This window comes from Theropithecus gelada, chromosome 20 (genome assembly GCF_003255815.1).
Source record: "Theropithecus gelada isolate Dixy chromosome 20, Tgel_1.0, whole genome shotgun sequence".
NCBI classification, from domain to species: domain Eukaryota; kingdom Metazoa; phylum Chordata; class Mammalia; order Primates; family Cercopithecidae; genus Theropithecus; species Theropithecus gelada.
The window spans coordinates 54,865,048-54,933,867 of NC_037688.1; the positions used below are offsets into that span (position 1 = coordinate 54,865,048).

The following is a 68,820-nucleotide window of genomic DNA, read 5'->3' on the forward strand; positions in this document are numbered from 1 at the left end:
TTAGGTCTTAGGAGGGAGGATCTGATTGGCCCAGCTGGAGTCAAATGTCCAGCCTGCTATAACCTATGGTCAAAGGAACAGGGTCATATCCTACACACAAACCCAGCACCCGGCCACCTCACCTGCATGGGGAAGTAGTTCTCACGTGGAGGTTGTCGCGCTAGGCAGACACAATAAAATTATTCGTCACCTGCGGTGATGTTCAATCTTATGCCATAGCTTGGCCCAGCCTCTCTCTTTGATCTCACACCCTGCTTCCCTTCCTCAGTCTCTTGATCTCACACCCTGCTTCCCTTCCTCAGTCTCTTGATCAGCCTGTTCCCTTCGCCTGGAAAACACACCCCTCCTCACCACTTGCCAAAATATCCCCATAAGGGAGGAGACCACCCCTCATATCGTCTTACGCCTAGTTTCTCCCTCCAAAGAAAGAAGAAGTAAAAACTAAAAGGCAGAAATGAAATCCACAAGCAGCCAGCCCAGCGCCGCACCCTGGGCCTGGTAGTTAAAGATCGACCCCTGACCTAATCGGTTATGTTATCTATAGATTACAGACATTGTATAGAAAAGCACTGTGAAAATCCCTGTCCTGTTTTGTTCCGATCTAATTACTGGTGCATGCAGCCCCCAGTCACGTACCCCATGCTTGCTCAATCGATCACGACCCTCTCACACGCACCCCCTTAGAGTTGTGAGCCCTTAAAAGGAACAAGAATTGCCCACTCGGGGAGCTCGGCTCTTGAGACAGGAGTCTTGCCGATGCCCCCAGCCGAATAAACCCCTTCCTTCTTTAACTCAGTGTCTGAGGAGTTTTGTCTGCCACACGTCCTGCTACATTTCTTGGTTCCCTGACCGGAAAGCGAGGTGAATGGCAGATGATCGAGGCAGCTCCTTAGGTGACTTAAGCCTGCCCTGTGGAACATCCCTGCGGGAGACTCAGACCAGCCCCAGCGATGCGGATCCTGAGAGCGCTCCCAGGTAAGCATTTGCCCCAGTTGGACGCCTCGCCAGAGCAGTGTGTGGCAGGCCCCCGTGGAGGATCAACACAGTGGCTGAACACCGGGAAGGAACGGACACTTGGAGTCTGGACATCTAAAACTTCGTAAGACTAGTCTTTGAAACTTGCCCACTCCATTTAAGTGGAAGCATGGCCTGATCACCCATGGTGTGCCTTTATCGGCACTTTGGTTTTGGTTTTGGCTTTGATTTGGTTTGAATTGCTTGACAGGACAGGTCTTAGGAACTTGCCCACTCCATTTGAGGGGAAGCGTGGCCTGATCACCGACGGCGTGCCTTTATCGGCACTTTGGTTTTGGTTTTGACTTGGTTTGAATTCCTTGACAGGATTGGTCTTGGGAACTTGCCTACTCCATTTGAGTGGAAGCGTGGCTTGATCACCCACGGGGTGCCTGTACTGGCACTTTGGTTTTTGTTTTTGACTTGACTTGGATTGCTTGACACTTTGGTTTTGGTTTTGACCTGGCTTGGATTTCTGGATACTCTGATTTTGATTTTGATTTTGGTTTGGTGCAAACTGCAAAAGTGTGTGTGTGCCCTTTTTACCCGTTCTTTGTTTTGTGGTATGCGTGTGGTGTGAGCATGGTGTTTTGTCTTGAAGAAGCATAGGTCAGGCACAAATAAGCCCACGCTACTAGGAACTATGTTGAAAAATTTCAAAAAAAAGGTTTAAGGGAGACTGTGGAATACTATGACACCAGGAAAACTTAAGACTTTGTGTGAGATAGACTGGCCAGCATTAGAGGTAGGTTGGCCATTAGAAGGAAGCCTGGACAGGTCCCTTGTTTCAAAGGTATGGCACAAGATAACCTGTAAGCCAGGGAACCCAGACCAGCTGGTTTTAGACCCCCCACCCCCAACACACAGTGGTTGAGAGAACAGCAGCATAAGCAGCTGGCAGAGGCAAAGCAAGACCAGCAGAGAGAGAGAAAGGAAAGATACAGAGAGGACAAGAGGCAAAGAGAGACAGAAAGAGACAGAGAGGAAGAGACAGATAAAGAGGGAGTCAAGGAGAGAGAGAGAAAGAAAGAGAGAGGAAGAGAGAGAGAAGAAGAGACAGGCAAAAGGAAAGTCAAAGAGAGAAAGACAAAGTCAAAGAGAGAAAGAAAGAGAGAAGGAGAGAGGTATACAAGTAGTTAAAAAAAAGTATACGCTATTCTGTTAAAAGCCAAGATAAATTTAAAACCTATAATTGATAATTGAAGGTATTCTCCATAACCCTATAACACTTCAGTACCACTTTGTTGTCAGTGTAAACAAGGGTGTATCCCGAAAGCACTGAGGCCTTCCTATCAAAAATCCTTAACCCACGGATGGCTCAAATGCATTCAATCTGTAGCAGCAACTGCTTTGCTAACAACAACAACAAAAAAAGTGAAAAAAAGTGACTTTTAGAGGAAACCTCATTGTGAGCACACCTCACTAGTTCAGAAGTATCCTAAGAGGGGGGAAGAAAAAAGGAAAAAAAAAGGGGGGGCCGAATTTATATAAAAAGAGTATTATATGGTAAATTCTTGTCCTGAAATAAATTAACTGGTTGTTTAAAGAAAGAAATATTTATAATAAGTCAGAAAGTTGAGGCATGTCGAAGAATTGTCTGCGAAAGTCTTGAAAGAGAAAAAATGTATGTTAAGAAAAGATTTATGCAAAAAATGTTGTATAATTTAAAAGTAACTAGGCCTCCTGAATGTAAAACTATTGAAAAAAAAAAAAAGAAAAACAGTTTATGTTCAAGGTGGGTAAGAAAAGTAAAATATACCTTTGGTAAAAGGATTATAAGGAGGCATAAGAATGTACATTTTTACCTACATTAAAAAATTTAAAAAAAAACTTATTGTTTTGAAGGTTTAAGCAAGTTTTAAAATGTTAATTGTAAAGAAAATTCTGTGTGTAAATATATTAGCTGAAAGGATGGACTGCCCCAACTGGTTTTTGTAATTTCCCTAAAACCATATGTTCATTTTACTAGAGGATCATAGAAGCTAAAGACTTAAAACAAACTTTAGCAATTAACACAGGATACCAAGATGCAAATGCCTGCTTAAAATGGATCAAATATTCCATCTGCACGTTAAAAAAAACCACTTGTTATGCTTGTGCACATGGCAGGCCAGAGGCCCAGATTGTCCCTTTCCACTAAGGTGGTCCTCCAGTCGACCAGGCAGAGGCTGCATGGTAGCTCTTTCCCAGGATTCTACAGCCTGGAGTAATAAGTCATGCCAAGCTTTCTCTGCTATATCCCAAAGTCGGGCACCCTGCAGTTCAGCCTCTGAAGGCCATCCAGCCTCCGTCTCCCAACAGTAAGTTCACTTTGTGTCTCTCACGACAGGGAGGAAACTTAGCATTCCTTGGAGACCTGAAGGGATGTGATGAGCTTAAGAATTTTCAAGAGCTTATCAATCAGTCAGCCCTTGTTCATCCCCGAGCGGATGTGTGGTGGTATTGTGGTGGACCTTTACTGGGCACTCTGCCAAATAACTGGAGTGGCACTTATGCTTTAGTCCAATTGTCTATCCCTCTCACCCTGGCATTTCATCAACCAGAGGGAGGAAAAATAAGATGTCGTAAAGTGAGAGAAGCCCCTTATGGGTCTTTCAACTCTCACATCCATTTAGACACAACTGGAGTCCCATGGGCAATACCAGATCAATTTAAAGCTTAAAATCAAATAGCTGCAGGATGTGAGTCAATATTTTGGTGGGTAACAGTTAATAAAAATGTAAATTGGAAATTCCAGGAAAAACAAGAAATTTGTTTTTGCAATTAGTTGAGCATGTAGCCCAGTCTCTCAATGTCACTTCATGTTATGTATGTGGAGGAACTGTAATGAGAGATCAATGGCCATGGGAAGCCCAAGAATTAGTACCTACAGACCCAGTTCCTGATGAATTCCCGGCTCAGAAGAATCACCCTGATTATTTCTGGGTCCTAAAAGCCTCAATTATTGGACAATATTGCAAAGCTAGAGAAGGAAAAGAATTCACTCACCCCATAGGACAACTTAGTTGTCTGAGACAGAAACTGTACCACAAAACAGTCACTTGGTGGAGTTCAAATCACACAGAGAGGAATCCATTTAGCAAATTCCCAAAGTTGTAAACCGTGTGGACCCACCCAGAGTCCCACCGGGACTGGACAGCCCCCACTGAATTATACTGGATATGTGGGCATAGAGCTTATGCCAAATTACCTGACCAGTGGGCAGGTAGTTGTGTTATTGGTACTATTAAACCATCTTTCTTCCTACTGCCCATAAAAACAGACGAACTCCTGGACTTCCCTGTCTATGCTTCCCGTGAAAAGAGAAGCACAGCCTTGTTGCTCACACAAAGCCTGTTTGGTGGTCTCTTCACATGTACCCGTGAGACATCAGCTGGAAGTGTAGTAATAAAACATCAGATTTGAAATGACTCCCAAATATCATCTAATCCAATGCTCCCCTGCCTCACACAAATCCCTTCTCTATTCCCTCCCACCAAGTGTTCAGCCAGCCCCGCTTATGCACCTCCAGACAGGATGCTCACAACTTCCCACAGAGATCCATTGCAGCTCTGCCTATAGGAAATGCTTCCCTGTGACTCCCATGCTGAGAGCTGGCTCTGCCCTGTGGAAATGCCCAGGACGAGTCTGTTTCATTCCACACCTGGAAGCCCGGTCAGAAATTTGGACAGGGCTCATGTCACCTCTTAGTCTTCTCTCTTTCTGGCTGATCATCCTTAGTTATAACTAATATTCCCCCATAAGACAAATTCCCAAGTCCTCTGATCACCACACGGGGAACACGTGCTTCAAATTTTAGGACATCTGATGCCTCAGAATAAAAGTGTAGCAGGACGAGCCGCAGACAAAACTTCTCAGACACCAAGTTGTAGAAGGAAAGGCTTTATTCAGCTGGGAGCGTTGGCAAGCTACTGCCTTAAAATCCGAGCTCTCTGAGTGCACAATTTCTGTCCCTCACAACACTAAAGATTTCATATGAAAGGGTTGTGATTGATTGAGCAGTCTAGGGGATACGTGACAGGGGTTTCATGCACTGGTAGTCAGAGAGAAACAGAACAAGGCCAGGAGTTTCACAGTGTTCTTCTACACAATGTAAGGAATATCGGTTTCTAAGTCATGAATTGATTTTTAACTACTGGGTTTAGGCCAGGCAGACCCAGGCCTGGTTCCGGGCCCGGTGCCGGGCTGCCTGTCTTTGGTTTTACTTCATTGTTTTTTCTTAAAACAGGTACTGAGTATAAAACAATATAAAACAACATGAGAGGGTCTCTCTCTTTCCTCAAAAGCAAGAGGGGCTGGCCCAAGTGCAGTGGTGTTTACAGCAATTGATCACAACCAGTTACAGATTCCTGTATCTTTCTCCACTCCCACTGCTTCACCTGACTAGCCTAAAATCAATCAATCAGTCAATCAATCAATGCAAATGCATGTTCCAGGAAATCTTTTTTTTTTTTTAATGCAGGGTCTTATTCTGTCACCCAGGCTGGAGTGCAGTGGCACAATCTTGGTTCACTGAAGTGATCTTCTCACCTCAGCCTCACAAGTAGCTGGGACCACAGGCAAGTACCACATGCCCAGCTAACTTTATTTTTTGTAGAGACGTGGTCTAGCCACAGTGCTCAGGGTGGTCTAGAACTCCTAAGCTCAAGAAATCCTCCCACCTCAGTCTTCTAAAGTGTTGAGATTACTTGGCATGAACCGCCACACCCAACCAAGGAAATCTTTTAATTAAAAAAAAGAGGAAGAAGACAAGACAAATGAAATATCCAGCAATAACCAGTTGGTTAAATCAATTAAATATATCAATTTCATAGAATACTATCCAACCTTTAACAAAATATTGACTGGGCACAGTGACTCATGCCTGTAATTCCAACACTTTGGGGGGCCAAAGTGAGCAGATCGCCTGAGCCCAGGAGTTTGAAACAGCTTCAGCAACGTTACAAAACCCTATCTTTGCAAAAGATACAAAAATTAGCCGGGTATGGTGGTGCATGCGTGTGGTTCCAGCTACTTGGGAGGCTGAGGTGGGAGGATCATTTCAGCCCAGGAGGCAGAGGTTACAGTGAGCTGAGGTCATGCCACTGCACTCCAGCCTAGGCAACAAAACCAGACCCTGTCCCGAAAATAAAAAGGTAAATTTACATGTGCTAGCATAGAAAGATTGTTATGATAATGTAAGCAGAAAAAAATCAAGTTACAAAACAGTGTGTGTCACATCTTATTTATCCATTAGGCAGGAAATCTGTTTTTTCTCAGCCTCTCACTTTCACATCTCTGCCTACTAAACATTTGTTGGGTATACTTTAAAACACATTGGTGCAAGGAACTCTGCACAGTTATTTCTAGATTTTAGAAATGTCTTATTTATAGAGCACAGAAGACATGAGGTTTTGGGAACCTTCCATGTGCAATGATATTGATATTGACATACACAGTCGTCTCTCCTATATCAAGATTGATTCCAGGAAGCCCTGCAAATAACAAGTTCCGCAGATGCTCAAGTCCCTTATATAAAATGGTATAGTATTCGTATGTAACCTACACAAATCATTTCTAGATTACTTATAATACCTAATACAATGTAAATGGCATGTAAATCATTAGTACACTGTATTGTTTAGGAAATAATTACAAGAAAAAAAGTCTGTACATGTTTGGTGCAGAGATAACCATTCATTCTTTCTTTTATAATCATTTTCAATGAATGATTGGTTGAATCCACGGACATGAAACTCACAGATACGAAGGGCTGTCTGTGTATATATCTCCACAATGTTTGCTTTCAAATAAAGAGCACATATTACTTTTAAAATAAAAAAATTAATAATGGATTTGAGATAAGCATGGCATGGTGGGAAGATAAGGCAGGAGGATCGCTTGAGCCCAGGAGTTTCACGCTGCAGTGAACTGTGATTGCGCCACTGCACTCCAGCCCGGGTGAGTGCAGCATGGGTGAGAGACTTAATCTCTTTTTTTTTTTTTTTTTTTTGAGAGGGAGTCTCGCTCTGCCGCCCAGGCTGGAGTGCAGTGGCGCGTTCTCAGCTCACTGCAAGCTCCGCCTCCCGGGTTTGCGCCATTCTCCTGCCTCAGCCTCCCGAGTAGCTGGGACTACAGGCGCCTGCCACCTCGCCCGGCTAGTTTTTTGTATTTTTAAAGTAGAGACGGGGTTTCACCGTGTCAGCCAGGATGGTCTCGATCTCCTGACCTCGTGATCCGCCCGTCTTGGCCTCCCAAAGTGCTGGGATTACAGGCTTGAGCCACCGCGCCCGGCTTAATCTCTTTTTAAAAAAATAATTGGCTGGGCACGGTGGCTCACGCCTATGATCCTAGCACTTTGGGAGGCCAAGGCAGGCGGATGACCAGAGGTCAGGAGTTCGAGACCAGCCCGGCCAACATGGTGAAACCCCATCTCTATTAAAAATACAAAAACTAGCCAGGCAAAGTGACAGGCGCCTGTAATCCCAGCTACTTGGGAGGCTGAGGCAGGAGAATCACTTGAACCCAGGAGGCAGAGGTCGCAGTGAGATGAGATCATGCCATTGCATTCCAGCCTGGGCTACACAGCAAGACTCCGTCTCAAAAAAAATCAATTAATTTTTGGCCAGATGCGGTAGTTCACAACTATAATCCCATCACTTTGAGAGGCTGAGGCGGGAGGATCCATTGAGGTCAGGAGTTCGAGATCAGCCTGGACAATATGATGAAACCACATCTCTACTAAAAATAGTCCCAGATACTGGGGAGACTGAGGTGGGAGAATCACCTGAACCTGGGAGGCGGAGATTGCAGTGAGCCAAGATTGTGCCATTGCACTCCAGCCTCAGTGACAGAGCAAAACCCTGTCTCAAAAAAATTACAATTTTTTTTTTTTTTTTGAGATAGAATCTTGCTCTGTCACCCAGGCTGGAGTGCAGTGGCGCGATCTCATCTCACTGCAACCTCCGCCCCAGGGTTCAAGTGATTCTCCCACTTCAGCCTCCCGAGTAGTTGGGATTACAGACATGTGCCACCATGCCTGGCTAGTTTTTGTATTTTTAGTAAAGACAGGGTTTCACCTTGTTGGTCATGCTGGTCTCAAACTCCTGACCTTGTGATCCACTTGCCTCAGCCTCCCAAAGTGCTGGGATTACAGGCATGAGCCACCTTGCCCGGTCAAAAAATTACAATTTTTAAAAAGGATTTGCAATGCTTTGATGATCTCTGAAAGTCAGGGTGTTGCATTGTTTCCTTCTTCACTTTTCCTAGCATTTATTCATTCAACAAACACTGTCTAAGACTTTCTTTGTACCAGACCCCATGCTGAGCCTTGGGCACATGGAGACCACTGAATAGGGGTTCCAGCTGTAGGAGCTCACAGGTGTCACAGAAAACTCAGCATGGTAAATGCTGGAACAGAGGAAAGACCAAGGTGTGAGATCACAGAGGAGGGACTTCCTCTTGAAGATAATAGTGTTCCTTGGGCAGAGAAACAGCCATTCCAAAGGACAATTGAGAGCAGCCACTGTGTTGCCTGGGCTGGAGTGCAGTGGCCATTCACAGGTGCCATCATAGCACACTATGGCCTTGAACTCCTGGACTCTAGTGATCCTCCTGCCTCAGCCTCCCAACTAGCTGGGACTATAGGCTGGCCCCAGCACATGTGGCTCTCTTGCCCTTGTGGCAAGAGATGATGCACTAGGGCTTCTCACATTTGCCACAGATACAAAGCTGAAGCTTTCTGTCGCTTGGGTTGGTGGCAGCTGATGAAGGTGTGAGGGTGGTGGTCATAGGTGTCATCTCTCAAGTTTTCTGAGGCAGAGCCTGATACTGTTAAGTCCCACAGGCAAGTCCAGGGGAAGTGGGGCTTGGGAACTGAGGCCATGCCAGGCCTTGGTCAAGCCCAGGTCAGGGACCGACAAAGGGAACACTCATTCAGTGGGAAGGACGTTTCAGAGGTTCCGAACCTCTTGAATTTTTTTTTTTTTTTTTTTTTTGAGACGGAGTTTTGCTCTTGTTGCCCAGGCTGGAGTGCAGTAGTGTGATCTCGGCTCACTGCTGTGAGACAATTTTGTCTGTTGTGTTCACTGCTGTATCCCCAGGTCTATCTAGCACAGTGGCTGGCACAGAGGAGGTCTTCAGTAAATATTTGTGAATGAACCAAGGAGTGTTAAGCATCTATAACCAGGTATGCCCAGTAATTTTTAACCATTATTTTATTTCTTACTAGAAATAAATGAGGCTGGCCACGGTGGCTCACGCCTGTAACCCTAGCACTTTGGGAGCCCAAGGCAGGCGGACCACCTGAGGTCGGGAGTTCAAGACCAGCCTGGTCAACACGGTGAAACCCCATCTCTACTAAAAATACAAAAAATTAGCTGGGCATGATGGCAGGGGCCTGTAATCCCAGCTACTCACCAGGCTGAGACAGGAGAATCGCTTGAACCTGGGGGGTGGAGGTTGCAGTGAGTCAAGATCGTGCCACTGCACTCCAGCCTGGGCGACAGTGGGACGCCGTCTCACCAAAAAATAATAAAATAAATAAATAAATGAGATTATCCCATTTTTGCTAATTAAAAAAATATATATACATACACAGCACATAGGGCGGGGCTCTCCACAGGGTGGAGGGTGACAGGGCGCCCGCTGGAGTTCGGTGTGAGGTGGTGACGTGTGTAGCTGGAAAATGTTTAAAACACCATCCATTAAGGTATTAATAGGAGTTCTCTTTGGGAAATGGGATTTCAAGTTGTTTTAATATTCCTCCTTTTTTTTTTTTTTTTTGAGACGGAGTCTCGGTCTGTCGCCCAGGCTGGAGTGCAGTGGCGCAATCTCGGCTCACTGCAAGCTCCGCCTCCCGGGTTCACGCCATTCTCCTGCCTCAGCCTCCCGAGTAGCTGGGACTACAGGCGCCCGCCACCGCGCCCGGCTAATTTTTTTCTATTTTTAGTAGAGACGGGGTTTCACCATGGTCTCGATCTCCTGACCTTGTGATCCACCCGCCTCGGCCTACCAAAGTGCTGGGATTACAGGCGTGAGCCACCGCGCCCGGCAATATTCCTCCTTTTAACGAAGCTGTATTTTATGATTTTTCTACAATGACAACAGAATGATTTTGCAATAAGAAAAAAAAAATGGGACCGGGTGTTGTGGTTCATACCTGTAATCCCAGCATTTTGGGAGGCTCAGGTGAGTGGATTACTCGAGCCCAGGAGTTGGAGATCAGCCTGGAAAACATATCAAGACCCTATCTCTACACAATTTAGCAGGAGTGGTGGTGTGCACCTGTAGTCCCAGCTACTTGGGAGGCTGGGGTGGGAGGATTGCTTGAGCCCAGGAGGTCAAGGCTGCAGTGAGCTATGATTAAACCACTGCACTCCAGCTGGGGTGACATAGCAAGACCGTGTCTTAAAAAAAAAAAAAAAAAAGAAAAAGAAAAAGAGAAAATAAAGGGGAAAATGGGACTAGTGTACTAAAGGTATGTATATTTTACCACAGTGAAAAATAAGAATTTCTTAGGTGTACTGATCCTTCAAGTGTAGTGTTATAACCCCAAATGATTATCATAATTGGGCCACATGCCTGACCCAAATGCTTTTGTTGTGTGTGAAAAGCAAACCAGGGACTGGGACTCCAAACCTGTTATTCTTTTCCCAGCCTGGAGTGCAGTGGTGCCATCATAGCTCACTGTCACCTTGAACTCCCAGGCTCAAGCGAGGTCCTCTTGTTCTTTTTTTTTTTTTTTGAGATGGAGTCTCCCTCTGTCACCCAGGCTGGAGTACAGTGGTACAATCTCTGCTCACTGCAACCTTCGCCTCCCGGGTTCAAGTAATCCTCCTGCCTCAGCCTCCTGAGTAGCTGAAATTACAGGCATGCACCACCATGCCCGGCTAATTTTTGTATTTTTAGTAGAGATAGGGTTTCGCCATATTGGTTAGGCTGGTCTCGAACTCCTGACCTCAGGTGATCTGCTCACGTTGGCCTCCCAAAGTACTGGTATTACAGGCATGAGCCACTGCGCCCAGTCACAAATAGTAAACATAGCTCAATGGATCTCTCAGTGAGAAAAAGAACAAAAGGAATGCTTCCAGGTGCTGATACTGCAGCCCTCACACGGTCACCCTGGAGAGGCCCCTGTGGGTCACCTGCACAGAGGCACATGCATGTGTCATTCTGAGCACAGCAGGTTGGTGACTGGCCAAGGCAGATTTGTGACTTTCTTTGCATCAGCCCAAGTGAATATTGTTCCAAGTAGAAGCAACAGGGAACTGTATGGATGAAAACCTTCCCCCAAAGACCTCTGCTTCCTAGAAGGGCACGGAGTAGAGGTTATGAGTATTATCAAGGAGGCCCCTCAGCCAGGCGCAGTGGCTCATGCCTGTAACCCTAGCACTTTTGGAGGCTGAGGCAGGAGGATCACCTGAGGTCAAGAGTTCAAGACCAGCCTGGCCAACCCATCTCTACTAAAAATACAAAAATCAGCCAGGCGTGGTGTCAGGTGCCTATAATCCCAGCTACTCGGAAGGCTGAGGCAGGAGAATCGCTTGAACCTGGGAGGCAGAGGTTGCAGTGAGCTGAGATTAAGCCACTGCACTCCAGCCTGAGTGACAAGAGCAAAACTGTCTCAAAACAAAACAAACAAAAATAACAGAGCAACCCCTGCTCTGCAGAACTTACAAACAAGGGGGCCAGACAGATAGGCATGGCATTATCACATGATTAAAAAATTACAGGGCCGGGCGCGGTGGCTCATGCCTGTAATCCCAGCAATTTGGGAGGCAGACCGGGGCGGATCACGAGGTGAAGAGATCAAGACCATCCTGGCCAACATGGTGCAACCCCATCTCTACTAAAAATACAAAACATTTGTTGGTCATGGTGGCGGGTGCCTGTAATCCCAGCTACTTGGGAGGCTGAAGAAGGAGAACTGCTTGAAGCCAGGAGGTGGAGGTTGCAGTAAGCCGAGATCGCACCACTGCATTCCAGCCTGGGTGACAGTGTGAGACTCCGTTTCAAAAAAAAAAAAAGAATTACAAATTGTGCTAAGTGTGGAGAGGGAGAAGTCCAAAGAACTAAGAGAATGTATAACCAGCAGCTCCTGACCAAGTCACTTTTTAACTCAGGTGAGGTGATTACAGACGTAATACAATGTTTTCCTCTTTCCCTTAGAGATATGAGGATCCTTTCCCTGTACAATAGGCTGAACATTTTGCTAAACACTTCTCAGCTGAGGTTTCCTGTGGCCCTTCCACTAGCAGAGATTGTGACCCTGGTTTAACAGAAGAGGAGACTAAAGTGCAGAGAGGCTAGATCACTTCCTCAAGGTCAGCCAGCTCACTGACCACAATGCAGACATTACACAAGGTCTTTTGCTTTCACTCTATTTTCCCACTCCATCATGTTTTCTTTTTGTTTGTTTTTTAAATTCTGAAATATAGCATACTTACAAAAAGAGTGTGGGAAAATATCTACGTACAGTTTAAAGAACAACCATGGGCCGGGCGCGGTGGCTCATGCCTGTAATCCCAGCACTTTGGGAGGCCGAGATGGGTGGATCACAAGGTCAGGAGATCGAGACCATCCTGGCTAACACTGTGAAACCCCAGTCTCTACTAAAAATACAAAAAATTAGCCGGTCGCGGTGGTGGGCGCCTGCAGTCCCAGCTACAGGGGAGGCTGAGGCAGGAGAATGTCGTGAACCCGGGAGGCGGAGCTTGCAGTGAGTGGAGATCGCGCCACTGCACTCCAGCTTGGGTGACAGAGTGAGACTCCGTCACAAAAAAAAAAAAAAGAACAACCATGTACCGTGTACCCACCACCAGCCCAAGGAACAGAATTAAACATAGCCCAGAAGCTCCCTATGTAGCCCTCCCTAGAAATAGCCCCTATGCTAAGTTTTCTATTCTCTTGTCTTTTAAAAAGTTTTTATTGGCTGGGCGTGGTGGCTCATGCCTGTAATCCCAGCACTTTGGGAGGCCGAGGCCAGCAGATCACCTGAGGTCAGCAGTTTGAGACCAGCCTGGTCAACATGGTGAAACGCCGTCTCTACTAAAAATGCAGTAATTAGCCGAGTGTGGTGGTGCATACCTGTAATCCCAGCTATTCAGGAGGCTGAAACAGGAGAATCACTTGAACCCAGGAGGTGGAGTTTTTAATAGATATTGGCAAACTGCCCTTCATGGCTATATATATTTACAGCGATATAGAAATTTTAGAATAGACCAGTCCTGTGTAACCTCCTCTGTTCCACAGATGGATGAGTCAACCGATGCTGAAAGTGACTCCACACACAGCTGCTGGGAAGCACCATTAGAATCCATGCAGGTGTCTGGACTTTCAGTCCTAAATCTCTCTCTCTCTCTCTTTTTTTTTTTTTGTCGGGGGCTGTTTGTTTGTTTGTTATTGTTGTTTGCTTTTTTAGAGTCAGTTTCTCGCTGTGTCGCCCAGACTGGAGTGCAGTGGCGCAGTCACAGCTCACTGCAGCCTCGACCTCCTGAGTCCTAGAGTTCTTGAAGTTCATGTTAACATTTCATTATACTGATGCTGCCTGCAGTTTGCTTACTTAATGGTAGTAGTTTAATTTCTAATTTCTCAAGCTTTCTGTTTTTCCCCTTGGGCTATGTTGCTACCCTGGATCGATCATGTGCGCTGTCAAGTGACCCTTGAATCCTGCCGATCATGAGGTTTGTCGAGTGACCAATCTTCCCTCGTCTACAATTTGTTGGACTTGGAAGTTACTCGAAAGGAGCAATGTTCCGTCAGCCGCTGCCAAGAAACCATTTACATTACTACGAGAGCGAAGGAAAACACGTGACGTTCTGCAATCCCTTTGCGATGGGTTTTGCAAGCCTGAGGTTGTTGCGCCTTTTAGAGTCTAGGAAGCCCGCCTCTCGGTGGCGGAGTCGTCATTGGATGTTGCAGCTGTCAATCACCTGGGGTATAAATAAGGGAGTCCGGCGGCTCCTCTATCAGGAAGATTGCGCCTGCCGTGGGACTCGCGGTGTGAGTCGCGCTGGGTAGAATCCCTGCAGGTAATATTTGACTTTTACTTCATATTAACCTGAGTGGAAAATAAAAGGGCCCTCTTCTCCCCTCCCTTCCCTGCCGGGCAGGCGCGATGGCGGAAGCCTCGGCGACGGGCGCCTGCGGAGAGGCGATGGCGGCAGTGGCAGCAGCGGAAGGCTCCTCGGGCCCGGCGGGCTTGACTGTGGGCCGGAGCTTCTCGAACTACCGGCCCTTCGAGCCCCAGGCGTTGGGCCTCAGCCCGAGCTGGCGGCTGACGGGCTTCTCCGGCATGAAGGGCTGAGGCTGCAAGGTCCCGCAGGAGACGTTGCTCAAACTCCTGGCGGGACTGACGCGGCCGGACGTGCGGCCCCAGCTGGGCCGGGGCCTGGTGGGCGGCCAGGAAGAGGCGTCCCAGGAAGCCGGCATGCCAACAGGAGCGGGCTCCAGCCCCACCTTTCCAGCCCTGGGCATCGGGATGGACTCTTGCGTCATCCCCCTGAGGCACGGGGGCCTGTCACTGGTGCAGACCACGGACTTCTTTTACCCCTTGGTGGAAGATCCCTACATGATGGGGCGCATAGCTTGTGCCAACGTGCTGAGTGACCTCTACGCCATGGGGATTACTGAGTGTGACAACATGTTGATGTTGCTCAGTGTCAGCCAGAGTATGAGTGAGGAGGAACGCGAAAAGGTAACGCCACTCATGGTCAAAGGCTTTCGGGATGCCGCGGAGGAAGGAGGGACGGCAGTGACCGGTGGGCAAACGGTGGTCAACCCTTGGATTATAATCGGTGGAGTTGCCACTGTGGTATGCCAGCCAAATGAGTTCATAATGCCGGACAGTGCCGTCGTTGGGGACGTGCTGGTGTTAACCAAACCATTAGGAACCCAGGTTGCTGTCAATGCCCACCAATGGCTGGATAATCCTGAAAGATGGAATAAAGTAAAGATGGTGGTCTCCAGAGAAGAGGTGGAGCTGGCCTATCAGGAAGCCATGTTCAATATGGCTACCCTCAACAGAACTGCTGCAGGTTTAATGCACACATTTAATGCCCATGCGGCCACAGATATCACAGGTTTTGGCATTCTGGGACACTCCCAGAACCTTGCAAAACAACAAAGAAATGAAGTGTCCTTTGTTATTCATAATCTGCCGATAATTGCCAAGATGGCTGCCGTCAGCAAGGCCAGTGGACGGTTTGGGCTTCTTCAAGGAACCTCAGCTGAAACCTCTGGGGGATTACTGATTTGTCTACCAAGAGAGCAGGCGGCTCGCTTTTGTTCCGAAATCAAATCCTCCAAGTACGGAGAGGGTCACCAAGCGTGGATCGTTGGCATTGTGGAAAAGGGAAACCGAACGGCCCGGATCATTGACAAGCCGCGAGTTATTGAAGTCCTACCTCGTGGGGCCACAGCTGCTGCTCTTGCTCATGACAGTTCAAATGCCTCCTCTGAGCCTAGCTCGTGAGATGAAAGAACAGAAGTTGTTTGGACTTTAGAGCCATTGTCCACAATCACGGATGGTTCTCAAGAGTTGATTTTAAGAAATTTCCAAAGAAGGCTGCCTGCATAGTGGTTCTGGCTGCCCTTTCTAGGTGATTGGAATCAGCCCATCAAAAGCAGCCTTTATGTACATTCTGAGGCCAGAGTAACATTTTGAACTTTGGGGGGATGTTTGTTCATCACTTGGGTAGAAGAGGAGCAAAAATACCTCTGTTTTCTCTTTCCAAAGTAACATGAGGCTATTCCAGGTTGAGGGATTTTTCTTTGCACTGGGTTGATTAATTTCTGCACAGGGAGTGAGATTATTAAAATAACACACAAAGTAAATTGCAAAATGAAAAAAATTTAGATCAGAAGCAAATGAGTTTTGGAGCAATATTGTTGATAACTAAATTGTCAAGAGAGATCGTATAATGCAACATCAAATTCTTTATTCAATGTTACTGAAGTACTGGCTCTTTCCTGCTCTGGACAAGAATTGAGCAGCTTGTCTGATGACTGGGAAAGGAGGACCTGCAACCATCTGACTTGGTCTCTGTTAATGACGTCTCTCCCTCTAAACTCCATTAAGGACTGGGAGAGGCAGAGCAAGCCTCAGAGCCCAGGCCTTGGTGGTCATTAAGATGTTAAGTCTTTTGCTGCAAATTCCTGGTGATTTGATCAATAAAGAGTAATTTCTTGCTAAATAAATAAAAGAGACCTTGAAAAACTCTTCTGGCTAATGTTTGGTTGTTTGAAATTCAATACAGTCATAAAACGATACATTGAGTCTGGCATAGCAGAGTGAGTGTTTTCCCTGATCCTGGTGAATTGGGGGATTTAACACCCAGATTTAGGGTTGTACCTTCCCCCTGAGATGACAGAAAAGGACTCAAAGCAGGCATACACCCCAAGGGTTAGAGGATGGGGCAGGAAATAGCAAAAGGAAGGTGTCAACAATTCTTGAAAGATGGAAAGGAGGTGGAAGAGGGGTAACTGACTTAGAGGAATCCTTCACAGTAGGGGAAAACAAGAAGCAAGAAGATTGCTCAGAAGATGGGGTAAGGGCTGGGGATAAAAACATACTGGTTGAGAGTTTATACACGGTAATTAGATCTCTAGCGTTCTCCACACTCTTATTTCACACAGCCAGGTGACTGCCCCTCACCTACGCAGGTAAAGTTGGGAGCACCACACACAGCAGAGGATAGGGAGCCTAACTGAAAAGAGAATAAAAATCTAAAATGAGACTGCCCAGCCCGCTTCCTCAACTAGCTACTAAAAACACTGGCCAGGCCAAGCCCAGTGGCTCACGCCTATAATCCCAGCACTTTGGGAGGCCAAGGTGGGCCGATCTCTTGAGCTCAGGGGTTCAAGTTCAGCCTGGCCAATATGGCAAAACTCTGTCTCTACTAAAACAAAAAAAATACAAAAATACCCAAGCGTGATAGCATGCCCCTGTAGTCCCAGCTACTCGGGAGGCTGAAGTGGGAGAACCTTGAACCCACAAGGCAGAGGTTGCAGTGCACAAACACTGCAGTCCAGCCTGGGCAATGGGAGTGAAACCCTGTCTCAAAAAAATAAAAAAAGCCCAAAATCACTGTACCACAAGGCCTCCTAGGTGAAAGCCTTTATTGAATGATGTTAAGCTGGGTTTTTTTTGGGTTTTTTTGTTTTTTTTTTTGTTTTTTTTTCTCCCCAGAGTCACTCTGTTGCCAAGGCTGGAGTGCAGTGGTATGATCTCGGCTCACTGCAACCTCTGCCTCAGCCTCCCAAGTAGCTGAGATTACAAGTGTGTGCCACCACACCCGGTGAATTTTGTGTTCTTAGGAAAGATGTGGTTTCACCAAATTGGCTAGGCTGGTCTTGAACTCCTAACCTCAATCTACCCACCTCAGCCTCCCGAAGTGCTGGGATTACAGGCGTGAGCCACCACGCCCAGCTAATGTTAAGCTTTTTAATGCTTCATTCTTAAATATGAGCAGTCAAGGATCACCAGGCATGTGAGGAGAGCCTCTAACTTAAACAGAAAAAGGAAACTCAGAGGGACAATACAGGAAATAGGAAAAAAGAATAAAAAAAAAAATCCACAAAGCAATAATTAAGAGAACCAGCCACTTAGAATATAAAGATAAAGATAAAACTTGAAAATTTTTAGTAGGGGGCTGGGAGTGGTGGCTCATGCCTGTAATCCCAGCATTTTGGGAGGCCAAAAGGTGGGCGGATCACCAGAGGTCAGGAGTTTGAGACCAGCCTGGCCGACATGGTGAAACCCCACCTTTACTAAAAATATAAAAATTAGCTGGGCTTGGTGGCACGTGCCTGTAATCCCAGCTACTTGGGAGGCTGAGGCAGGAGAATCACTTGAACCCAGGAGGCAGAGGATACAGTGAGCCGAGATCATGCCATTGCACTTCAGCCTGGACAACAAGAGCAAAACTCTGTCTCAAAAAAAAAAAAAAAAAAAAAAAAAAAAAAAAAATTTCTAATAGGAGGCATAAAGTTGCAGAAATTCATCAGCAAGTAGCCCCAAAAGGCCAGGTGCAGTAACTCACACCTGTAATAACTTGCACTTTAGGAGGCCAAGGCAGGCTTGAGCCCATGAGTTCAATACCAACCTGGGCAACATAGCAAAAACCTGTCTCTACAAAAAATACAAAAATTAGCAGGGCATGGTGGTGTGCATTTGTAGTCCCAGCTTCTCTGGAGGCTAGGGTGGGAGGATCGCTTGAGCCTGGGAGGTGGAGGCTGCAGTGAGCTGAGATTGCACCACTGCAGTCCAGCCTGGGTGACACAGTGAGACCCTGTCTCAATAAATAAGCCGGGCGCAGTGACTCACGCCTGTAATCCCAGCACTTTGGGAGGCCAAGGCGGGTGGATCACGAGGTCAGGAGATCGAGACCATCCTGGCTACCACGGTGAAACCCCTACTAAAAATACAAAAAATTAGCCGGGCGTGGTGGCAGGTGCTTGTAGTCCCAGCTACTTGGGAGGCTGAGGCAGGAGAATGGTGTGAACCTGGGAGGCAGAGCTGGCAGTGAGCCAAGACCACGCCACTGCACTCCAGCCTGGGTGACAGAGCAAGACTCTATCTCAAAAATAAATAAATAAATAAATAAATAAATAAATAAGAAAGTAGACCATGTAGCCATAACAAGGAATGAGTTCATGTCCTTCGCAGGGATATAGATGAAGCTGGAAGCCATCATTCTTAGCAAACTAACACAGGAACAGAAGACCAAAAAACACAAATTCTCACTCATAAGTGGGAGTTGAACAAATGAGAACACACAGACACAGGGAGGGGAACATCACACACCGGGACCTACTAGGGGGTTGGGGGCAAGGGGAGGGAGAACATTAGGACAAATAGGTAATGCATGCGGGGCTTAAAACCTAGATGACGGGTTGATAGGTGCAGCAAACCACCATGGCACATGTATACCTATGTAACAGGCCTGCATGTTCTGCACATGTATCCCAGAACTTGAAGTAAAATTAAAAACAAAAAGTAGCCCAAAAAGATGCATAATAAAAGAAAATCTATGAAGATCAAATGAGGCAGGAGGTTCAACATCTAAGTGGAGTTCTAGAATAAGGCAGTAAAGCAGATGGAAGAAAAAATATTATCAAAGTTTTCTAGAACTTAAAAGTCGTAAACCACATACCTCTTGAATTCCTAGCATAGTACATTTTAAAAGACCCATGATAATTTTATTAAATTTCAAAATGCCAGGTATGAAGAAGAGATCCTAATAATAATGATAGCAAATGTTTATACAGCACATACTCTGTGCAGGAAGTAAGTGCTTTATATGTATTAACCCAATCTTCTAACAACCCCGATTTGCATATGAGGAAGCTGAGGTATAGGGAGAATAAGAAATTTGTCCAAGGTTGCATAGTCAGTCTTGTAGGCGGTCTGACTCCAGAACTCATGCTTCTGATCACTATGATCACATACAAAGGTGTGGGAATAATGACACACCTTTGTATGTCATAGTGACATCAGACTTCGCAACCTCAAATTGGAAGCTTAAAAACAATAAAGCAGCTAGGTGCAGTGGCTCACACCTGTAATTCCAGCACTTTGGGAAGCCGAGCCAGGAGGATCACTTGAGCCTAGGAGTTTGTGACCAGCCTGGGCAATACAGTGAGATCCTATCTCTACAAAAAAATTATAAAATTAAGTTTACCCAGGCGTGGTGGCATGTGCCTGAGGTAGAGGCGCGAGGATTGCTTGAGCAACAGAGTGAGACCCTGTCTCAGAAAAAAATATTCAAAAACACACACGAAAAAATAAAGCAATGCCTTCAAAATTCTGAGGGTAAGTGATAATCTATGTAGAAGTATACAGCAAGCCACATTTTTCAAATAAGTAGAATAAAGATATCTTGGGGCATGCAGGGTATCAAAGTGGCTTCATCCCATATACTTTTTCTCAAGAAACTACCAGAGGATATGCTCCAACAAAACAAGGAAGCAGGCCAGATGTGGTGGCTCACACCTATAATCCCAGTACTTTGGGAGGCCGAGGCGGGCGGATCACAAGGTCAGGAGTACAAGACCAGCCTGGCCAATATGGTGAAACCCTGTCTCTACTAAAAATACAAAAAATTAGCCGGGCATGGTGGCAGGTGCCTGTAATCCCAGCTACTACTTGGGAGGCTGAGGCAGGAGAACTGCTTGAACCCAGGAGGCAGAGTTTGCAGTGAGCCAAGATTGTGCCACTGTACTCCAGCCTGGGTGACAGAGCGAGACCCTATTTCAAAAAAAAGAAAAAAGAAAAAAGAAAAAGAAAACCCTGTCTCTACTAAAAATACAAAAATTAGCCAGGCGTAGTTGGTGGCGGGTGCCTGCAATCCCAGCAACTTGGGAGGCTGAGGTAGGAGAATCACCTGAACCCGGGAGGCAGAGGTGGCAGTGAGCTGAAATTGCACCACTGTACTCCAGCCTGGGTGACAAAGTGTGATTCTGTCTCAAAAAAAACAAAAAACAAAACAAAACAAAAAACAACAAGGAAGCAAACAAAGAAAAACATGAGATTCAGGAAATACAACCCAGCACAGGAGAGAGGTGAAGGTAATAGCTATACAGTAGGCTTACAGAGCAACCAGCCCATACTGGACAGGGAGTCTGGAAGGCCTTCCAGAAAGGCCTTCCAGAAAAGAAAAATATGAAACTAATATAATATTGATACATTTAATTGTGTGAAAATTCTATTGGCAGGATAATCGAAGATGTGAAAACCATTAGTGGCCAGGCATGGTGGTTCATGCCCGTAATCTCAGCACTTTGGGAGGCTGAGGCAGGAGGACTGCTTGAGGCCAGGAATTCAAAAGCAGCCTGAGCAACAAAATGAGACTCTGTCTCTACCAAAAAAAAAAAAAAAAAAATCAGTGATAATCATTTAGAAAATTAGCAAACGACTGCCGGGCGCAGTGGCTCACACCTGTAATCCCAGCACTGTGGGAGGCTAAGGCAGGCAGATCACCTGAGGTTGGGAGTTCGAGACCAGCCTTACCATCATGGAGAAACCTTGTCTCTACTAAAAATACAAAATTAGCTGGGAGTGGTGGCAGGCGCCTGTAGTCCCAGCTACTCGGGAGGCTGAGGCAGGAGAATCGCTTGAACCCTGGAGGTGGAGGTTGCAGTGAGCCGAGATCGCGCCATTGCACTCCAGCCTGGCAACAAGAATGAGACTCCGTCTCAAAAAAAAGAAAAAAGAAAGAAAGAAAGCCGGGTGTGCTGGCTGACGCCTGTAATTCCAGCACTTTGGGAGGCTGAGGTAGGTGGATCACCTGGGGTCAGAAGTTCAAGACCAGCCTGGTCAACATGGTGAAACCCCGTCTCTACTAAATATACAAAAATTAGCCGGGCGTGGTGGTGGGTGCCTGTAATCCCAGCTACTCAGGAGGCTGAGGCAGGAGAATCACTTGAACCCGGGAGGAAGAGGTTGCAGTGAGCCAAGATCATGCCACTGTGCTCCAGCCTGGCAACAAGAGCAAAACTTCATTCCAAAAAAAAAAAAAAGAAAATTAGCAAATGATAACAAAAAATGAATCAACCCAGTGAAAACCCTGTAAAACAAACCAACTTACCAACTCGAGCCCAAAACAACCTTATAGAACAAATGAAATGTAGTCATACTATAGCATTGGACATTGAATTTTTTTTTTTTTTTGAGATGGAGTCTCACTGTGTTGCCCAGGCTGGAGTGCAGTGGCATGATAGCAGGTCATTGCAACCTCTGCCTCCTGGCTTCAAGCGATTCTCCCGCCTCAGCCTCCCGAGTAGCTGGGATTATAGGCAGACGCCACCATGCCTGGCTAGTTTTTGTATTTTCAGTAGAGACAGGGTTTCACCATGTTGGCTAGGCTGGTCTCGAACTCCTGACCTCAAGTGATCCACCTGCCTTGGCCTCCCAAAGTAATCCTGGGATTACAGATGTAAGTCACCGTGCCCAGCCAACATTGAATATTTACATAGCCAGTTATGCAAATATATTAACATCAACATCAAAAAATAGGTAAATCAATTCAATCCATTTTTCTCCTGCTCAAAGTGCTTAAACAGCTTTTCCAGCAATTTCCCACCCCTGCTACAGATCTCCAATTTCATCTCATGGCACTCTCTCTACCTCTCTCACTACCTGCTGGCCCATCAGCCTTCCCTGGCACTTCAAACAAATCAAGATCCTTTGTGCTTGCAGTTCCCTCTGTCTGGAACCTCACCTCACACTCACCTGGCTGGCTCGTTCTCAGTTCTGTCTCAGTTCAAATAAAACCTCTTCATAAAGGCCCTCTCCCACCTCCCAGCCAACAACCAGCCACTCTCCAATGCATCACCTGGTTTATTTGCTTCGTAGCTCTTATCCTAGCCTATAATTCCCTTGAGAATGTGTTAGTTCGCTTTAGAATTGTCCCCTTCTGGGCCGGGCATGGTGGCTCACGCCTGTAATCCCAGCACTTTGGGAGGCCGAGGTGGGCAGATCACGAGGTCAAGAGATCGAGACCATCCTGGCTAACACTGTGAAACCCCGTCTCTACTAAAAATACAAAAAATTAGCCGGCTGTGGTGGCACGCGCCTGTAGTTTCAGCTACTCAGGAAGCTGAGGCAGGAGAATCGCTTGAACCTGGGAGGCAGAGGTTGCAGTGAGCCGAGATCACACCACTGCACTCCAGCCTGGGTGACAGAGACTCCATCTCTAAATAAATAAATAAATAAAAATACAAAAATTAGCCAGGCGTGGTGGCAGGCGCCTGTAATCCCAGCTACTTGGGAAGCTGAGACAGGAGAATTGCTTGAACTGGGAGGCGGAGGTTGCAGTGAGCCGAGATTGTGCCATTGCACTCCAGTCTGGGCAACAGAGTAAGACTTCGTCTCAAAAAAAAAAAAAAATTGTTCCCTTCTGCTAGTATGTAAGCACCAGGAACGTAGGAACGTTCAGTATCTCCAGCAGCTAGAACAGTGCCTGGTCCATAGGTACTGTCTTTTCACTCTTTTGGGGCTCTTGGCATCTCCTGCAATTGAAACTGGTACCACTTTTTTTATTTGAGACTGTAACCCAGACTAAAATGCAGTGGCACAATCATAGCTCACTGTGGCCTTGACATCCTAGGCTCAAATGATCCTCCCACCTCAGCCTCCCCTGAGCAGCTGGGACTAGAGGCACACACCACCACACCCAGCTAAGTTTAAAAGTGTTTTTGTAGAGATGGGGTCTTGCTACGTTGCCTAGGCTGGTCCCTGGCTTCAGGCCGGGCACGGTGGTCTGTAATCCCAGCACTTTGGGAGGCTGAGGCAGGCGGATCATTTGAGGTCAGGAGTTTAAGACCAGCCTGACCAACATGGTGAAACTCTGTCTCTACTAAAAATACAAAAAAAATTAGCCAGGCGTGGTGGCACAGGCCTGTAATCCCAGCTATTTTGGAAGCTGGAAGCTGAGGAAGGAGAATGGCTTGAACCCGGGAGGCTGAGGTTGCATTGAGACAAGATCACAGCACTACACAGCATCCAAAAAAAAAAAAAAAAAAAAAAAGAAAGGAAAGAAAGAAAGAAAGCAAGAAGGAAAGCAAGAAAGAAAGCAAGAGGCCGGGCGCGGTGGCTCAAGCCTGTAATCCCAGCACTTTGAGAGGCCGAGACGGGAGGATCACGAGGTCAGGAGATCGAGACCATCCTGGCTAACATGGTGAAACCCCGTCTCTACTAAAAAAATACAAAAAACTAGCCGGGCGCGGTGGCGGGCGCCTGTAGTCCCAGCTACTCGGGAGGCTGAGGCAGGAGAATGGCGTGAACCCGGGAGGCGGAGCTTGCAGTGAGCAGAGATCCGGCCACTGCACTCCAGCCTGGGCGGCACAGCGAGACTCCGTCTCAAAAAAAAAAAAAAAAAAAAAGAAAGAAAGCAAGAAAGGAAGGAAGGAAGGAAGGAAGAAGAAAAGAGAAAGAAAAGGAAGAAAGAAAAAAAGAAGAAGGCCGGGCGCCGTGGCTCAAGCCTGTAATCCCAGCACTTTGGGAGGCCGAGACGGGCGGATCACAAGGTTAGGAGATCGAGACCATCCTGGCTAACACAGTGAAACCCTGTCTCTACTAAAAAATGCAAAAAAACTAGCCGGGCGGGTTGGCGGGCGCCTGTAGTCCCAGCTACTTGGGAGGCTGAGGTAGGAGAATGGCGTAAACCCGGGAGGCAGAGCTTGCAGTGAGCTGAGATCCGGCCACTGCACCCCAGCCTGGGCGACAGAGCAAGACTCCGTCTCAAAAAAAAAAAAAAAGAAAACTCCTGGTTTTTCAAGTGATCCTTCTGCCTTGGCCTCCCAAAGTCCTGGGATTACAGGCATGAGCCACTGCGCCTGACCCTATTTCCTTTTAGGAGGAAGTGTAGGAAGGCTTTTCAGAGGAGGTGGCCTTGAAACGGGGCTCTGCAGGATGGGTGGCATTTGGATTTGGATGTGCACAGAACGGGGCAGGCATTCCAGATGGAGGCAACTGAGGAAGCAAAGGTTGGGAGGGAAGAGTCCAGAACATCTGTCTGGACTTCAGCAAGTGTGTATGGGCACAGGATGGAAAAGCAGGTTGAAAGAAGCCTTCAAAGGGTGTTGGGGACTCTCTGGCCTGAATGAGCTAGGCTGGAGATTCCTAAAAGCCTCTGTCATGACTCCCCCTGAAAAATTTAAGAACAAATATTCTGAATTATAGCAGCACCTTTTCTCCCAGTAGCAGAAGGATGTGCTGCAGGCATGGCCTGCTCGCCTGGCCCAATCCATCCATCCTGTCATTAAACCTTTATTGGCTTGCACTGGAAAAACACCTTTGATTTGAAAAGACTCAGGCATTCCATCTCTTGGGAAGATAGGCTCATAAAGGGCAAGTCACTGTGGCACAGTGGCTGATGCCTGTAACCCCAGCACTTTGGGAGTCTGAGGCAGCAGGATCACTTGAGTCCACGAGCTCGAGGCTGCAGTGAGCTGTGATTACATCACTGTACTCCAGCCTGGCCAACATGGTGAGACCCCATCTCTAATAAAAATACAAAAATTAGCCAAGCATGGTGGCATGTGCTTGTAGTCCCAGCTACTCAGGAGGCTGAGGCAGGAGAATCACTTGAACGGCGGTTGCAGTGAGCTGAGATCATGCCACTGCACTCCAGCCTGGGTGACACAGCAAGACTCCATCTCAAAAAATAATAATAAAAAAATATAAATAAATAAGTAAACATTAATAATATAGAAAACATCTCACCATGTTGCCCAGGCTAGTGTCAAACTCCTGCGCTCAAGCAATCCTCCCGCCTCAGCTTCCCAAAGCCCTAGGATTACAGAAGTGAGCCACCATACCTGGCTCCAAATCTTGGTCTTTTCTGCCTAGATTCTTGTGTTAGTTATTCATCTCCAGTTCCTTGACTTTCAGTATTGTCTAAATGATTGAGACTGCCACATCTGAATGTGTAGCCCTGATTGCTCCTCTAAACCTTAGATTCAAAACTTCACTGCCAACTCACCATGCCTCTTTAACTTGCCTTGCCCTAAACCACACGCCTGAGGCCATACGTGTTCAGTCCTGCCCCTCATCTTTTCCATCCCTAAATCAGTCACCATCCACCCACGGGGTTGCCAAACTCTCAAAATCTGTAAGCCATTCTATCCTTTCTCCCATCCCCCATTCAAAACCAACAAAAACCTCCAGATCTACCTTCAAAATATGTCCCCAAGACATCCACTTCTCTCCATCTTCACCCCCCATCACCTGGCTCAAGTCACCATCATCTCTTACCTGGACAACAGCAGTAACTCATCCCCCTGCTTCTACTCTTGTCTTCTCCAATTCCTTTTTTTTTTTTTTTTTTTGTGGAGACAGAGTCTTGCTCTGTCACCCAGGCTGGAGTGCAGTGGCACAATCATAGCTCCCTGCAGCCTCGAACTCCTGGGTTCAAATGATCTGCCCAAAATATGATCACTCTCCTGCTTAAAACCCTCTGAGGCTGGGAGCGGTGGCTCACACTTGTAATCCCAGCACTTTGGGAGGCCAAGGCGGGCAGATCACCTGAGGTCAGGAGTTTGAGGCCAGCCTAACCAACATGGTGAAACCCTGTCTCTACTAAAAATACAAAAATTAGCTGGGCGCGGTGGTGCATGCCTGTAATCCCAGCTACTAGGGAGGTTGAAGCAGGGTAATTTCTTGAACCCGGGAAGCAGAGGTTGCAGTGAGCTGAGATCACACCACTGCATTTCAGCCTGAGCAACGGAGGGAGACTACGACTACAAAAAAAAAAAAAAATCTAAAATGAAACTCATGGTGAATTGGTCTGATCTGACCTCTTTTTACTTCTCCTACACCGTACACATGCAATCACTCTCTCTTTTGCTCACTACCTTCCTGCCACACTGCAATATGCCAGGCCTTTCCTGCATTAGGCATTGGTTGTTCCCTCTGCCTAGAACTCTATTCCCCTTGATTTGTCCTCAGCTTAAATGTCACTTTCTAAAAGGCAAGTAACAGAAAACCAAACTAAAAGTAGTTTGGCCATTAAAAGGGTTTATTTTCTTATATAGCCAGAGTCCTAAATTAGGGTATTTCTGGAACTTGTACAATAAGTGGCTCAGCAATGTTAGGAAGGATCAAGTTCCTTTCTATCTGGCTGACTTGCCAATTTCAGCCTGCGGACTAGGTTTCCTCTCAATCCTCTCTCCACATACCAACATCTAGAGGTAGAAACATCCTGTGTCTTTTGGGGTTTTGTTTGTTTGATTTTTTTTTTTTTTTTTTTTTTTTTTTGAGACAAGGTCTCCATCATCCAGGTTGGAGTGCAGCAGGTTGATCATAGCTCACTATAACAAACACTCCTGGGCTCAAGTGATCCTCCCACCTTAGCCTATGAGTAGCTGGGAATACAGGTGCATGCCACCATGCCTGGCTAATTTTTTTTTAATTTTGTGTAGAGTGTTGCCATGTTGCCAGGGCTGGCCTCAATAGATCCTCCTGCCTCGGCCTCTGAAACTGCTGGGTTTACAGGCATCAACAACCATGCCCAGCCTCTGTAATTTCTTTAAAGCACTAAGAAGAACATGTCCCAGAAATTTCCAATAGACTTCCTCCAACTTGGCCAGGCAGTGGCTCATACCTGCAACCCCAGCACTTTGGGAGGCCGAGGCGGGCAGATCACGAGGTCAGGAAATCGAGACCTGACCAACGTGGTGAAACCCCGTGTCTACTAAAATACAAAAAATTAACCGGGCGTGGTGACGCGTGCCTGTAGTCCCAGATACTCAGGAGGCTGAGGCAGGGGAATCGCTTGAATCCAGGAGGTGGAGGTTGCAGTGAGCCGAGATTGCGCCACTGCACTCCAGCCTGGTGACAGAGTGAGATTCTGGCTCAAAAAAAAAAAAAAAAAAAAAAAAAGACTTCCTCCAACTTACTATCCATAACATGCTCATTCATAAACCAATCAATGGCCAGGGCAATGGGAATACTATGACCAGTCAAGTAGAACAATAAGTGGAGGAGCGTGGACTCCCGAACAAAATCAAGATTCTATAAGTGGCCGGACGCAGTGGCTCACGCCTGTAATCCCAACACTTTGGGAGGTAGAAGGGGGAGCATCACTTGAGGTCAGGAGTTCAAGACCAGTCTGGCCAACATGGTGAAACCCCATCTCTACTAAAAATACAAAAATCAGCTGGGTGTGGTGGTGTGCATCTGTAATCCCAGCTACTTGGAAGGCTGAGGCAGGAGAATCACGTGGCCGGGCGCGGTGGCTCAAGCCTGTAATCCCAGCACTTTGGGAGGCCAAGACGGGCGGATCACGAGGTCAGGAGATCGAGACCATCCTGGCTAACACAGTGAAACCCCGTCTCTACTAAAAAAATACAAAAAACTAGCCGGGCGAGGTGGCGGGCGCCTGTAGTCCCAGCTACTCAGGAGGCTGAGGCAGGAGAATGGCGTGAACCCGGGAGGCGGAGCTTGCAGTGAGCTGATATCCGGCCACTGCACTCCAGCCTGGGCGACAGCGCGAGACTCCATCTCAAAAAAAAAAAAAAAAAAGAAAAGAGAATCACGTGAACCCAGGAGACGGAGGTTGCAGTGAGCAGAGATCACACCACAGCACTCCAGCCTGGGTGACAGAGTGAGACTCCTAAAAAAAAAAAAAAAAATTCTGCAAGAATAGAAGAGGAGCCAGGCATGGTGATGCTCACCTGTAGTCTTTACACAAGTGAGCTGTGATTATGCCACTGCACTCTAGCCTGGACAACAGAGCCAGACCCTGTCTCTTCCTCAAAAAAAAAAAAAAGACTGGAGAAGAGGAAAAAGAGCAATTAAGTAGGTAACCTACAGTGCTTACTATATATCTTTCTGGACTATGCAATCTAAACATGCCCCCAGTCACTTTTCATAGTATGTATGTAAATATTTATTGAGACAAGGTCTCACTCTGTTGCCCAGGCTGCAGAGCATGACGTAATCATGTCTTACTGCAGGCTTGACCTTCCTAGGCTCAGGTGATCCTCCCACCTCAGCCTCCCAAGTAGCTGGGACCACAGGTGTGCACCACCATGCCCAGATTTTTTTTTTTTTTTGAGACAGGGTCTTGCTTTGTCACCCAGGCTAGAGAACAGTGGCACAATCTCGGCTCACTGCAACCTCCATCTCTCAGGTTCAAGCGATTCTCATGCCTCAGCCTCCCGAGTAGCTGGGACTACAGGCGTGCACCACCACACTCAGCTAAGTTTGTATTTTAAATAGAGACAGGGTTTCACCATATTGCCCAGGCTGGTCTTGACAAACTCCTGACCTCAAGTGATCCACCCACCTTGCCCTCCCAAAGTGCTAGGATTACAAACGTGAGCCACTATGCCCAGCCTTTCATAGTATTTAAAATACAGTCACATTTTTTTTTCATAATATTTATCGCCATTTCAGGCAGTACATCATAGCGTCTAACAACAGACTGTGAAGCCAAACTGCCTGGATTTGACGCCAGCTCTACCACTTTACTAGCTGTCAAGTTATTTAACCTCTCAGTTTCCTTATCTTTAAAATGGGGATGACAACAATATTACCTACCATATCGGGTTGTTGTGAGGATTAAATCAGTTGCTATGAGGATAAATATGTAAAATGCTTAAAACAGCTACCCCAGTTCCAGTTCATTCCTGAGGTCTCACTGTATTCTAAAGACACTCTTGTATCCTTAAAATAAATTCCTTTTGGCCGGTGTGGGTGGCTCATGCCTGTAATTCCAGCTCTTCGGGAGGCTGAAGCAGGAGGATTGCTAGAGCCCAATCCAGCAGTCCTGGTTCAAGACCGGCCTAGGCAACATGGTGAAACCCTGTCTCTACAAAAACTTAAAAAAATAAAAATAATAGATTTTTTTTTCTCGCTAAAACCAGTTTAAATTTGTTTCTGTTGCATGTATCCAATTTTGACTGCTGGATAATATCATTTGTATAAATATACCTCCATGTACCCATTCTTCCGTTGATAGTCATTTTATTTTCAATTGTTTTCACTCTTAGAAACAAAACTGTAATGAACTTCTTGCATGTGTCTCTCTGCACATATTCATTAGTTTCTCTAAGGCATATACCTAGAATTGCAATTGTCACAGCCTTGGTATTTTAATTTCCAAAATCTGACTCTGCCTTTTCCTGCACTTTCTTACGCTTTCACTTCCACCAAGCTGGAAGCCTCTTTAAACATGTGGAAATCAGAGATAGTAGCCCTAATAAGGATACAATAATAAATCATTCTTTACAAGACTACACCTGTTCTAGGGTTTCATAAAGATCTCTGCTTCTCCCATGGCCAATAATTCAGTGGTTCTGATTTGAAAGCGGCAACTCTGTGACTCGCCACCTCGCATATTCCCAGGTGTGAGTGAGCCTGGAGTTCCAGTGTGTGGGGTGGAGGAGGTGCTCGGGACCCATGAGGCTGGAGAGGCCGGCACAGGCCAGACCATAACAGGCCACGTGTTTCAGGGCATGTACTCTGCGCTGGGGCCTATTACTTTCCTTAGGACAGGGATGGGGCGCCCTCCATCGTTTCAACCACAGGACACAGCGATGGCAGGGAGCTGAAGTCCTACTGTGGCCTGATCTTACTCCACTCTTCCCCTTCAATCCCATCCAAATAGTGGGGGGGGTTGGCCTCGAAGGTTCTCAATGTCCTTAAGCCCTGAGAGATTTAATATCTATGCATAGGACCTTTCATTTATAGGGTTTTCACCTGGCAGGCCCTCTTCTGCCGCCATTTCGCTTTGGCGCCCTCTGGAGCCCATAAAAGAAGTGACGCGCCTGCGCTTCCCGCGTCCTCTGCTCTTCGTCTCTTCCCCGAGTCGAATTGGTACCTATACCTTTAAGACGCAGGGCCTAGCGGAAGAATTCCAGGGCCTAAGACTAGAGCGCGCGCTTGAAGCTCCCTCAGATTGGTCCAGTGAGGGAAGGGGCGGGCTGTAGCAAACTCCACAAAAGTCACTGGTCTCTTTACTCAGGCTCCGCCCCGTGAGGCAAAAGAGAACGCTCATAATTGGTCAGAGCTCTGGAGGCGGGGCTTCTAGCGTGGCGCGTGGGTTTCCGTGCAGTCGCGGCTGCAGCGGGTGGGCGGCATGTCTGTGGCCGGTGGGGAGATTCGTGGAGACACGGCGGGAGAGGACACTGCTGCTCCCGGCCGGTTCAGCTTCAGCCCGGAGCCCACGCTTGAGGACATGTAAGCAGGCCTGGCCCAGCTCGGGGTGGGGAAGTCGCCCCTTTCTCCCGCGTTTTGGGGAGGGTTCCTGCATGTGGTCGGGAAGCGGGCTGGCAGCGGGGCTCGGGTCCTGGCTCTGCGGGCTGTCCCTGGGCGAGCCTTCTTACCTCATCTGCAAAATGGGCGCAGCGGTGCACACCTGAGGCAAGGGAAATTGGGTGGTGGCCCCGAGTGATCACTAGGAACGCCCTTCAGCCTAGCCCTGGGAAGATACCGGCACCCGATACCGCCTCTGCTCTCCAGGCGCCGGGCGTACGAGAGGGGCAAATGGTGTGCTGAGAGGTGGGAGAGGTATTTCTTGCTGGAGGAGGTCAAGAAAGGCTTCTTAGAGGAAGGGCCTGTGGAACTGCCTTCTGTAAGAGAAATTGGATTTTGATGTGCGGCGATTCCAGGTGGAGGAAAGAAACTGCAGAAGTAGCAGCAGGAGATGGAATAATGAAGAGGGTTTTGTTACATTTGGCAAGATGTTAAGGGCAGCTCAGGGGCACGCCCATTTTATAGATGAGGGAACCAAGTTCCGGAAAGAGGAAATGACCTGCACAATACCATCCAATGAATTAGTTGCAGAATCTCCTGGTCCCAGGCCCCCATTACATACTACTGGGGTAGCTGCCTGTGGGCCCTGCCTCACTCTCTAACCCTGAGACTTGGGCTTACACGCCTTTGTCCTGTTTCAGTCGCCGCCTCCATGCCGAGTTTGCTGCAGAACGAGACTGGGAACAGTTCCATCAGCCTCGGAACCTCCTCCTGGCCTTGGTCGGGGAAGTGGGGGAGCTCGCAGAACTCTTGTAAGTAGATAGAAAGCTTCCTGGTAGAGTCTGAGTTGTGGGGGAGGGGAGGGGAGCATTTATTTGGTCTTCAAACATTCATGGGTTCAATTTCCTCTCCTCATTGCAAGGCTCTTTGCTGTTGTCGGGGATGCAGAAAGGACTCACGGGTCCCTGCCCTCTAGGGGCACCCAGCCTCCTGGAAGACAGAGGTGTGAGGTGTGAAAGCAGCAGGGTAGGTCCCATCTAGGAAGAAGTAGTGGCAACAACCCTTTTCCTTTTTTTTTTTTTTTTTTTGAGACAGAGTCTCACTCTGTCGCCCAGGCTGGAGTGCAGTGGCTTGATCTCGGCTCACTGCAACATCGATCTCCCGGGTTTAAACAATTCTGCCTCAGCCTCCCGAGTAGCTGGGACTACAGATGCCTGGCTAATTTTTGTATTTTTAGTGGTTCCACCATATTGGTCAGGCTAGTCTCGAACTCCTGACCTCAGGAGATCCACCTGCCTTGATCTCCCAAAGTGCTGGGATTACAAGGGTGAGCCACCACGCCCAGCCCAACAACCCTTTTCCTCTGCCTCTGGGGCTGAAAGGAAGGTATTCCGTAGAGGACCTGCCTGTGGCATTCCAGACATGGAAACTACATTTGCAGGGGCAGTGAGGCAAGATAGGGCAAGTTCAATTCAGGGAGAATCTGACGCTCCTTCAGTGTAATCTTCTTGGGAAAAATCAGGGATTTGGGATCTGTTTTTTCTGATGTGTCCCAAGTGCCCAGTGCATAGTAGGCACTCAACAGGCATGTGTTGGATGAGTGATAGGGCTGTGGAGGAGAGGGGTGGGAGATGAACCCACGAAGATAGGATTAGGGCTAGAGCGTGATGGAGAGTTTGGACAGAAGACCTGACCAGAGATGAGTGTTGGAAAGATGACTGTGTCTACAGGGTGGATTGGATGGATCACTGAGAGAATGGGGCAGGGTACACCAGAGAGTTGGCTGGTATAGACCAGGCAAGAGGTGATGAGCCCTAGACCAGGACAGTCATTTTTTTAAGAGAAAGGGTCTCACTTTGTTGCCGAGGCTGGAGTGTAGTGATGTGATCATAGCTCACTGCAGCCCAAGGAGCTCAAACGATCCTCCCACCTCAGCCTCCCGAGTAGCTGGATCTACAGGTGTGCACCACCACCCAGCCTGGCTAATTTATTTTTATTTTTTTTAGAGGTGGGATATTTCGCTGTTGTTGCCCAGGCTGGTCTCAAACTCCTGGTCTTAAGTGATTCACTTGCCTCACCCTCCCACAGCACTGGGGTTACAGGTTGAACCACTGCACATGACCTCATGACAGATTTATGAATATCACCTATGTGCTAGGTCTTCTAGAATCGAGATATGGCCTGGAACAAGGCAGAAAGGTTTCCGCCTTCACAATGGAAGGAGATTGACAGTACATCAGTAATCTCATATTAGAAGATGTGGAATTATGACAAGTTCTATGAGGAAAAGAACACAACGTGATAACCCAGTCTGGCCAACATGGTGAAACCCAGCCTGGACAATACCCAGTAGAGACACCCAGCTATTCCCTACTAAAAATACAAAACTTAGCCAGGCATGGTGGCGGGCATCTGTAATCCCAGCTACTCAAGAGGCTGAGGCACAAGAATCGCTTGAACCCGGGAGGCAGAGACTGCAGTTAGCCAAGATCGCACCACTGCACTCCAGCCTGGGCGACAGAGCAAGACTCTGTCTTAAAAAAACAAAAAAGGGCCAGGTGCGGTGACTCACGCCTGTAATCCCAGCATTTTGGGAGGCCAAGGCGGGCAGATCACTTGAGGTCAGGAGTTTAAGACCAGCCTGGCCAACATGGTGAAACCCTGTCTTTACTAAAAAATACAACCATTAGCTGGGCATGGTGGCATGCCCCTGTAGTCCCAGCTCCTCTGGAGGCTGAGGCAGGAGAATCGTTTGAACCCCGGAGGCGGAGGTTGCAGTAAGTCAAGATTGTACCACTGCATTCCAGCCAGGGCGACAGAGCAAAACTCCATCTCAAAAAAACAAAACAAAACAAAAAAGACCAGCCTGGCCAACATGCCAAAACCCTGTCTCTACTAAAAATGCAAAAATTAGCCAGGTGTGGTTGCAGGCGCCTATAATCCCAGCTACTTGGGAGGCTGAGGCAGGAGAATCGCTTGAACTCGGGAGGCAGAGATGGCAGTGAGCCGAGATCACGCCATTGCACTCCAGCATGGGCGACAACGAGACTCTGTCTCCAAAAAAAAAAAAAAAAAACACCGGGGACTGTGGCTCCTGCCTGTAATCCCAGCATTTCAGGAGGTCGAGGCAGGTGGATCATGAGGTCAGGAGATCAGGACCATCCTGGCTAACGCGGTGAAACCCCATCTCTACTAAAAATACAAAAGAATTAGCCAGGCGTGGTGGCGGGCCCCTGTAGTCCCAGCTACTCAGAAGGCTGAGGCAGGAGACTGGCGTGAACCCGGGAGGCGGAACTTGCACAGTGAGCCGAGATCGCACCACTGCACTCCAGCCTGGGTGACAGAGCGAGACTGTCTTAAAAAAAAAAACCACAAGGTGACGAGCCAGGAGGTGACATCTAGGCTGAGCCCTAAATAACAGGAAGGAGCTAGCCCGGGGAATCCTGGGGGATGGGGAAGCGTTCAAGGCAGAGGGAGTAGTGAGTGCAAAGGCCCTGTGACAGCTTGGCCTGTGTGCAAGGCAGAACAAGCCAGAGTGGCCTTAGGTGGGGAGTGAGAGTGGTGGGCAGGGGCATTGGAAAAGGCAGGCATCAGCCCATGCAGGACAGGAGGGCTTTGTCGGGAGTTTAGATTATATTCTAAGCACAGTTTGGATTTTAGCAGAGAAGGGGAAAAATGTAATTTGTGGGGTTTTTTGTTTGTTTGTTTTCAGACGGAGTTCTGCTCTTGTTGCCCAGTCTGGAGTGTGATGGCGTGAGGGCATGATATCAGGTCACTGCAACCTCCGCCTCCCAGGTTCAAGCGATTCTCCTGCCTCAGGCTCCCTAGTAGCTGAGATTACAGGCATGTGCCACCACGCCTGGCTACTGTGTATTTTCAGTAGAGATGGGGTTTCACCATGTTGGCCAGGCGATTCTCGAATTCCTGACCTCAGGTGATCTACCCACCTCAGCCTCCCAAAGTGCTGGGATTACAGGCATAAGCCACACCACCCAGCAGATTTTTGTTTTGTTTTGTTTTTGTTTTTGTTTTTTTGAGATGGAGTCTTGCTCTGTCGCCCAGGCTGGAATGCAGTGGTGCGATCTCAGCTCACTGAAACTTCTGCTTCCCGGTTCAAGAATTTATCTGCCTCAGCCTCCTGAGTACCTGGGATTATAGGTTCCCACCACCACGCCCAACTAATTTTTTTGTTTATTTAATAGAGACGGGGTTTCACTGTCTTCGCCAGGCTGATCTTGAACTCCTGACTCGTAATCCACCCGCTTCAGCTTCCCAAAGTGCTGGGATTACAGGCGTCAGCCACAGCGCCCGGCCTGATTTGTGATTTTAAAAGATGGTCTGTGCTGGGTGCGGTGGCTCATGTCTGTAATCCCAGCACTTTGAGAGGCCGAGGAGGGCAGATCACCTGAGGTCAGGAGTTCGAGACCAGCCTGGCCAATATGGCAAAACCCTGTCTCTCCTAGAAAAACAAAATTAGCTGGGCATGGCAGCACATGCCTGTAATCCCAGCCACTCGGAAGGCTGAGGCAGGAGAATCGCTTGAACCCAGGAGGTGGAGGTTGCAGTGAGATCGCGCCATTGCACTCCACTCCAGCCTGGGTGACAGAGTGAGACTCTGTCTCAAAAAAAAGAAAAGATGGTCTGGGCAGGAGTAAAAGATGAGTTAGCAGGGAGATGAGTGGGGAGGCTTCTGCAGTGGTCCAGGTCCAAGGTTTGGTCTGGGGTGGTGATGGCTAGGGCTGGGGAGAATTAGAATTGGGCCTCAAAGCTTTGTCTCAACAAATGAAATGTTCTTTTGGCCACTCATTGGCCCAGGGAGAGACACAGACATCTTGGTATCATCTGTTGGGCTCTCTTCCCCACCTGACTCTTCCCAGGGCCCAGATGGGTTGGGTCATCATTGGAGGTGGGTGTTATTACTGCAAAGACTGGCAAAGCCCATTGTCCCAGGTTACATCTGAGTATGTGTCTGTCTGTGTTCTGCCCCTAGTCAGTGGAAAACCGATGGGGAACCTGGCCCCCAAGGCTGGTCCCCCAGGGAACGGTTAGCCCTTCAAGAGGAGCTTAGTGACGTCCTCATCTACCTGGTGGCCTTAGCAGCCCGCTGCCGTGTGGATCTGCCGCTAGCAGTGCTCTCCAAAATGGACATCAACCGGCGACGCTACCCAGCCCATCTGGCCCGCAGCTCTTCCCGCAAGTATACAGAATTGCCCCATGGTGCCATCTCTGAAGACCAGGCTGTGGGGCCTGCGGACCTTCCCTGTGACTCCACGGGCCAGACCTCAACCTAGAAAGGTGGCCACAGGACTTGCAACTCAGGGTGGTGTCTGAAGAGCAGAGGGTGGCCCGGCCCTGGAGCCATTTTCTAGTCTTTTCCAAATAGATCATGGGCCTGAGGTCTCCACTTCTTGAGGTCTGAGGCCCAGCAACCTCTAGAAGGTAGCCTCCTGGTATTTGCTCTCCCAGTAAAATGGTTTTGGGCAATAACTTCTAGATTCTTCCTGGATGGCCAGGGAGGCTCTCTGTCTCTGCAGGTGATGGCGAGGGGACCAGGGGTGCCTCTGAGCCCCATTCTCGTGTTTCCCTGTTTTTACCTTTTGCCTGCAGGGCAGAGAGATCTGGTTTTTAGCAAATTCCCAGTAGGATGTCATGTAAGTTCCTTCCCCCTCCTTTTAGAGATTGGAGGCTATAAGAGTCCAGATGTTGGAGCCAGGCTGTCTGGGTTCAGATGCCATCTTTGACACTTGCAAGCTGGATGACATTACTCAAATTAATCTTTGTGCACTTCAGCTTCCTTGTCTATAAAATAAAAAGAATAGTACCTGCCCAATAGGGTTGTGAGGTTTCAATGAGTTACGTGAGTGCTCAGGGTGGGGCCTGGCACGTAGTAAAGGGTAAGTTTGCGGTTATTGTTATTACCTGTTTTCCTCTTTTTTTTTTTTTAAAGACAGAATCCCACTTTTGTTGGCCTGGCTGGAGTGCAGCGGTGTGATCTCGGCTCTCTGCAACCTCTGCCTCCTGAGTTCAAGTGAATCTCATGCCTTAGCCTCCCAGCAGCTGGGATTACAGGCGCCCACCATCACGCCCAGTTTTTTTTGTTTTATTTTTTTGAGATGGAGTCTCACTCTTTCTCCCAGGCTGGAGTGCAGTGGTGCGATCTCAGCTCACTGCAAGCTCCGCCTCCTGGGTTCACACCATTCTCCTGCCTCAACCTCCCAAGTAGCTGGGACTACAGGTGCCCGCCACTACGCCCGGCTAATTTTTTGTATTTTTAGTAGAGATGGGGTTTCACCCTGTTGGCCAGGCTGGTCTTGAACTTCTGACCTTAGGTGATCTGCCCGCTTCGGCCTCCCAGAGTGCTGGGATTACAGGCCCGAGCCACCGCGCCCAGCCATTTGCCTTTTTTTATTATTATTTAAATATAGTGTTGAAACTGAGTCTCGCTCTGTTACCCAGGCTGGAGTGCAGTGGCGTGATCTCGGCTCACTGCAACCTCTACCTTCTCGGTTCCAGCAATTCTCCTGCCTCAGCCTCCCAAGTAGCTGGGATTACAGGTGCATGCCACCATATCCAGCTAATTTTTGTAATTTTAGTAGAAATGGGGTTTCACTATGTTGGCCAGGCTGGTCTCAATCTCCTGACCTCATGATACGTTCACCTCAGCCTCCCAAAGTGCTGGGACTGTAGGCGTGAATCACCGCACCTGGCCTTATTTGCCTTTTTAACTCAACTATCGGGGCCTAGAGCAGGAAATCAGGGTCAGGTCTCTGATGTGGGGCGAAACAGGGTTTCCTCGTTGGTAGAAGTAAAGGCTACCCACCCTGCCACACCAAGGCCAATTTATTGTTTTTCCTCTCCACCTAAAGATAGTGTTGAGGGTCGAGCGCGGTGGCTCACGCCTGTAATCCCAGCACTTTGGGAGGCCGAGGCAGGTGGATCACCTGATGTCAGGAGTTCGAGACCAACCCAGCCAACATGATGAAACCCCATGTCTACTAAAAATACAAAAATTAGCTGGGCGTGGTAGTGGGTGGCTGTAATCCCAGCTACTCCAGAGGCTGAGGCAGGGAAAATTGCTTGAACCTGGGAGTCAGAGGTTGCAGTGAGCCAAGATCATGCCACTGCACTCCAGCCTGGGCGACAGAGCAAGACTCCGTCTCAAAAAAAAAAAAAAAAAAGATAGTGTTGAGTGTGTAAGATTTGCCTGTTCTGTGACTTTGGGCACATCACTTTTTTCTGAGATACCTCTGACTGCCTCCGTCACAGGGTAGGCTAATGCAGGGGAAAGGACTTAAACTACAGTTGACCCTTGAACAGCATGGGTTTGAGCTGCGTGAGTCCACATTTGGTTGAATTTTTTTCAACCAAACGTGTTTCAATAATACAGTATTTGTGGGATGCAAAACCCATGTGTGTGGAGGACCAGCTTTTCCTATACGTGGGTTCCGCAGGGCTGACAGGGGCTTGAGTATGCGTGGATTTGTGAACACGGTGGGGTGTGTCCTGGAAATAGTCCCCCACGTATACCAAAGGACATCCGTGCTTTCAGAATCTACAATGATTGCTGATTTGCTGCCTCTCTGAGCCAGTCTGCACATCAGTAAAATGAGGCATTCTCCTTTCCTGGCCTCACTCTCTTACGTTTCTTATCCAGTGACCCCCATTCTTATTTCCCAGGTAAAACAGCGCATCAGATTATGTGCCCAAACCCGCCTTTCTTCTGGCTCTCCAGTGATAATGGGATCCGCATCCTTACGAAGCCCTGATTCCTTCCTCTCAATTGGGTGTCCGCTTTCCCTTCTGTATGATCAGTTTCTCTTCATTAGCCCTTTCTTCCTGTGCAGAAAGCATATATGAGTCCCTTCCCTGTTGACAAAAGTGAAACCATCAAACCTCGAGCAGCCTCTTCAAAGGGTTGGCTGTATTCCCCCACTCTGCTTCCCCACTGTCCCATTTACAACCTGGCCTCCTGGCTGGTTTTCACCCCACTCCACTGAATCAGCTCTCGCCACTTTCCCCGCCCTCATGACAAATGCAGCGGGCACCAGAGCAGCAGCTGATCGCCTACTCTCCCTGAAACACTTTCCTGTAGATTTCCCAGATAAGATGCTTACCTGGTTTTCTTCCTACCTCTGGCTATTTTTCCTTATTTTTAGTGGAGACAGGGTTTCACCATGTTGCCCAAATTGGTCTTGAACTCCTGGCCTCAAGTGATCCTCCTCCCTTGGCCTCCCAAAGTGCTGGGATTACTGGCATGAGCCACCATGCCCAGCCACTTTCAAGACTCTTCTTGAGTGCTTTCTTATGGACATGGTGTCATGGACTCCAGACCTGATATCTCTAAGCTGTTATTGCCAGTCCCCTCCCTCATGCTGACCTAACGTTCAGCATGTCCAGACTGGGGTATAACAATTGCCCCCACTTCAGCTCCTGTCTTGCTCTTCATCCTGTACCCCCATATCAGTGACACTGTCCTGCAGTCACCCAAGCTAAGAAATGAAGTCAGTCCCATCTCCTTTGCCTCAGCTCCAGGTCTACCGCTATGAGTTCCAGCTCCCTACAGATGTCAGCTCCATCCTCCCCCTCTAAGCCCTCAAGGCTTTGCTACCTTGGATACTTTAACCTCACTTCCAAAACCTTTTTGTCCCCTCATTCCACCCCAGGGAACATCTGCAAGCGCTACTGACCCTGGAATGCAGCTTTAGGGGCTCTCTCCACACTTCCCCAACCCCAACTTTACCTTCAAGACCCAACTTAAGCATCACCTCTGAGAAGAGCCTATCTTCCCATCATAGCACCAGTTGACACTGGACTGCAAGTGCCTGTTTACTTGTCCCTTGTCTTTGCCATTCATGGGCTATGGCAAAAATGGACAGAAAGATGGTCCCATCTCCTTTGCCTCAGCCATGGTGAGCCGTGGTGGCTCATGCCTAATCTCAGCACTTCAAGAGGCAGAGGTGGAAGGGTTGCTTGAGGCTAGGATGGGGAGACCAGCCTGGGCACCATAGCGAGACCCTGTCTCTACATAAATAAATAAATTTTTTTGGTTACTATTTATTTTTATTACTATTATTATTTTTTATTACTATTTTATTACTATTTTTTTGAGACAGTCTCACTCTTGTCACCCAGGCTGGAGTGCAATGGTGTGATCTCGGCTCACTGCAACCTCCACCTCCCATTTCAAGCAATTCTCCTGCCTCAGCCTCCTAAGTAGCTGGGATTACAGGCATCTGCCACTATGCCCGGCTGATTTTTTTTGTTTTTGTTTTTTGTTTTTTTGAGATGGAGTCTCACTCTGTCTCAGCCTTCTGAGTAGCTGGGATTACAGGCCAATTAATTTTTGCATTTTTAGTAGAGACAGGGTTTCACCATGTTGGCCAGGCTGGTCTCGAACTCCTGATCTCAGGTGATCTGCCTGCTTCAGCCTCCCAAAGTGCTGGGATTACAGGCGTGAGCCACCTTGCCCAACCCAAAATAAATTTAAAACAACGCATGGGTTTGGATTTATGATGGGCGGGATTCCCTGGGCCTCTCATAGTACCCCATGCCAGAGCAAACTGTAGCCCCGAACCATTGCCTGGCCTCTATGCCCGTAGGCTGCTGGCACTGAAATGGGTTGCACAGTAGAAAACAAGAAAAAATAAATTTTATAACTTTGGAATTTAAATTTTTTATTTATTTTTGAGACAGCCTTGCTCTGTCGCCCAGCCTGAAGTACAGTGCCACAGTAGTAGCTCACTGCAGCCTCAACCTCCTGTGCTCAAGTGATCCTCCTACCTCAGCCTCCTCATTTGCTGTGACTACAAGTGTGCGTCACCATGCCCAGCTTTTTTTTTTTTCCAATAGTGCTGGGATTACAGGCGTGAGTCACCGCGCGCTGGGCTGAGATGTTTTGAGGATGAAAATAAGTTTACATAACAAAGCAGTTAAAACCTTTAATGTTGTGTTACAGTTTTCTCTCCTTCACTAGACTGAGATCTGAGGGTTGTGCCTTGCTCACTGGAGCTCTGCCGAATGCAGTGCATGTCTGATGAACATAGTATACTTATGGGCCCTTTCAGATCTAGGGTTTATGAGGACGTAACCAAGGGCGAAATCACCTCCTACCCCCAACACAAACGGAGATGCCGGGAACCCCTTTTAGGTTTACATCCCCATTTGGTTCCTTGACATCTCACTTGGCACCTGAGCCTGGAGAACCCCAACTTTCTTCCTCTCCCACCCACCCCACTCACAGGCACGGGTGGGGTGAGGATATAATACTTTATTCACTAACACGGGCCAAGGGAATGTAGTGATGGAGGATGGGCACTGTTTCCAGGGACCCCGGCAGGGGATTCTCCCTGTCTTCCAGTTCCAGGGCAGCCGGGCCTGCAGTCCCCTCAATTTTCCAGACCTGGAGGCCGGCGCAGAAGGAGCCCGGGTTAGTGCAGCCAGGTCGAAGCCCCAGGGCGCCCCTCCGCAGCCCTGCGGGGCTCAGCTACCCTCGCACTCCGGGCAGCGCTCGGTGGCAGTGGCGGCCGTGGCGCCAGGGGGCAGCTTGAAGTCCCTGCCGCAGCCGGCGCAGATATACAGGCGGCGCCGCATGTGCGCGCGTCGGTGGCGAATGAAGTGCGAGCTTAGGCGGAATCGGCGGCCGCACTCGGCGCAGGGGTAGGGCCGCTCGCCTGTGTGCGTGCGCGCATGCTCCGCCAGGTTGGAGCGGTGGCCGAAGCGACGGCCACACACAGCGCAGCGGTGCGGCTTCTCGCCAGTGTGCACGCGCCGGTGCTTGGCCAGCGCCGAGCTCTGGGCGAAGCGCGTGCCGCAGTCGGCGCATGCGTATGGCCGCTCGCCCGTGTGCGTGCGTCGGTGACGCGCCAGGCACGAGCTGCCGCCGAAGGCGCGTCCGCAGTCCGGGCACGCGTACGGCTTCTCGCCCGTGTGCACGCGCAGGTGCTGTGCGTAGTTGGAGCTCTGCGCGAAGCGGCGGCCGCAGTGCGCGCATGCGTACGGCTTCTCGCCCGTGTGCCGCCGCCGGTGCTGCCGCAGGTTCGAGGCGGCCGAGAAGCGCTTGTCGCACTCGGGACACTCGTAGGGCCGCTCGCCCGTGTGCGTGCGGCCGTGTTTGGTCAGCGCCGACTTCTGCGAGAAGCGCCGCCCGCACTCGGTGCACGCGAAGGGCCGTTCGCCCGTGTGCGTGCGCGCGTGCTTGGCCAGCGTGGAGCGGCGCGCGAAGGCGCGGCCGCAGTCGGGGCACGCGTGGGGACGCGCCGGGTCGGCGGACGGCGCGGGCGCCTCGCCCGGGACCTGCGGGGAGAGGGGGATAGGTCAGCCCTTAGCGGCAGGCCCCGGAGCCAGAGACCTGGGTCTCCACAGGCTGCTCCCTCTGTGAGCCTCAGTTCCCCATCTGTGAAATAGGAAAGGCCACGGTGCTGCCTCGCAGGATGGCTGTGCGCATCCGGTGAGATAATGCGCGTAACGCACACATCACAAAGCCCAGCGGCGTTCTAGCTATTTTTATTAATTCACCCAATATTTACTGAGGGCGTGCAGTGTCCTAGACTGTTCTAGGCATGGGGATTCCGCATTAAATAAAAAGGATTTTAAAAATTACTGCTTTCAGGAATAATGGATAAGGAATGCTGGTATTGGGGATGCTACAGATTTAAAACAGGGTTGTCAAGACACCTTACCGACATGATAACGTGAACAAAGACTTAAAGGAGGTGACAGAGCAGGCTACGTGGATAGCCCTCTGAGGAGCATTGCAGAGGGAACAGCAAGGCGCAGAGGCGGGAGTTGCCTGCTGAGTTCCAGAAATGGCAAGAAAAATTGGTTAAAGCAGAATGCATGATGGGGGAAGTCACCGATGTGGTGGTGGAGGAGATCGCTTGGCTTATAGGGCCTTGTATTTGTTATATTTGGCTTTTTTTTTTTTTTTTTTTTTTTAAGAGACAGGGTCTTGCTGTGGCCCCGGCTTGGTCCCGAACCTCCTGGCTCAAGCAGTTCCTCCTGACTCAGCCTTCTTAGTAGCTGGGGTTACAGGCACATACCACTGTGCCTGGCTCTGGCTTTTAATATAAAGGAGACAGGGAACTGTAAGAGATGTCAGAGGGCTTTGAGCAGGGAAGTGACCATATCCTACACATTAAAAAAGGCTCCCTCAGCCTACTGGGGTTGAAAACCAAATGAAGGAGTTGGAGAGCGCAGAAGCACAAGCCCAGTGAGGAGGCCACTACAGCCACTTGCCAAGATAGTGGCTCAGACCCAGGTGACAGAAGTGGACGGTGGATGGTGGAGGTGGTGAGAAGTGATTGGCTTCTGGATCTATTTGCAGTGTGAGAGAATAGATTTAATAAAACATTAGATATGAGATGTAAAGAAAAAGAGATCAAAATGACTTCAAGGTTTTTGAGCTTAGCAGCTGCAAAGGTGGAGTTGCCATTTACAGAGATAAGGACGGTGGGAGGAGCAAGTTGAGAGAGGAGATCTGTTTTGGATGGTGTCATGGCTTCTTGACATATCTGGAGCTCAGAAGCGACACCTAGACTGAAGATGTTAACTGAGAAGCTGTCAACCTATAGATGGTTTATAAAGCCTTGAGAATTAGTGGATGAGATCATCCAGGGGATGGGCAGAGAGAACCTAGGGCAGCAAGATGGGGAGAAGCCAGGGAGGGAAGAGAGCAGGAGAGGGGCATCCTGGAAGCCAGGCCAGGACCAAGTCCAGGCTCTTAATCAGCTTTGAATAGCAAACACCTATCATTTTTTAAGCAGTGAAGAAAAAGGCAAGAGTAAAACCCAAATGCTATTCTGAGGTCTGAAACGAAAAATCTGAAAATGAGCCAATTTCACAAGCTCTGGCCTTCTAGAGATAAATATCAGAAAAAGGAAAGAAATGCCTTGTAAGAGGCACGTGAAGGGAAAACATTCTGGACTAAGAGTGAAGAGTATTGAGGGCACACTGCTCCCTTTAGAAAAAAGAATGCTCAAAACCCCAGCAAAACTGATGTCGAGTATCTACTGTGGTCAAGCAATTAATTCATGACCAAATGAAGTACCTGGGACATATTAAGGACAAGAGAGTGTCAGCTTCTCCCATATTTGATCTCCACAAGGTAATTATCATCATCCCCATTTTACAGATGGGGAGACAGGTTAAGAGGGTGACAGCAAGGCCAGGTGCAGCGGCTCACCAGCACTTTGGGAGGCCGAGGCGGGTGGATCACGAGGTCAGGAGTTCGAGCCCAAGATGTTGAAACCCTGTCTCTACTAAAAATACAAAAATTAGCTGGGTGTGGTGGCAGACGCCTGTAATCCCAGCTCCTTGGGAGGCTGAGGCAGGGAACTGCTTGAACCGGGGAGGTGGAGGTTGCAGTGAGCCGAGATCGCACCACTGCACTCCAGCCTGGGTGACAGGGCGAGACTCTATCTCAAAAAAAAAAAAAAGAGAGTGACAGCAGTAGGGCCTTCTCTTTCTGAAGCTGCAAGAGGGCATCTTCAAGGCCTTCAAGATTGTTTGTCAAAAGGTAGTGGCTTTGTGGTAACCAACTCAGAAATTGGAAAACAAGCCAGGCATGGTGGCTCATGCCTGTAATCCCAGCACTTTGGGAGACCGAAGCAGGCGGATCACTTGAGGTCAGGAGTTCAAGACCAGCCTGGCCAACATGGTGAAACCCTGTCTCTATAAAAAATACAAAAATCAGCTGGGTGTGGTGGCTCATGCCTGTAATCCCAGCTACTCAGGAGGCTGAGGCAGGAGAATCACTTGAACCCAGGAGGCAGAGGTTGCAGTGAGCTGAGATCATGCCACTGCACTCCAACCTGGGCAACAGAGTGAGACTCCCTCTCAAAAAAAAAAAAAAAAAAGAAAGAAAGAAAGAAAGAAATTATTAGAAAACAGGGCAATTTGGGAAATTAGTGACCAACCAAGGGAAATCTGGTTTAAATAGTATATATACTCATAACAATAACAACAATCAATAGCAAAGTATTAAGCTTTGACAACACTATGTATGTTATTGTATTAAATCCTCCTGTCACCCGCCTTGAGCTGGGTGTTGTCTCTTTCGATAGCTGAGAAAGCTGAGGCTGAGGGCGATGAAATTCACATGGCTAGTGGGAGCCAGGAAGGACTCAGGGTGCCCATGAGACCATGCCGTTGTTCAGGCTACACTGTTCTGAAGTCATGTGACCAAGATGTGACAGAGGCTGAACTCCAAGTCCCTGGCACACTCCAAGAGGGATTCAAGGTTAAAATACAAGTTGATACTTTAAATGGAGAAACTCCCCACAACATGTTTGGCACCATCTGAATTCAAGGTCACATTTTCCAGTCTTGCCCTGGTTTTGAAATCTGTTGGTTTATTTCAATACATCAGCCACTGTGGAGAGAACTTGTCTCATCATATCTACGTTTTTCTGGCCCGTTTTTCCTTGGCACCCTCTTTAAGGTGACTTTGGACAGCCTGAGGGCTTCCTCATGCTGGGATCGCTGACTTCTGAAAAAGAAATTCTCCACACAAGCATTGTTGATGTCTCCAGCCCAGGAGAAGGGGCCTTGGGTGCCCGAGGAAAAATCTTGGTAAGAGGAGCTGAATCCAGCTCATTAAGATCCTCCTCTGCCCCAGTGTCCTGAGAAAGGCCAGGTAGGCTAAGTGAGATCAACTTCCCAGTATGAGGCCAGGTGCAGTGACTCACACCTGTAATCTCAGCACTTCGGGAGGCCAAGGAAGGAGGATTACATGAAGCCAGGAGTTGGACACCAGCCTGGGCAACACAGTTAGACCTCATCTCTACAAAAAGTGAAAAATTAGCCAGGTGTGGTGAGGTGCACAAGTAGTTGTAGTCCCAACTGCTTGGCAGCCTGAGGAAGGAGGATCACTTGAGCTCAGGCTGCAGTGAGCTACGATCACGTGCCACTGCACTCCAGCCTGGGTGACAGAGTGAGATCGTGTCTCTAAAAAAAGAAAAAAGAAAAAAAAAAAAATTTCCCAGCATGAGGTATGAGGTGGTATGTGGGCAAACTTTTAAAAAGTCTCATTATAATTGTTATGCATTTATTTTCACAAATATTAAAAAACAAGAGAGCACATGAAACCCACAGTTTCATCAGTACTATTGTTTAGATGAAGGTAAATTTATTTAGCAAAACAGTGTGAATCTATTTGAAGAAAAGGATTAATAAATAATATGAGTACAACATATGAGCAATATACATGTGACTGAAACTTGGCAAATACCAGACTAGGTGATCATTAATGACCCAAGTGTGTCTTAAATTCTACAACTATTAGATTTAAAAATTAGAATAAATGGTATTTGCACTATAACAAGAGGTTACTGTGGATATACAATGTAGTGTAATAATACAATAATCCAGGTATTAGAAGTTAGTGATTTTTGTCTTCCTGCTTAAATGTTTTTTTAACCAGGGCAAACATCCCAGTTTCTTCCTTAGCCATTATTTCTCTAATTAATACAATAACTCCCACTTGTTGGGCACTCACCATGTGCCAGGAACTGTGCCAAGTGCTTTTTACCAGTACTCTCTTTCTAAATTCTCACCATGACTTCAGTTAGGTGCCTTAGCCCTGTTTTATATATAAGGAAATAAGACTCAGAAGTTAAGTGAGTACACAAGGCTATACAGCTAATAAATGGCAGAGCCAGGGTTTGAACTGAAGTTACTCATTTTCCAGAACACCTATTCTCTTAACCATTATGCAATCCTTTTTTAATTCTTTTTTGAGAAAAGGTCTCACTGTGTCACCCAGGCTGGATGCAGTGGCATGATCATGGCTCACTGCAGTCTTGGGCTCACTGCAGCCTTGACCTCCCAGGCTTAAGCAATCCTCCTGACTCAACCCCCCAAATAGCTGGGGCTACAGGGGCATGCCACCACACCCGGCTAATTTTTGTATTTTAGTAGAGACGGGGTTTTGCCATGTTGCCCAGGCTGGTCTCAAACTCCTGAGCTCAATCAATCCTCCTGCCTCGGCCTCCAAAAGTGCTGGGATTACAGGCAAGAGCCATCGTGCCCAGCCTCCATGATGCAATTCTAATCTCACTGACTAGAGTTTGAGGCCACTTATGCAGCTTGTCTCTTTCCCGTGGCCCCTTTTTGTGGTCACAGTCTTCCTTCTTTTTGGTACAAACTGTTAAACACAATCCCTGTCCTCTAGTTCCTTGCTGGAGGATATATGGTCCACAGACCAGCAACATCAGCATCACTGGGAACTTTTTAGAAATGCAGAATCTCAAATCCCACTCCAGATTCTACTGAATTAAAATCCTTATTTTAACAAGACCCCTGGGTGATCTGTATGCATGTTAAAAATTAAGAAACTGATCTAGAAGAGAAAAGAGCTACTCCTGGAGAAAGCAGGGAGCAAAGGTGAAGAGGGCTTTGCAGGCTGAGACCACAAGGAGGGATGGGATAGGTGTCGAGGGGATGAAGCCAGCATGGCATGAGGTCTGATGGTGAAGAGCTTTGAATGCCAAGTTTAGCAGCTGAGACCTCACCCTGAGGGAAGCAGAAAACCACTCAAGGGTTCAAGCCAGGGAAAGATAGGTTTGTATGTGCATGGAGCCCTCTGAGAAAATCTTTCTAAAAGATAGATTGGGTTTTGATGGCAGAGGGAGAATACTCCAGCCCCTGCATGCAGCATAATTAAGGCTCTTCTGGACAGTGACTGGCCACAGGACTGGCAATAGCTAGGACTCACTGAATGTCACCACTGGAAGGCGCTTTCGAGGTCACCATTTCATAGATGGAGAAATGAGGCTCAGGAAGGCCCACAGCAAGCTGACGATCAAGCGCTCTTCTGGGCACCGTGCTAACAGTTCATGGGATATGTGTGCATAATCCTCGATTTCACCCATCTCCTCCAAATCCAGTCACCCTGATGACACTTCTCAGACGGGCATTCAAGGGTCTTTTTCTATTACCCCATTTTACAGATGTGAAAGCCAAAGAAAAGCTGGTCAATGGTGGAGTTAGAACCACTGCGTGATACCATTAACAATCTGGCCCTATGTGCCTTTTATGAGTAGCCATGCCAAACCTTCACTGCACATACCCCTTGGCTCTAGCCAAGTTCCTGAATGGCACCTTTTCCTCGTCATTGCTGTTACTACCTTAGAGCAGGCCCTACCTGGCCTGGTCTCCCTATAGCAGCCAATAATGCTTCTAAACAGAAAATCCAATCATGTTCCTCCTCTGATTTTTTTTTAGACAGAATCTTGCTGTATTGCCCAGGCTGGAGTACAGTGTGCAATCTCAGCTCACTGCAATCTCCACGTCCTGGATTCAAGTGATTCTCCTGCCTCAGCCTCCCGAGTAGCTGGGATTGCAGGCACATGCCACCACACCCGGCTAATTTTTGTATTTTTAGTAGAGATGGGGTTTCGCCATGTTGGCCAGGCTGGTCTCAAATTCCTGACCTTAGCCTCCCAAAGTGCTGGGATTACACACATGAGCCACCATGCCTGGCCTGTTTTTGTTTTTTGACACAGGGTCTCTCTCTGTTGCCCAGGCTGGAGTACAGTGGTGCAGTCATGGCTCACTGCAGCCTTGAACTCCTGGGCTCATTCAGCCTTCAAAGTAGCTAGGACTACAGCCACCATGCCCAGCTAATTAAAAAAAAATTTTTGTAGAGATGAGGTCTCCCTTTGTTGCCCAGGGAGGTCTCGAACTCCTAGGCTCAAGTGATGCTCTCGCCTTGGCTTTCTAAAGTCCTGGGATTACAGGCGTGAGCCACCACGTCTGGTTCTTCCCATGATTTAAGGCCTCTGATGTTGCCACAGAACCTAACACAGTACGTCCTGCCCTAGCTTTCAAGGCCCCTCTGTCCCCCAACTGCCTTTCCAGTCTCATTTCCTCTGAGTCTTTGCTTTTGCTGTTTCCTCCTCCTGGAATGCCCTTCACCCTCCTCCATGTGCCAAACTCCCACAAAGCCTTCAAGGCCCAAGTCAGAAATTATCTCCTCTGGGAAGCCTTCCCCACTGCCTTGAGTCGTTTGCCTTCAATCCTCTGTGCCCCCACATTCACTTCCCTGATCAACCCCAGTTCTCATGGTTCAGCCCAGGCCTTTGATAAAAATGAGTTGAGCAAGGCGTGGTGGCTCACGCCTGTAATCCCAGCACTTTGGGAGGCTGAGGTGGGCGGATCACGAGGTCAGGAGTTCAAGACCAGCCTGACCAATATGGTGAAACCCCATCTCTACTAAAAATACAAAAATTAGCTGGGCATGGTAGCTTGCACCTGTAATCCCAGCTACTCAGGAGGCTGAGGCAGGAGAATTGCTTGAACTCGGTAGGTGGAAGTTGCAGTGTCCCAAGATTGCACCACCGCACTCCAGCCTGGGCGACAGAGTGAGACTCCTTTTAAAAAAAAAAAAAAAAAAGCTGAAAAATCTCCAGAAGGATGACCTTGCCCAAGGTCCCGAGCTTTGGGGAGAAGAATAAATGTAACAGCAACTATCTCCATGTTTATTATGTGCCAGACACAGTTCTAACTCTGTGCATGTGTTGACTCATTCATTCCTCACAACTCCAAGATGTAGGTGCTGTTATAATTTCCCTTTTACAAATGAGGAAAGTGAGGCATGAAGCAGTTAGGAAACTTGCCCAAGGTCACACAGTGGGTAAGTGATGGAGCTGGAAGTCCACCCTAAGCTCTGGAGCCTGTGTTTGTAACTTAGAGGCCAAAGGTGGAGATCAGGCAATCGCAGGGCCGGAAGAGGCAGGCAGAGCTGGATAATGGGCCAAGGGGGCCCGCAACAAACAGAACCAGATAGTTATTAGACTGGAAGAGGCGGCCTGAGGAGCTTGTCCCCTCCCCCAGCACCCACCACGCCCACTAGGGGGCAGCAGAGCATTCTTTCCCTGGGAACTGGCTCCTGGGCAGGAAGAATCAGAGCCCGGGCCCCTGCAAACTGAGTCCCCTGGAGCCAAGCCCTCTGCTGGGACTCAGGGCTGCTCCGGCTGTGGGCAGACAGAGTCCTCTGGGGTTCTGACAAGTGGAAACATATCTGGTGGCAGTTAGCGTCTCCAGAGGGGAAATTTAACTCATATTCTGATCTCAAAACCTTCAAATACCCTGAGAATAAAAGGTAGACTCCCTGTGTGGCCTGCCAACCACCCCCCATCATCCACACTACTGCATGACCCAACCACTCACCCTCACTGGGGCAGTGCACTACTCACTCGTCTGAGCCTCTACAAGGGCCATTTCTGGCTGGATGTGGTGGCTCACACCTAGCTGAGGTGGGAGGATCACCTGAGCTCAGGAGTTTGAGACCAGTCTGGCCAACATGGCAAAACCCCAACTCTACTAAAAATACAAAAAATTAGCCAGGCGTTGGTGGCACATGCCTGTAACCCCAGCTACTTGGGAGGCCGAGGCAGGAGAATCACTTGAGGTGGAGGTTGCAGTGAGCCAAGATCGCACCACTGCACTCCAGCCTGGGCGACAGAGCGAAACTCTGTCTCAAAACAAAACAAAAAAAATTAGCCAGGTGTAGTGGTGCATGCCTGTAGTCCCAGCTCCTGGAGAGGCTCAGGAGGGAGGATCACCTGAGCCCGGGAAGTCAAAGCTGCAGTGAGCTGTACTGCACTCCAGCCTGGGTGACTGAATGAGACCTTGTCTCAAACAATAACAGCAATAATAATAAAAAGGCTATTTCCTCTGCCTGGGTCCATCACCCCACTTCCGCCCCCAGACTCCTACTGGTCTCACATAAGCCATCCTTTTACTAACTTTGAGACCTGTGGCCAGTTACCAAACTGCCCTGGGCCTCAGTCTCCTCATTTGTAAAATGGAATAAATGCTCCAACATCATAGAATCGAGGTGCTTAGAACAGGGCCTGGCACATAGAAAATGCTAGGCAAGGGTTAGCTATTGTTACTGTTGCTGTTGAACTAACCTGTCCTTTCCCCCACCTCTAAATCTAAGTTCCCACTTCTAGGCTTTATCATCTCCCTGTACCTGCAACCATCACGCGGGATTCTAACCGTGTGGTTACCCTTCAGTCTAACATCAAGCTCCATGGGCGATCCAAGGACGGAGTTTAATCTCCTGCACCCAGCAGGAAGCCTGGCACAGTAGGCGTGACTGTATGATGGAAGCCCAGGCAGTGGGGCAGAAGTATGGGCCAACCCTGAGGTTCTAGATTTGAGATTCTGGGAAAAGTAGGGGCAAGATCCCTGGCTTCTATCTGAGGGAGGCTGGGCCTGGACCAGGTTTGAGGACAGTGGGCCCCAGGGTGTGTGTGACACATACCTCCTTGTTGTCCATGGGGATCTTGAGTTTCACCACCTCATACTTCTCCTCACCCTCATCCTCCTCACCCTTCACCAGCAGCACCATCTCCTCCTGCATCTCTTCCTCCTCCTCCTCCTCTGCCTGCTGTTCGCCAGGCATCTTGGTGTCCTGAGGCGGGGAGCTGGATCAGAAGCTCAGGACCCGCCCCCCCCCCCGCCCCACACCGTGGCCCTGGCCCAGCAAGGCGGTGCAGCCGTGGCTTCTCCCGCCCTGCCCTGGTCTCCGAATCTGGTCCTCTCCCGTCCACCCCAGCCCGGCCCCACGCTCTGGCACAGCCCCGGGACCAGCTCATCCCGGCATTCAAGGCCCTGAACAGTTCGAATCTCCAGCCCCCGCAAGTCGCCACCATCCTTGCGCTGAGTCACTCCCCAGGGCCCGGGTCGGCGACCTGGAGCTCTGGGGCATGGGCTGGAGGCGGGATCGGAGCGGAAACCCTGGGGAGGAGGTGCGCACTCACCAGCCGAAGGTTCCGCGCTTGCGGTGCCCCAGGCCTGGGCGCCGGGCGGTTGGGCACTGAGAGAGGCCGCGGCTCCGGGGGCGGGGAGAGGGCGGGGCCGCAGGGACGGCCGGTCATTGGTCCGAACATATAGCCCCACCCCCTGGGGCGGAGCCCTAAAGGACCCAGGAGTCCGGCCCAAACGGCTCCGAGAGGGCGGCGAGCTTAGACCTGGCGTGGCGTGCCCCGCAGTCCCGCGACTCCCAAGTAGCTGGAGCCGCCCCAGCGCCCGGCGTTCAAGGTCCTCGCAGCCGAGTTCCAACCTACCCTCGCGGCCGGTCTCCTGGGGCGGGCTCGGAGGTCTCCGCTGCGCCTAGCGCCTTTGCTCCGCCCGAACTAGGCCACGTGCGCTCCCTCCCCGGCCTGGGCCTCTCGCTGGCGCCTCGCCTGGAGGGCGGACCCTGCTGCCTGCTCACTTCTTCCATTCCCTCTTTCTATCTCCTCTGCCGTCTTTTCTCCTTCTTTCTCGGCGTCGCCTATTCCGCTGGCCTCTGGGATATCTTGCTCCTTGAATACATCCTAACCAAATCAACATCCACCCAAGCTACCGCTGTCGCGTCATGCGTGGGGTGCTTACCATGCGCCAGCGCTGTTCAGCGTCTTACACACCTGGTCTCATTTGATCGGCACAGCGATGGGTCCTGATCCATTTTACAGATTAGCTCACTGAAGTTCAGGGAGGTAAACTGATCTGCCTAAGTTACACAGTAAAGATGTCATAGCATCCCTGACAACCAGTAGCCTAGGTGGACAACAGCCCAAAGCTAAATCCAGTCCACAGGGGTACCTTGTTTGGGCCTTAGGGTATTTTTACTTTAAAAAAAATCGTTTCGGCCGTGCGCGGTGCCTCACGCCTGTAATCCCAGCACTTTGGGAGGCCGAGACGGGCGGATCACGAGGTCAGGAGATCGAGACCATCCTGGCTAACACGGTGAAACCCCGTCTCTACTAAAAAATACAAAAATCTAGCCGGGCGAGGTGGCGGGCGCCTGTAGTCCCAGCTACTCCGGAGGCTGAGGCAGGAGAATGGCGTAAACCTGGGAGGCGGAGCTTGCAGTGAGCTGAGATCCGGCCACTGCACTCCAGCCTGGGCAACAGAGGGAGACTCCGCCTCAAAAAAAAAAAACAAAAAAACAAACAAACAAAAAAACAAAATACAAAAACAATTAGACGGGCGTGGTGGCGGGCGCCTGTAGTCCCAGCTACTTAGGAGGCTGAGGCAGGAGAATGGCGTGAACCTGGGAGGCTGAGCTTGCAGTGAGCCAAGATCTCACTAATGCACTCCAGCCTGGGCAACAGAGCGAGACTCCGTCTCAAAAAAAAAAAAAAAAAAATCATTTCAAGGCCGGGCGCGGTGGTTCCTGCCTGTAATCCCAGCGTTTTGGGAGGCGGAGGCTGGTGGATCACTTGAGGTCAGGATTTCGAGACCAGCCTGATCAACATGGTGAAATCCCATCTCTACTAAAAAGACAAAAATTAGCCCAGCGTGGTGGTGCACGCCTGTAATCCCAGCTACTCCAGAGGCTGAGGCATGAGAATCACTTGAACTTGGGAGGCAGTGGTTACAGTGAGCCGAGATCGCGCGCCATTGCACTCCAACCTGGGCAATAAGATCGAAACTCTGTCTCAAGAAAAAAAAATAAATTGGGATATTTAATATAAAAATATATTTTATATGAAAATATACAAATTCCACTTCCTTTGAAAAATAGCGACTTCGCTTGAAAAAGCAGATATTAGCCGGGCGAGGTGGCTCACGCCTGTAATCCCAGCATTTGGGAGGCAGAGACGGGTGGATCACAAGGTCAGGAGATCGAGACCATCCTGGCTAACACGGCGAAACCTCCGTCTCTACTAAAAATACAAAAAAATTAGCCGAGCGCAGTGGTGGGCGCCTATAGTCCCAGCTACTGGGGAGGCTGAGGCAGGAGGATGGCGTGAACCCGGGAGGTGGAGCTTGCAGTGAGCTGTAATCGCGCCACTGCACTCCAGCCTGGGTGACTGAGTGAGACTCTGTCTCAAAAAATAAAAATAAAATAAAAAATAAATTAAATTTAAAAAGGAAAAAGCAGATATGCAAGTCTCCCATTTTATGAATGGGGCAACTAAGATTCAGAAATCATGAAGGAAAAGAGAAATAACATTCAATAAGTGCTTACAAGTCCTATGTTGTCTCTTTACAACAGCCTTGTTGGGATCAATAATATCTCCATTGGACAAAAGAGGAAACTGAAGCTTAGAGAAGTTGAGTAATTTGCTCAAAGTCACACAGCTGGCAAGCAGCAGATGCAAAGCTTGTGCTCTTCTATTGCACCAAATTACCTCTCAGGAATTAAGTTATAAAGTTGGCTCTTTCGCAGAGCTAGGAAAAGGAATCAAATGCCTGGATACTCACACATAGGATCCCCAAAAGCCACTTTATTGTGTTCATTCTCTGAGTATTTTTTTTTTTTTTTTTTTTTGAGATGGAGTCTTGCTCTGTCACCCAGGTTGGAGTGCAATGGCACAGTCTAGGCTCACTGCAACCTCCGCTTCCCAGGCTCAAGTGATTCTCCTGCCTCAGCCTCCCAAGTAGGTGGGATTACAGGCACACACCACCACACCCGGCTATTTTTGTATATTTTGTAGAGACAGGGTTTCACCATGTTGGCCAGGCTGGTCTCAAACCCCAACCTCGTGATCCACCCGCCTCGGCCTCCCAAAGTGCTGGAATTAAAGGCTTGAGCCACCACGCCCAGCCTCTCTGAGTATTTATTGAGTCCTATGTACCTGTCACCATTCTAGGTATGGGAGATGTAGTAGTGAACAAAACATAAAACTCTTGGCTCTTGTGGCACTACTAAGGGTGCAAAAAAAAAAATGTAAACATGTAAATAAGGAAGATAATATCAGATAATAATAGGTGCAACGAGGGAAATCTGACAAGATGATCCAACAGAGAGCGGCTGTGGTAACAGGGGCTTCTTTAATGCAGGCAGGGAAGGCGTCTCAGGATACAATTTTTTTTTTTTTTTTTTTTGAGATGGAGTCTCACTCTGTCACCTAGGTTGGAGTGCAGTGGCACGATCTTGACTCAATTGCAACCTCCACCTCCCAAGTTCAAGGGATTCTCCTGCCTCAGCCTCCAAGTAGCTGAGATTACAGGTGTGCACCACCACACTCAACTAATTTTTTTATATTTTTGGTAGAGACAGGGTTTCTCCATGTTGGCCAGGCTGGTCTTGAACTCCTGACCTCAAGTGATCCACCTGCCTTGGCCTCCCAAAGTGTTGGGATTATAGGCGTGAGCCACTGTGCCCAGCCTGGATACAATATTTTGTTTGTTTGTTTGTTTGATACATATATATATGTTTTTTTGTTTTTTTGTTTTTTGATACAGGGTCTCACTCTGTCCCCCAGGCTGGAGTGCAGTGTGCCGTCACAGCTCACTGCAACCTCCACCTCCCAGGCTCAAGCGATCTTCCTGCCTCAGCCTCCCGAGTAGCTGGGACTACAGTATTTTTTGGTGGTGGCAGGAGTCGTTTTTGTTTTTTGGAGACAGGATCTCACTCTTTTGCCCAGAATGGAGTGCACTGGAGTGATCATGGCTCACTGCAGCCTCAACTTCCTGGGCCCAAGCGATCCTCCCACCTCAGCCTCTTGAGTTGCTGGGACTACAGGTGCGTTCCACCTAATTTTTGTATTTTTTGTAGAGATGTCTAACTATGTTGCCCAGTCTGGTCTCGAACTCCTGGCCTCCTGGCCTCCTGCCTCAACCTCCCAAAATGCTGGGATGACAGACCTGAGCCACCGCACCTGGCATGGAGAGGCCTTTGGATCACAGAGGATTCTCTCCTGCTCATAGGTTTGCTGGACATTTCTCACCTCACTTGTAATTATTTGTTCAATGTCTATCTCCCGCATAAAAACAGGTCAGGGACTTTGTCTTTATCTTTCTATCCCAGTACACAGCACACAACAGGTGCAGCTGTTGAGTGAGTAACTAATTACCCTCAAGAAGCTCTTCATGTGTTAGGTGCTCAGAGAGGGGGGTTGCTCAGAGAAGGGGATTCTAACTAACCCAGGCTGGAGGGTCAGAGTAGGCTTCTTGGAGGAAGTAGTGCTTGAGGTGTTTTGACAGAGGAGATTAACAAGAGGTGGGTAGTGGTGGAGGAGCATTCCAAGTAAAGGAAACCACATTTAAGGAGCCCAGGGCTGAAACTACACAAGTGGAAGGGCTTGAGTGCCAATGAAAGTTAGGCTTTAGGGACAGCATGTAGAGGTGATCCAGTGGGGTTTTAATGGGGGAGTGACATGGCCAGATGTAATTTTAGAAAGCAGGCCAGGCACGGTGGCTCACGCCTATAAATCCCAGCACTTTGGGAGGCAGAGGCGGGCAGATCACCTGAGGTCAGGAGCTCGAGACCAGCCTGGCCAACATGGTGAAATCCCGTCCCTACTAAAAATAAAAAAAATTATCTGGGCGTGGTGGCTTAATCCCAGCTACTAGGGAGGCTGGGGCAGGAGAATCGCTTGAACCCGAGCGGAGGTTGCAGTAAGCCGAAGATCCTGCCACTGCACTCTAGCCTAAGCGACAGAGTGAGACTCCGTCTCAAAAAAAAAAAAAAAAAAGAAAGAAAGAAATCAAGAAAAGAAAGTGGCCAGGCGTGGTGGCTCACGCCTGTAATCCCAGCACTTTGGAAGGCTGAGGTGGGCGGATCACGAGGTCAGGAGTTCGAGACCAGCCTGATAAACATGGTGAAACTCCGTCTCTACTAAAAATACAAAAATTAGTCGGGCGTGGTAGCGCGCGCCTGTAATCCCAGCTACTCAGGAGACTGAGGCAGGGGAATCGCTTGAACCCGGGAGGCGGAGGTTGCAGTGAGCGGAGATCGCGCCACTGCACCCCAGCCTGGCCGACAGAGAGAGACTCCGTCTCAAAAAAAAAAGAAAAGAAAGTTCACTGAAGGTCGGCTTGGAGGGCACACTGGTAGGGAGGGGAGCTAGGAAAACCAGGAAGAAGGAACTTCTAGAAGCCCCAAAGAGCTCCCCTCAGGCCATCAAGAGCCCCAGCCCCGAACGCAGGGTTCTAGGGTTTTGAGAGCCCAGCAATTTGGAAAGCGCGGGCGGAGCAGGAGGAGCCGCACTGCAGCCAGCCCTGGTCCGTTTCTGGGGAAGCCAGGCCCGTGCTTACGATCTCGCGAGAACCCGTCCAGGGATTCTTCCCGCACGGAGATCGGGGAGAGCGGGGGACGGCAACTTGAGAGCCTGTATTTCGTTGCCTTCATTGCTCAGAGGGGAGAATCGCCCTGGACTTTTTTTTTCTTTAATCTCTGGCCGATCTGGCCAGTGGTTCTCAAAACGCGAGGGATTGCAGACGTGCTTCCGAGGCCCCGCAGGGCGGTGGGAAATCCGGCGGGCTTTTTTGGGGGTGAAGGAGCACTCTATTTGCCCTCCCTTTGGGCCGTGCAGCCGAATGACTCTTTTGCCCACGCATAAAAAGGGTCTCGGATGTCGGGTTTCCCAGGTCCCGGTGGGCGGCGCGCCGGCGTCCGGGCTTTCCACGGAGGTTCCAGACCTGTGGGCCGCCTCCCGCCGACAGCCGTCGCCATAGCAACAGCGCCCCCCGCACGCCCCCTCCTCCTCCTCCTCGCTGCCTTCCCTCTGGAGTGCCGCGCGGTTTTCCTTTTTAGGGTCGCGCTGGATGCTGTGGCGTAGGTAGTGCCTGCGGGCAGCCAGACCTCAGGCGGGGCATCGGCTGATGCAGCTGGCGGCCGTTTTTGAACCAGACGTCGGAGCCAGAAAGCCGCTGACTACGCCAAGACAACCTCTTTATTTAATGGGCTCAAACAGAGCAAGGGAACCATACAAAATTTACAGTTTGAATTTTGCCCGCAGACACCCCTCTCCACCTTTTTCATGCCTGTGTGTACACACACACAGTCCAAGCCTCAGACGAGAAGCCGTTTATTGGTAGAGACACATGGAAATGTGGCTGCCAGGCCTCAGAGCGTCCTGCCCTTCTCCCAGCCAGCTGGCCTCTGCTATCCACCAGGACTGGGGCTTGGCATCCAGGCTGGATACCATGAGTGCACCTTCTGTCTCTGGTCTATTCTGCCAGTGTCTCCATGTCAGGGTGGGTTGGCTCCCTCCAGGGCACAAAGGTCTGGGCTCTGTCCAAGAGTGCCCCTCCATAGGGGTGGGTACCACCATACCACAGAGCAGTATTTGCCCCATCTTGATGATCAAGATACCCCTGCCTCATCCCATTACCTTAAATTCCAGAAGCCCCATCACTGCAGCTCAGAAGGTAAACAAACCCTGGTTCAGGCGTTGGTCTCCCAGAGCAAGGTTGGGAGGCATCAGTGGTGCAATCAGCTTACTGCAGCCTCAAACTTTTGGGCTCAAGTGACTCTCCCACCTCATCCCCCCAAAGTGCTGGGATTACAGGTGTGTACTACCTGCCCAGCAAGGGGAAAGTGTCAGTTCTTAACAGATGAGGCAGCAGGAATTCAGGGTTGAGTCCTCAGGTGAAAGCCAGTTTATTTATTCAACAAGTATCGAATGCCTACTGTGTGCTAGGCAGTCTTCTAGAAGCCAGGGGTATAGCCCGTCCTGGCAAGATCCTGACTGGGCCCAGCCAGGACAGTTTCCTGAGCTTCAAGGTCACTCTCTCCAATCCCTATTTCTATCTATTCTCCTTCCTCCCCTTTCTTCCCTTCCTTCTCCCTCCCACCACCTCCCAGGCCCTTTCTTTGCTAAGCAGCAGAGCCCCTCCCTTTGGTCTCCTGGGCCTCCACCCTCCCTGGACCTGTCATTCCAGTCCTGTTGGTGCCTCCTGCTTGAGGGGCCTTGCCCTACCATCCCCTATCCCAAAGGGCCTCAGGACCAGGTGCCCACGTTGGTGCTTGATGCGGGCAGAACTGTCACCAAAACCCTTGCCACACTCTGCACACTTGTATGGCTTCTCCCCTGTGTGTGTACGCCTGTGTTTGACCAGATCTGAGCTTCGGGGGAACTCCTTCCCACAGAAGCCACACACGTGGGGCTGGCTGGGTCCAGAAGGCTGGGCCCGAACTCGGGGTCGAGGGGCTGTGGGTACTGGGCCAGGTGGGTTATGTGGCCGCAGGAGAGTGGATGGTGGTGGTGGCCGGGCCCGTTCACCACGGTGGGTGCGGAGGTGCTTGACTCGGGCTGAGCTGTCAGCAAAACCCTTGCCGCATTCAGGACAGAGGTAGGGTTTCTCCCCTGTGTGCACACGATGGTGTTTCACCAGGTCAGAGCTTCGGCGGAAGCCCTTGCCACACTCAGGGCACTTGTGGGGCTTGTCGCCCGCCAGTGGTGGGGGTGGCTCCCCGGCCTGTGGGCCCCCAGGCTCCGGCTCCAAGCCAGGCAGGCCAAAAGGCTCACCAGAGTGTGAGGGACTTCGAGGTGTCAGCGGGGGGCTGGTGCCCAGAGGAGGTGGGGGTGGGCTGGGGATCAGAGCAGGTAGGGGATAGCCTGGGAAGCTGAAGTCCTGGGGCTCCATGTGAGTGAGGCGGTGGCGAAGAAGGGTAGAGCTGAGGCTGAAGGTACGGTCGCATTCCGGGCAGGCATGGGGCCTCTCGCCACTGTGGGTGCGGAGGTGTTTGACTCGGGCGGAGCTGTCCGCGAAACCCTTGCCGCACTCTGGGCAGAGGTAGGGCTTCTCACCCGTGTGTACCCGCAGGTGCTTCACCAGGTCGGATCCCCGGGCAAACTCCTTTCCACACACATCACAGCCAAAGGGCTTGGGCCCCAAGTGACTGCGCTGGTGACTCAGGAGGCTGCAGCTGAGCACAAACCTTTTGCCGCAATCAGTGCAGATATATGGCTTGTCCTGGGCCTTTGGTCCCTGGGTAGCTGCTGTGGCTGCCCGAGATGGCTGCCGTCGGGGCACCACTGGTCGGGGGGGGCTGCTCCCCCCGGTGTGTCCGCTGGTGCTTGATGCGGGCGGAACTGTCACCAAAGCCCTTGCCACATATGCCACACTTGTAGGGCTTCTCACCAGTGTGTGTCCGCTGGTGTTTCACCAGGTCAGAACTCTGCCGGAAGCTCTTGCCACATTCACCACAGATAGTGGGGCGCTCACCAGCAGGGATCCGGGACCGAGGAATCTTTGGGGGACCCTGGGCTGGTGGCCGGGCTCTATAGGGCTTCTCCCCACTATGAGTCCGCTGGTGTTTGATCCGGGCAGAGCTATCCCCAAAGCCCTTGCCACAGACCCCACACTTGTAGGGTTTCTCCCCCGTGTGGGTCCGCTGGTGTTTCACCAGATCTGACATCTGCCTGAAGCTCTTGCCACACTCACCACACACAGCGGCCCGATCACTACTAGCCTGGCCCCAGCGTGGTTCCCCCAGGAGCCGGGGGCCTCTGTCCTGAGGCTGAGGCTTTCCTAGACCCTCTCTCTGGACCCATAAGTCATCCCAGTTCTGGATGCCTTCAGGTTTGAGAGAGGCATTTCCTACTTCATGATCTGGGGCCAAATCTTCTTCTTCCTTGAACCCCAAGCCATCTTCCTGTGGGGTATGTTCGAACTCATTCGGCTGGGAAATCACGTTCTCACTCCCTAGACCTGAGGAAAGAAAAGGAAGTTGTAGACCCTCCCCTTTGGCTCAGTCCTTATCTTTGACAGCAACCTCTCCAGGAAGACTCCCTTGACAATCTGTGGTCACAGGAACCCCAATCTGTCTCCTGTCAACCTCTGGTGCACTTACTATCTGTGCCTCTCAATAAAAACTTAACTGGGCCCTTAATGTATGCCATTCACCGAACTCAGCATTAGTATTCAATCCTTGCAAACAATACTATAACACTATGAATATCCCCATATTACAGGCATGGAAAGACTCAGAGAATTTAAGTCCCTTTGCTGGAGGTTAGAAAGGTTAGAAAGTAGCAAAGCCAGGCCAGCAAGGTGGCTCACACCTGTAATCCTAGCACTTTGGGAGGCCGAGGTGGGTGGATCACTTAAGCCCAGGAGTTAGAAACCAGCCTGGGCAACATGGTGAGACCCCATCTTTACAAAAAAATACAAAAATTAGCTGGACATGGTGGTGCGCACCTGTGGTCCCAGCTACTGGGAGGCTGAGGTAGGAGGATCACTTGAGCCCAGGAGGTGTAGGCTGCAGTGAGCTGTGATTGTGCCACTCTAGCCTGGGTGACACAGTGAGACCCTGTCGCCAAAAAAAAAAAAGAAAAAAAGTAGCAAAGCCTGGTGTCTTAAGGTCTGTCTGACACTCAATCCCATGTTAATCCCTGCATTATACTGTCTATTTTGAAAACCTAGTATTTGCTATTATTATCTTATTATATTAGCCCATTCAGTAATTTATTACATCAGTTATCCTGTGTGTACCTGAGAGAACCCAGGCACACATCCCTTCCTCAAGAAGCTTAGGGTGGTAGGAGAGATAAGATAAAGTATCAATGGTTATAATTGTGGGTTCAGAATAACTATGTTGTCACAAGAGAGATAGGAGATAAGGAAGTAGGAACTGGCATTACGGCAGAGCGAAGAGAAAATAATGGAGTGGAATGGAAGATAAGGTGTCAAAGGATGTTGGCACTAGCCTGAGCACGCACGGTTTGGATTGGACACTAGCTAAGGCTTTTAATTAGGAGACAAGGGGACGCTAGGGAAGGTTTTCCAGAAGAGACACAGGATTATATCTGGACTTAGATCAATCTGGCGGCAGAATGCATCAGTGGAGAGAAAGGGGCAGAGAGGAGGCTACTGCAATTGCCAGGATAAAACAGAATGAAACCTGAAGTAGGGCAGAGGCAGAGAGGACGAGAAAGGCCGTGGGGGAGGGGGCAGAGGCCGTGAAGAGCCCCTCCCGGCCTGGTGCACAGTAGGTGTTCGGAAAGCTCCGCTCCCTCCCTCGGTGTTTGCTCCCCTCCCCCTTTCTCCCCGGAGGCACAGCTCACGTCCGATCTTCCTGCATCTCGGCCGGCCAAAGCCAAGCATCGCAGTCCCCACCGGCCGTTACCTGTCCGTGGTGGCGCACGGCCGAGGCCCTCACCTGTGCGGGCGCCTCTCAGCGGCTCCCTCTCCTCCTGGCCGTGGAGATCCGGGCCCCAGGGCTCTACCGCGCGCTCCATCGCCGGCACGCCGCCCTGAGGAAGAGGACAGACAGCATCCCGCGGTCATACAGCCATGTGTGGCCCGCGGCGCCCTGCCGCTGCCCTCTGCCGGCCAGCGCTGGCACCGGGTGGCGTCGGGTCCCAGGTACGGGCGCGGCTCCGGGTGCCCCCCGCCCGCGCCGCCGGCCGCCCCTGCACCTGCTGCTCCTCTCGGCGCGCAGCCGCCGCTCTCACCTTGCCGGCCGACGCCGGCTCCGCCACCCTGGCGCCCTCCGGAGCTCCTCAGCGGGGTGCGGGTGCCCGAGCCGCCAGCGGCTCCGGGATGCGGGCTCCGCGCCAAGCCAGGAGGGGGCTCGGACCCAGCCGTCCCGGGGGCGGCCGCCGGGGGCGGGGACGGGAAGCGGAAGCGCGGGGCCGCACGGAGCCGCTCTAGGACCTTGGAGGAGCTGCGCGCCTGTGGGGGTCGCCCGCGTCGGCGGGAGCTCGGTGGCCCGCGGGCGGCAGCGTGCGGCCCAAGGGCTACTCTAAGCCGAGGACGGCGGCCCGAACTCGGTGGTATTAACCGTGTGCCTCCTGGGCTGCAGCTGGGTCATGAGGCCCGAGGCTTTTCGCAATTGTGGCTGTGTGTCTCCGGCCACCCGCGCCGACCTCCGGGGCCGGCCGACTGCGCCAGCCACCCCGGCCTGGGAGAGACAAAGAAAGAGGGATCCAAAGACGGACTCGGGGAAGGGGGTGGGGGAGAGACCAAGGCAGACAAAGGGCGGCGGAGACCCCAGACGGGGCGGGGCGGGGCGCCGAGACATGGGAAACAAAGCGGGGCTGGTCCGAGAGGCCTAGAGCCCGGGGTGGGGGTGGGGGTGGAATGGGGGCTGGGCTGGGGAGACCGAGGCAAGAGCAGAGGCTAGAGGCAGACACCGGGTAAATGCTGCTGGGGAAATGGAATTAGACCTGGGGCCCGGAACAGAGACCCTGAGCCAGAGACTCACATCAGAGCCTTGAGTCACAGAGGACGCAAGGGCAGAGAGAGACCGAGGGACAGCAGCTGACCAAAAATACAGGGAGCCAAAGATTGGCCGCTAGAGACAAAGAGACGTAGGAACGGATAAGAGATAAAGTCATTGACGCAGAGTCCGAGGAGCAGTAAGAAGAGGCTGGGAGCCTGGGGAGAAACAAGCCCAGGAGCAGAGGAACAAAAGACGGCAGTCAGCGAAACGGGCAGAGACAAAGAGAAAGAGACACAAAGAAAGAGGCGGCCAGAAAGACTCCGGACAGGTCGGCAACACTACAAAGGCCAGGCTCAGGGAGAGGCTGAAGAACAAGCCCTGTTTCCCATCCTGGTGGGGCCCTGGCTGGAGCTGTGTTCCCAGGTTCCCAGTCCCCAGGAGCAAGATCCCAGTATCCGCCCACTGGGCGGGCTTGGTTTTTGGGTGGAGAGAGTGTCTGGAGGTGTCTTCAGCCCCTCTGCCAATGATGGTGGGGGTAACTGTGGTTTGTGTATTAATTCACATTTATTAGCATCTTAGTGCTAAGCCAACAGTTGGGGATAAAGAGTTGAAACACCTGCAAGATTTGTCCTTGGAGAGCTACCAGTCTAAAGGAGCAAGTACACAAATCACTGAAATTAGAGAATTTAGCTGGGCCTGGTGGCCTGCCCCTGTAATCCCAACTGGGAGGATTCCCTGAACCTGGAAATTTCAAGGATGCAGTGAGCCATGATCATGCCACTGTACTCCATCCTGGTCAACAGAGCGAGACCCTGTCTCTAAAAAAAAAAAAAAAAAAAAAAGAGACACACCAACATGGCACAAGTATACATATGTAACAAACCTGCACGTTATGCACATGTACCCTAGAACTTAAAGTATAATAATAAAAAAAAAAAAGCGGGCTGGGCCCAGTGGCTCATGCCTGTAATCCCAGCACTTTGGGAGGCCAAGGTGGGAGGATCACTTGAGTCCAGTAGTTCGAAACCAGCCTGGGCAAAAAAGTGGACCTTGTCTCTACAAAAAACCAAAAATTTAGCTGTGCATGGTAGCACATATCTGTGGTCTTGGCTACACTGGAGACTGAGGCAGGAGGATCACCTGAGCCCAGGAGGTAGAGGCTGCTGTGAACCCTGTTTGTGACACTGCACTTCAGCCTGGGCAATAGAGCGAGACCCCATCTAAAAAAAGGAGAGAAAGACTGTTAAGGTAGTTGTATGGACCCGGCCGGGTGCAGTGGCTCATATCTGTAATCCCAACACTTTGGGAAGCCGAGGCAGGCGAATCACATGAGGTCAGGAGTTTGAGACCAGTCTGGCCAACATGGTGAAACCCTGTCTCTAAAAAGATACAGGGCCGGGTGCTGTGGCTCACGCCTGTAATCCCAACACTTTGGGAGGCCGAGGTGGGCAGATCACGAGGTCAGGAGATCGAGACCATCCTGGCTAACACGGTGAAACCCCATCTCTACTAAAAATACAAAAAAAGTAGATGGGCATGGTGGTGGGCGCCTGTAGTCCCAGCTACTCAGGAGGCTGAGGCAGGAGAATGGCATGAACCCAGGAGGCAGAGCTTCCAGTGAGCCGAGATCATGCCACTGCACTCCAGCCTGGGCGACAGAGTAAGACTCCACCTCAGGAAAAAATAAAATTAAATAAATAAATACAAAGATACAAAAAAAAAAAAAACAGAAAAAGAAAAGGAAAGAAAAAGAAAACCTTAGGCTGGGATCAGTGGCTCACGCCTATAATCCCCACACTTTGGGAGGCTGAGGCAAGTGAATCACCTGAGGTCAGGAGTTCGAGACCAGTTTGGCCAACATGGTGAAACCCCATCTCTACTAAAACACAAAAATTAGCTGGGTGTGGTGGTATGCGCCTATAATCCCAGTTATTCGGGAGGCTGAGGCAGGAGAATTGCTTGAACTTGGGAGCTGGAGGTTGCAGTGAGCTGAGATCACACCACTGCATTCCATCCTGGGCAACAGAACAAAACTCTGTCTCAAAAGAAAAGAAAACCGCCAGGAATGGTGGCTCACACCTGCAATCCCATCATTTTGGTAGGCTGAGGCGGGCAGATCGTGAGGTCAGGGGTTTGAGACCAGCCTGACCAACATGGTGAAACCCCGTCTCTACTAAAAATAAAAAAAATTAGCTAGGTGTGGTGGCACTCACCTGTAATCCCAGCTACTCAGGAGGCTGAGGCAGGAGAATCCTTTGAACCCTGGAGGCAGAGGTTGCAGTGAGCAGAGATCACTGCACTCCAGCCTGGTCGACAGAGTAAGACTCCGTCTCAAAATATAAAAATAAAAGAAAACCTAATGTGTGCTAGAAGCTTGAGATCCAAAGATGACTATGGATTATGACCTATTTTCAGAGAGGAAAATAGAGAATAGTTCTGTTTTAATGTGCCGTGAGTTTACGTATTAGGAAAGCAGTGAAAGATGAAGATAGAATGTAAGCTTATTTGGCCAGGTGCAGTGGCTCACGCCTGTAATCCCAGCACTTTGGGAGGTCGAGGCGGACAGATCACGAGGTCAGGAGATCGAGACCATCCTGGCTAACACGTTGAAACACCCTCTCTCCTAAAAATACAAAAAATTAGCTGGGCGTGGTGGCGGGAGCCTATAGTCCCCGCTACTCGGGAGGCTGAGGCAGGAGAATCACGTGAACCCGGGAGGGGATGCAGCAGTGAGCCCAGATTGCGCCACTGCACTCCAGCCTGGGTGACAGAGCGAGACTCCAACTCAAAAAAAAAAAAAGAGAATTTGCCAGGGATGGTGGTGCAAAGCTCTAGTCCCAGCTACCTGGGAGGGAGAAGTGAGCCCAGGTGTTCAAGGCTGCAGTAAGCTATGATCGCACTACTACATTCCAGCCTGGGCAACAGAACAAGACCCTGTCTCAAAAAAAAAAAAAAAAAAAAAAAAAAAAAAAAAAAAAAGAACTAATCCAAATTACTAAATAATTACTAAATGGGAAGAGAGCTGTCCTGTCCACCACACACTGCCCTATATGAAACTCAAGGTACTGCCTTCCTTTGTCGAGGCAAACAAGCCCCAAATATCGTGTGAATGATTCGTCATAATTAGTTGGAATTAAGCACATAAATGGACTATGGTGTCACTGTTAATTCATATAAACTCTACATTTAACACAATGACCAAGCAAGAGTCTTTTTTTTTCTTTTTTTTTTTGAGACGGAGTCTCGCTCTGTCGCCCAGGCTGAAGTGCAGTGGCCGGATCTCAGCTCACTGCAAGCTCCGCCTCCCGGGTTCACGCCATTCTCCTGCCTCAGCCTCCCGAGTAGCTGGGACTACAGGCGCCCGCCACCTCGCCTGGCTAGTTTTTTGTATTTTTTTTTAGTAGAGATGGGGTTTCACCGTGTTAGCCAGGATGGTCTCGATCTTCTGACCTCGTGATCCGCCCGTCTCGGCCTCCCAAAGTGCTGGGATTACAGGCTTAAGCCACCGCGTCTGGCCTCTTTTTTTTTTTTTGAGACAGAGTCTTACTCTGTTGCTCAGGCTGGAGTGCAGTGGCACCATCTCAGCTCACCACAACCTCTACCTCCCAGGTTCAAGCAATTCTCCTGCCTTAGCCTCCCGAGTGGCTGGAATTACAGGAGTGCACTACCATGCCCAGCTAATTTTTGTATTTTTAGTAGAGATGAAGTTTCATTTTGTTGACCAGGCTAGTGTCTAACTCCTGATTTCATGATCCGCCTTCCTCAGCTTCCCAAAGTGCAGGGATTACAGGCGTGAGCCACCATGCCCGGCTGCAAGAGCCTTTTCTGCAGGGCAATTCGTTTTCTTTTTGTTATTGTTGTTTTTGTTTTATTTTTATTTATCTTTATTTTTAATTTTCTTTTGAGATAGAGTCTTACTCTGTCGCCCAGGCTGGAGTGCAGTGGCATGATCTCAGCTCACTGCAACCTCCACCTCCTGAGTTCAAGCAATTCTCCTGCCTCAGCCTCCTGAGTAGCTGAGATTACAGGTGTGCGGCACCACGCTCGGCTAATTTTTGTATTTTTTTTAGTAGAGATGGGGTGTCGCAATGTTGGCCAGGCTGGTCTTGAACTCCTGACCTCAGGTGATCCACCCATGTTGACCTCCCAAAGTGCTGGGATTACAGGCGTGGCCACTGCGCCCGGACTGTTTCGTTTTTTTGAGACAGGGTCTCGCTCTGTTGCCACTGCACCTGGCCTGGCATTAATATGTAGAAATGCTTCAAATATATAACTTCCTGGGCCAGGTGCAGCAGCTGTAATCCCAGGACTTTGGGAGATCAAGAAGGGAGGATTATATAAGTTCAGGAGTTCAAGACCAGCCTGGGCAACATAGCAAGATCTTGTCTTTACTAAAAATCAAAAAGCTTAACTGGGTGTGGTGGTGCGCACCTGTAGCCCCAGCTATAACAAACACAAAAACAAAAACAGATAATGTACATGTGCATGTATCATGGATAGATGTAGAGAACAGGCCTGGCACGGTGGCTTACACCTGTAATCCCAGCACTTTGGGAGGCTGAGGTGGGTGGATCACCTGAAATTGGGAATTCGAGACCAGCCTGACCAACATGAAGAAACCCTATCTCTACTAAAAATACAAAACAAAATTAGCCGAACCTGGTGGTGCATGCTTGTAATCCCAGCTACTTGGGAGGCTGAGGTAGGAGGAAAATCACTTGAACCCAGGAGGCAGAGGTTGTGGTGAGCCAAGATCGCGCCATTGCACTCTAGCCTGGGCAACAAGAGCAAAACTCCCTGTCAAAAAAAAAAAAAAAAAAGGCTGGGTGCAGTGGCTCATGCCTATAATCCCAGCACTTTGGGAGTCCGAGGTCAGGAGATCAAGACTCTGTCTCAAATTAAAAAAAAAAAAATGAAGTGACAAAAGCATGTTTCCAAAGTTACAGTGTGACCCTATTTTTATAAATATAAACAGTATGTATACATATATATAGGCGTACGAGAAGGATAAATACTAAAATTGGGTTATAGAAAGATAGTGATTGGGAGGCCAAGGCGAGCAGAGCACCTGAGGTCAGGAGTTCGAGATCAGCCTGAACAACATGGTGAAACTCTGAGTCTACTAAAAATACAAAAATTAGTCAGGTATGGTGGCAGGCGCCTGTAATCCCAGCTAGTTGGGAGGCTGAGGCAGGAGAATCGCTTGAACCCGGAAGGCGGAGGTTGAAGTGAGTTGAGATCGCGCCATCGTACTCCAGCCTGGGGGACAAGAGTGAAACTCTGTCTTTGTTTTGTTTTGGAGACAAAGTCTCACTCTTGTCCCCCAGGCTGGAGTGCGATGGCTGATCTCTTCTCAGTGCAACCTCTGCCTCCCAGGTTCAAGAGATTCTCCTGCCTCAGCCTCCCGAGTAGCTGGGATTATAGGCATGCACCACCGTGCCTGGCTAATTTTTGTATTTTTAGTGGAGGCAGGGTTTCAACATGTTGGCTAGGCTGGTCTCGAACTCCCAACCTCAGGTGAACCGCCTGCCTCAGCCTCCCAAAGTGCTGGGATTACAGGAGTGAGCCACCGTGCCCCACCGAAACTCTGTCTTAAAAATAAATAAAAAAGAAGAAGAAAAAGAAAAAGGCCGGGCGCGGTGGCTCATGCCTGTAATCCCAGCACTTCGAGAGGCCAAGGCGGGTGGATCACGAGGTCAGGAGATCGAGACCATCCTGGCTAACACAGTGAAACCTCATCTGTACTAAAAATGCAAAAAAATTACCCAGGCATGGTGGCGGGCATCTGTAGTCCCAGCTACTCAGGAGGTTGAGGCAGGAGAATGGCATGAAGCTGGGAGGTGGAGCTTGCAGTGAGCTGAGATGGTGCCACTGCACTCCAGCCTGGGCGACAGAGCAAGACTCTGTCTCAATAAAAAAAAAAAAAAAAAAAAAAAAAAAAAATTAGGCCAGGTGCAGTGGCTCATACCTATAATCCCAGCACTTTGGGAGGCCGAGGTGGGAGGATCACTTGAGGCCAGGAGTTTGAGACCAGCCTGAGCAACACAGTAAGATCCTGTCTTTACAAAAAAAAAAAAAAAAAAAAAATTAGCTGGGCATCGTGATGCACAACTATTGTCCCAGCTAGCTGGGAAGTTGAGGCAGGAGGATCACTTGAGCCCAGGAGTTTGAGGCTGCAATGAGTCATTGTGGTGTCACTACACTAAAGCATGGGTGACAGAGCGAGACCCTGTCTCAAAAATAAATAAAAAGAGATTACAGACGTGAGCCACTGTCTGGCCTACATTTT

At 49.5% G+C, this 68,820-nt stretch overlaps 5 protein-coding genes and 1 non-coding gene across 13 annotated transcripts in view; 4 read left to right on the forward strand and 2 right to left on the reverse strand.

The window, feature by feature from the left end:
- The first annotated feature begins 13,664 nt into the window (after window positions 1-13,664).
- On the forward strand, window positions 13,665-16,212 carry SEPHS2 (selenophosphate synthetase 2). 7 transcript variants are annotated; one of them, XM_025369907.1, is made up of 2 exons: window positions 13,665-15,029; window positions 15,222-16,212. In XM_025369907.1, exons 1-2 carry the CDS (start codon window positions 14,111-14,113, stop codon window positions 15,464-15,466), a joined length of 1,164 nt encoding a protein of 387 aa, XP_025225692.1. In that variant the 5' UTR covers window positions 13,665-14,110; the 3' UTR covers window positions 15,467-16,212. The 7 variants fall into 7 exon arrangements, with proteins under 7 accessions (XP_025225692.1, XP_025225686.1, XP_025225688.1 ...); XM_025369901.1 differs by having other exon boundaries at window positions 13,665-14,681; window positions 14,736-16,212; XM_025369903.1 differs by having other exon boundaries at window positions 13,665-14,364; window positions 14,446-16,212.
- Window positions 16,213-30,484: 14,272 nt separating this feature from the next.
- Window positions 30,485-36,524, forward strand: DCTPP1 (dCTP pyrophosphatase 1). Its single transcript, XM_025370048.1, has 3 exons — window positions 30,485-30,679; window positions 31,396-31,506; window positions 35,685-36,524. The coding sequence occupies exons 1-3, from the start codon at window positions 30,579-30,581 to the stop codon at window positions 35,983-35,985; spliced, it is 513 nt and encodes a 170-aa protein (XP_025225833.1). The 5' UTR covers window positions 30,485-30,578; the 3' UTR covers window positions 35,986-36,524.
- A 3,663-nt stretch (window positions 36,525-40,187) lies between these two features.
- Window positions 40,188-40,323, forward strand: LOC112614872. The gene has a single exon (XR_003117177.1). It is a non-coding gene; the product is annotated as a small nucleolar RNA SNORA42/SNORA80 family (small nucleolar RNA).
- Window positions 40,324-40,941: 618 nt separating this feature from the next.
- On the reverse strand, window positions 40,942-51,835 carry ZNF771 (zinc finger protein 771). Of its 2 annotated transcripts, none has more exons than XM_025370047.1 (3): window positions 51,463-51,835; window positions 50,964-51,126; window positions 40,942-41,986 (listed from the first exon to the last, which is right to left on the reverse strand). In XM_025370047.1, the coding sequence occupies exons 2-3, from the start codon at window positions 51,102-51,104 to the stop codon at window positions 41,174-41,176; spliced, it is 954 nt and encodes a 317-aa protein (XP_025225832.1). In that variant the 5' UTR covers window positions 51,105-51,126; window positions 51,463-51,835; the 3' UTR covers window positions 40,942-41,173. The 2 variants fall into 2 exon arrangements, with proteins under 2 accessions (XP_025225832.1, XP_025225831.1); XM_025370046.1 differs by having other exon boundaries at window positions 40,947-41,986; window positions 50,964-51,113.
- A 5,459-nt stretch (window positions 51,836-57,294) lies between these two features.
- Window positions 57,295-68,820, reverse strand: part of ZNF48 (zinc finger protein 48) — a 19,791-nt gene continuing 8,265 nt past the window's right edge. The window contains 3 exon segments of the mRNA XM_025370043.1: window positions 57,295-59,413; window positions 59,415-60,076; window positions 61,527-61,620. Coding sequence (XP_025225828.1) covers window positions 58,295-59,413; window positions 59,415-60,076; window positions 61,527-61,605 — 1,860 coding nt within the window. The 5' untranslated portion in view covers window positions 61,606-61,620 and the 3' untranslated portion in view covers window positions 57,295-58,294.
- Window positions 62,497-68,820, forward strand: part of SEPT1 (septin 1) — a 14,774-nt gene continuing 8,450 nt past the window's right edge. Inside the window, exon 1 of the mRNA XM_025370044.1 lies at window positions 62,497-62,859. The gene's annotated coding sequence lies outside the window, so the exon portion shown is untranslated. The remainder of the gene's footprint in view (window positions 62,860-68,820) is intronic.

Excerpts from the sequence above, each read along its gene's own strand:
- SEPHS2 (XM_025369906.1), top strand. The coding sequence starts at position 14,111 with ATGGCGGAAGCCTCGGCGACGGGCGCCTGCGGAGAGGCGATGGCGGCA. Across the intron at positions 14,243-14,413 it reads ACCGGCCCTTCGAGCCCCAG|GAAGCCGGCATGCCAACAGG; the intron begins GCGTTGGGCCTC and ends GAGGCGTCCCAG.
- DCTPP1 (XM_025370048.1), top strand. The coding sequence starts at position 30,579 with ATGTCTGTGGCCGGTGGGGAGATTCGTGGAGACACGGCGGGAGAGGAC. Across the intron at positions 30,680-31,395 it reads GAGCCCACGCTTGAGGACAT|TCGCCGCCTCCATGCCGAGT; the intron begins GTAAGCAGGCCT and ends GTCCTGTTTCAG. Across the intron at positions 31,507-35,684 it reads GGGGAGCTCGCAGAACTCTT|TCAGTGGAAAACCGATGGGG; the intron begins GTAAGTAGATAG and ends TTCTGCCCCTAG.
- ZNF771 (XM_025370046.1), bottom strand. The coding sequence starts at position 51,591 with ATGTTCGGACCAATGACCGGCCGTCCCTGCGGCCCCGCCCTCTCCCCG. Across the intron at positions 51,114-51,462 it reads AAGCGCGGAACCTTCGGCTG|GACACCAAGATGCCTGGCGA; the intron begins GTGAGTGCGCAC and ends TCCCCGCCTCAG. Across the intron at positions 41,987-50,963 it reads TCCCCATGGACAACAAGGAG|GTCCCGGGCGAGGCGCCCGC; the intron begins GTATGTGTCACA and ends CTCTCCCCGCAG.